This window comes from Camellia sinensis, chromosome 4 (assembly GCF_055761805.1).
Source record: "Camellia sinensis isolate YWXY chromosome 4, ASM5576180v1, whole genome shotgun sequence".
Classification (NCBI taxonomy): domain Eukaryota; kingdom Viridiplantae; phylum Streptophyta; class Magnoliopsida; order Ericales; family Theaceae; genus Camellia; species Camellia sinensis.
This window is the reverse complement of record NC_138964.1, coordinates 73907461-73979549: the sequence shown is the minus strand read 5'-3', so window position 1 is coordinate 73979549 and position 72089 is coordinate 73907461. Positions and strand designations below refer to the sequence as shown.

Below are 72089 nucleotides of genomic sequence, written 5' to 3'. Positions count from 1 at the left end.
GGAAACCCTACCCCACCATAGGGGTGTTTTGGCTCTCACTTGCTTGCTACGTGCTGTTAGGGTGTGTCTCTATAAGAATGCATGTATCATTTTGCAAGTCTGGGTATCGGTCTGAGGACATCAGTATTTGGGGGTATTAGATTCGAGGCAGTGATTTGGGGGCAGAGATCAGTGTTTGAGAACAGTTTGTTCAGCTCATGATATCAACTGTGTGTTGTCTTTATCTAAGCCGAAATATTGTCCATTTTTCTGATTGTTGTTTCCTTATTTTGCTTTATTTTCCTTTTTGCAAGGTAATATTGCATCATTGCTTCCAACGAGGCAAGTACCCCCCAAGCACTCTGGACTCGGATTGGGAGAATTCATCGATCTGAGGATCTAGTTGACGGACAACCAGTGTTTGCTGCATTGCCCCCGATTACGAGACGGAGGTCATCCAGGCACAGATCATCAGTACAGTGGTTACTAGATCAACGGTCATTATCTACCTCACCTGTGCGCAGTTGGGCTGAGATATCTGCTTTTACCTCAGAGAGGGAACATACACCTGTTCAGTCAGATCCGCACTTTACAGTCGGTATGGAGGATATGATGCATCAACTCCAAGAGACCATGCAGGCTATGCAACGAGATGCTGCTCGCCAAGTGGAGGTTACCGCCCGCCAAACCGAGGTTGTGGCCCGGTAGGCTGAACTCATTGCCAGGCTACAACAATAGCAACAAACACAACAGGGGGCAGCTTCTGCATCACATCCACCTCCAGTAGAAATTCCTGCACTAAGGGCTCCTGTCTCAATAGCCAATGCCCTGGAGAATATAGATGTCCCAGTGGATCCCACTCCACCTCAGACATCCAAAGCACAGGCCTACACAATTGAGGCCCCTTTCGAGTTCGAAGTGGATCCAACAGCACTAAAAGTGAGTAAGCTGGAAAAACTGTTCAAGAGGGCTCAAGGCATTAACTCCATTCCAGACATAGAGGATGGTTAGACAGACTTGGTGGTGACATTGCCAGAGAGATTCAAAATGCCCCATATAGACCGTTTTGACGGCTTGGGCGATCCTATGGTTCATCTAAGGCTGTTCTCGGATATTCTGTGCCCGATGGGCTTGACTAGACACCAGAAACTATCTCTCTTCGGTCGAACCCTGTCGAGTATTGCGGCCATCTGGTACGCCAAACTGGAGGATTTAGGAGGAGATGGTCGAGGTCTTCGTTGCTCAATATTCGTACAACACCCAAATCGAGGTCACGACTCGTGATCTCGAGACAACCAGACAGGAGCTGAAGGAAGGATCTTTCGACTTTGTCACTCGATGGAGGGCCAGGGCCTCCATGATGACAACTCGGCCACTCGAAAAGGATCAGATAAGGATGGTTGTGCGCAACCTGCAACCCAGGCTGATGCAGAGAATGATCGTCTTACCCCTCCCCACCTTTGCTGACTTGCATGAGATTGGGGTACAGATCGAAGATGCTATGAAACAAGATCGGATTGACCACGAAAGGGAGCAGCCTAAGAGGGCCTTCACCCGCGGTTCGAATGCAGCTACAAGTAGTAATGCAGCCGCAAGAACTTCTAACGTGGGCATGGTCACCACCACCACCTCAAAAACAGCCACACCCTTCACTGGCTCGTCCGAAACCACCATCCAACCTGCAAAGTACCCACCTAGGGGCCAGAGGACCTTCACTCCACTTTACATGCCTTTATCTAAAGCCTTGGGGGTTCTAATCAGAAAGGGGCATCTGAAGGCCTTGGAACCACGCCTACTACCAAATAACCTCCCTCCCACACACAATCGAACCACGTATTGTGCCTTCCATCAGCAACATGGGCATGATACTGACCAGTGCTTCAGATTACATCATGAGATTCAAGATCTCATTGACAACAAGGTGATTGCGCCTCCCGAGAAGCTGAATGTCACCACTAACCCTCTCCCACCAATAACAACCCCCCTCCTCTACCCAGGTAGATAAACCTGATTCAAACCACGGCCGTTCTATACGACCCTAGCATATATATCACTCCTTCCCACCTACCTACGCAGACGGTGTTCATCCCGGAATGCACAGATTTATGCATGATGAGCACATCATTAACCCTACCCAAGCCAGTGGTGGTGACTGTCGAAGAGAGAATTAGGGTGACCTTTGAGGAGAATGGGAATGTTGGTTCAGAACCCGAGGGATCTGCGAGCTTAACTGAGGGAGCATACAACCCGTGTGGCTATATTGTGTCGACAAACTAGGCTAAGCCAAGGGTGGAGTTGCCAGTTGGGCAGAAGTATATATTATCTGCGAGGACGGGCCGAGTCAGGGGCTCGATGACCTAGCCGACCTTGAGGAGGATGTCAGCAACCTACAGTTCTTGGATGAGCGGGACTTGGGGGATTTGCAGGTTGGTTGGTGTGATGTGAACGGAGCAACAGATGCTATAGTGTGGCTCAGTGACGAGCCAGATATTGTTGAGGAGTCTCAGCCGAAATAGGGGCAGTCAGAAACTGGAACATCTATAGTGGCCGGAATGGTCGAGAACAAGAAAGAATTGCTGGAGAGCACCGGTACGAAGAATTCTGCTCGGGACTTAGGCAGTTTGTGTACAGAAGATACCGAACAAGAAGCCACGCTGAGGCGTTTTGAGCAAGAGAAAAGCGAGAATGATGATAGGGCTAGAAAAGCCAAGGGTCCTGTGGGGACCAAATGTGTTGTGAGCACGGAAACAATTACAGCAGAGCCGGATAGTTGTCTATCGGTTGTTGAGGGCATGTTGTGGGAAGACGACGATTTGCATCTGGCCCATACCGATGAAGACTGGGGGCAGAACCTCCCAGATGACACCTGGTATACTGAAGAAGTGGACCATATGACCCAGAGTGGGCGGTACTTTAAGCCCCCACACTTGGACCAGCCGGAGGCGTCCGGGAAGGACTGAAAAGCAAAAAGACAGACTGTTAGTGGAGGAAGCTGTGCTGAAGCAGCTAAAGAAGATTCAAGTAGACATCTCCATTTGGGGACTGCTTATGGCCTCCAGGGTACATAGACAAGCTATCTTTTCAGCCATGGACAAGGCTAAGCTTTCAATTGATACAACGCCTGAGCAGTTGGTGGAGTTGATTTTCCTAGGTGGTGCTTCGCCGACTTTGACCTTCACAGACAAAGAACTACTGCCTGAGGGCTTCGATCATAATAAGCCATCATATATCTCTATGGAGTGTAGATAAAAATGGATACCGGTGGTCCTGGTTGATACGGGATCTGTAATCAATGTATGTCCATCACGAACGGTGTATGCTATCGGGTTAAAGCCCGCAGATTTCGTTCCTACAACCCAGGTAATACGGGCCTATGATAACACCAGTCGGGAGGTGATGGGGACGATACGGATTAAAACTTAGGTTGGCCTGGGGCAGCAGGACACTGAGTTTCATGTCTTAGATGTTCCAGCTACCTTCAATCTACTCCTTGGGTGGCCGTGGTTGCACTAGCTGAGAGCCACCTCTTCCACTTTACACCAGATGCTGAAGTATCCCCACGAAAAAGGGGTGGCAATTGTTTTTGGGAACTCTTCAACACATCCACCGCCAGAGGTTACTACACCAATCTTAGAGATTGCACATGGTGAGGAGGATGTCTTCCTGTCTGGGTTCACCTTGGCTGAGGCTCGGGTGGTGCAAGATCTTTTAGCTATTGATGAGGGGCTGTATGTCAGTGCACAATCTCTTTACCTCATGAACAAGCTTCAACATGTGCCCGGGATGGGATTAGCAAGAAGTGGCCGGAAGGGCATCATTACATTGGCCGAAGTGCCACACAATCCCCATACCTTTGGTCTAGGTTAAACACCTACCAAAGAGGATTGGGTAAGAAAAGGAAAAGAGATGGCTGGAAGAGCCAGAGCAAAACAAGCCATGAAGCACTATGAGTTAGTGCATAGAGCAATCCGAGGGACCCCGAACAGACGCTTTGTCTGGGAGGGAGAAGATTTCCTGTTCTGCGGCTTTCCCGACCCATGGCTGAATTCAGAGAGGCGGCCCTTTGCCGGGTTTTGAGATCTTTTTTGACTTACAGTTACCAGGGAATGAAGTTGCTAAAGAGCAGACTCGCCCAACAGCTATGGCTGAGCAGTGTAATGAGGATGAGTCCGATGGCACAGAACTTGAAATGGGGGTAGCACTGGCTTGTCTCCTCTCAGATCCTCAAATCTTACCAGAGTGCTCAGGGGATGATTTCTTAGTTTCCATGACTGGAGATAACTCGGCTGTGGGCCCTTCTTCTGACATTCTGGATGCATCCATCACACCCTCCCTCGTCTGGCAATACGAGGAAGGCTTTTTATCTAGTAGTTCTAGGTCAGGTAGTGAACCGGAATCTGATTCTATAGAGTCTGTGTAGTTGGAATCAGATTCGAGTTTTTCTGAGTCAGAGTCTGGTATTCTTAGGGGTGACAACCCGGATGCCACTGTCCTATCCAGATTGTCATTTTCATGTTCTTCTGAGTCGGTCGTAACCGAAGAATCAGACGAGCTGGAAGTTAATGAGAATGGTACTGCTGTGGCTTTTGAATAGTTTTTTGTGCCTTTAGTTTATTGCATTAATCAGGACTTTCAAAATTTTGATGAAAACAACGAGGAAGTAATTCATCCGGTTTTAACGCATTTGATTGATCGAGAGCAGGAGAGGTTTGTAAAGCCTTCGGTTGATGAAATCGGCTCAATTAATGTTGGTATTGAGAAGGACCCGTGGCTGGTTCAAATTGGGTCCATGTTGTCTTTAGAGGAATGTGAGCGCTTAGTCGCTTTATTAAAAGATTTCAAAGATGTTTTCGTGTGGTCCTACGAAGACATGCCTGGAATCGATCCTGAGATTGTATAGCACTGGATCCCTCTTGACCTAGAGGCCCGACCAATTAAGCAGAAGCTCCGAAGGATTCGCTCGAATTGGGCTATGAAAATTAAAGAAGAGGTCACCAAGAAGATTGATGTAGGGTTCCTGTTGGTATCTGAATACTCTACTTGGTTGGCCAACATAGTTCCGGTGCCAAAGAAAGACGGCAGAATTCGGGTATGTGTGGACTTCAGAGATTTGAACAAAGCCTGCCCGAAGGACGACTTTCCTCTGTTGAATATCGACGAATTGGTGGACTTCACTACGGGGCATGAGCTGCTCTCATTTATAGATGGGTTTTCAGGCTATAACCAGATTTTGATGGCACCCGAAGACAAGGAGAAGACTGCTTTCACCACCCCGTGGGAGACCTACTGCTATAGGGTGATGTTGTTCGGCTTGAAAAATGCTGGGGCTACGTATTAACGGGCTGCAACCACAATCTTGCATGATATGATCCACAAAGAGGTAGAGGTATACGTCGACGACATGATTGTCAAGTCTAGGGAACAAGAGGGCCACTACACCGCCTTGAAGAAATTTTTCCAACAGATTAGAGAGTATCGGTTGCGGCTAAATCCTCTGAAATGTACTTTTGGTGTTACAGCAGGGAAAATGTTGGGGTTCTTGATCACACAAAGAGGTATCGAGCTTGATCCTTCCAAGATTAAGGCCATCTTAGAAATGCCACCACCAAGGACTGAAAAGGAGGTGTGAGGCTTTCTGGGTAAAGTGTAATTCATAAGACGGTTTATTACAAAATTAACCTTGACTTGTGAACCACTGTTTGGTCTCCTGAAGAAAGAAAAGAAGTTCCAATGGGATGGCCGATGCCAAGTTGCTTTTCAGTAGATTAAGCAGTATTTACAGAACCCACCCGTGTTGTCACCGCCGGAGTCGGGGAAACTGTTGATATTTTTTCTATCAGTAACTGAAACGATAATAGGTGTAGACACCCTATTTTTGACCGTTTTCAAGACTTGGTTGTGCTTGCAGGTACATCCAACAACTAGTTCGATTGCTCATCGAGTGCTCGAATGTCACGGCGGAACGTCACAGGTTTGAGCTTTCCAAACCCTGTATCCTTTCTGCCCTTTTTTTGGACCATGTATTGGCCCTTTCAGCTTGATTCTCTTAGTGCACTGCCAGCCCCATTTTGACCCTGCCGGCCATGCATTTGTTACTGCTGGCCATTGATGAAGCCTGCCGGCCATCAATGAGCCACTGCCGGCCACTGCTGATGGCTATCAGAACCCTTGTCTCAGTAGGTTTCACGCCAGATCTTTTGAGCCAGCTGGTTTTCACTCATTTCCCCTCATACACGTGTATGGAGAGATGAAGCTCTTGCCAAGCTTGTTTAACAAGCTTCTCATTGTTTTTCTTCTATATAAGGAGAGGCCCTCTCTCCTTAGCAGAAGTTCAGCCATTTCAAAGAAGAAAGACCCCTCTCTCTCTATATTTCTCATTCTCTCTCTCTCTCTCTCTCTCTCTCTATATTGCATAGAATAGTGTTCTAAAGTCCATTTTCCTTGCACTTTTACACTACAACACATAGAGATACACCACCATCTTTGGGCTGAGGTTCTTGGGAGTGTTACTTGAGCTTTGAAACTTGGTTTTTGACCACTGAGGTTGCTGGTTTCGAAGTTGATCTTCAAGGGTGAGTATATTTCCCATTTTAGCATTTATTTGTACCTCATTTTGGCCATCCTTGAATATTTGTTTAGACCTTGCTTTCAACTGAAAAAAGTTCTGTATTTGAGTTCTTTTGATGATTGTTTAAGGTCTTCTTGGTGTTAAGGGTGCACAACCCTCTTACTTGCCTTGTTTGGCCTTGTTTTGTACCATGCTTTAAGGACTTCGAGGTAGTCTTGGTTTGGCCTTTTAGCCACTGAAATCCAATGGATTTTCAGTGGTAAACATGTGGTTTTGAGGCCTAAAATAAGAGAGGGTGACCCCTTCTCTTTTTTTTTGTTTGCTTGAGTTTTTGGCCTATCAAAGGAGCATGTATCCCTATACTTTTGAGGCTTGGTTCAGGCCCTTTTTTGTGACTTTTAGGACCTACTTTATGTGTAGTATAGTCCCATTTGTGGCTCATCAAAGTAGCATGTTTGCCTAGCTTATGTTGAGTCCATTTTAGCATGTTTTTGGTGATTTTTTTCCATGACATAACTCTGTCTAAAGTTGGTTTGGTCATCTTTTGCATGCTCCATATACTTGTAGAAAAAATCTTGCTTACTAGCTTTATGTGCATGTTGATTTGACTCATCATTCCAGCATATTTTGACTTTGCACCAGCATGATTTTATTCTTATTTTGGGCTTCCATGGTCATATCACTCATGTTTTGTATAGCTATAGTATAAATGCTTTGGTTAGCCTTGGGTTTTGAGGCCCCCTACCATGCCATACATGTGATGTTTGCATGCTTTGCCATCATTTCGAATGTTATTTCAGTCCATGAAATTTGGTCATACACCTGCATTTGACATGCTTTAAATGCCTTGAAGAGTTTGTGTTTTATGCCTCATGAATGGATCATTGTGCATGCCATTAAGCCTAGGCCTTTGGGTCAGCATATCAATGCATTTTGGGTCTTGTTATACCATGATGTAACTCTGTTTTATGCTGTCCAGGTCATACCATGTTTGGTTTTAATAGGTGTAATGTAATACCCCTTTTGTAGCCTTCCATGCTCCATGTTTTTGACCTTTGTTCTAGCTTGTATTGGCTAGGTTCAAGTATGTTTTTAGTCTCACCTTGACCCGCCTAGGGACTGTTTTAGGTGCCCTTAGGCCTTCGGGGCTTGCCTTGCATAGCCATTGTTTAAGTCCCTTTGTTGGCTTCGTACTTTGAGCTTTCTTGCATGCTATGTTTGACTTGTTTGGGTGGTTTGGCATCAGTCCTTGCATGATTTCAGAGATTACCTCATTGCCTCATTATCATGATTATCACTCTTTGCTCATGTTTGAGAGTTGTGTCCTTATGCTTTAATTCTTGGGCTAATGCATTGTGCATGCATACCTTGCTTTTGTGCCCTCATTCCAACACTTTTGGCCACTGATTTGGGGCATGACTGAGGTCTACCCCCTTTTTGGTTTAAATCCATTTGACATGTCCACTTGTATGTTGCTTGTGTGCTTATTTCACATTGCATTGAGTATGCCATATATTTACATGTTTGCATGCTTAAGTCATATTGCATGTTTGCTTGCTTGAGTCGCATTGTGTATGTCATGCTTGTGTTGCATTGTTGTTTGGATTAAAGTGTTAATCCGAGCACGAGGAACGAGGGGCGTTTCATACTTCAAGTGATGAAACGTGTCTCAATTCTCGGTCGCCGACGCTCTTGATGATCCATGATAGAGTTCTAGGGACTTATGTGTTTTTCTTGCGCATTCATTTCTCATTGATTTGCACAAGTTGGATCTTTGGCCATCATGCATCGAAATGCGTGATTGATGGCCGTGGATCCAATTATGCCTCTCCCTTGATGTTTCGAGGTGATATGGGGTGGCATAGTGCGTACATACCCTTAAGAGACCCTCAATTTTCTCTATTTTGTGCTCTGCTGTAGCTTGGTGTCCCAGCACATCAGTGGCCGATAGTGCCTTGCAGATGGCCGGCAGTCCTTCATTCTTGGCCGGCAGTGCTCACTCTTGGTCGGCCAGATGGTCGGCAGTGGCTCCCCATGGCCGGCAAGCCACTGATGTATTCCCCAGACTTGTTTTGGTAAGGTTTAGCAGGAATTCCTTGTGGACACCCTGCAGATAGAGCCTCAAAAAAGCATCCGAAGAGCTTTCGGGACAAGAACTGAGCATGCATCCCCTTCTCCCCCAACTAGAGCTGGAACAACATTATTTACTGTTTTCCTTAATTGTTAGTTAGCATTTGGTTTTGTAATTTAATTAGTTAATTTGTTAATTAAGTAAGTTTTGTAATAATTAGTAGTAACTAGTTATTCATTTGGTTATGTAATAATTAATTAGTTGGCATGTATTATTTATTCGGACCCTCCGTTGAGAGGGCACAATTGTTGTAATAAGTGTGCGTGCGTGTGTGCATGTCTTCCAATCCCACGTCTTTCTCCTTTTTACTTAACCGCTTACAATGGTTAGTTCTAGGGCATATTTTCAATTAGCATCCTTATGCTTTGCATGCGTGCATCCATTCATCTATATTGCATGCACCGGGCTAGGCGCATCATACTAACTGCATCATATTTCGATTCCAATTTGAATACATGATTATCAATTGGTGCATCTCACATGCCATTTTAGAATAGCCGAGCCTATTTCTAGTTGCGTTTTGCATGTGTTGCATTAGCCATCTTAATATGAACTAGGATCATGCATTGATTACTAACTAGTTTCTATTTTGGTTCGGAGTACACTGTTGTAACATCGCCGCGGGGGGGACCTCGTGCTACAGTTCGGACTCAATTTGTGTCACGGTTCTTAATCTGAACCAAAGAGTCCAAATCCGGCAAATCGTTTTGAGAAACAGATTTTTGAAAAAGTAGTGCCAAACATGGACTGCTTTGCCAGATACAGAGTCGCCACCTAAATATTTTTAAAATGGGGAAATTTAGGAAACCATGACTCGGTGCCGAAGGCCACATGTCCGTCATCACCGGAGTTGTCTCGGCTCGGGAGCTTGGGTACGATCGGGGAAGGTCAGCTATGAGCACCCCCTTTCGCCCGGTCCGAAGACCGGCCTCTACTAACCGTGATATCCAATTTTGAAAACGTTATGTATTCTTATTCTAATTATTAGCCTAGAATTACTATGTTATGCGCACAGCAAACAAGTATAGACTAGATTGCCTAATTTGGAAATAAACATTGCATATCCGTTTGGTTTGAAAATGCTTTGGAATTTGCTACTCGCAAGTAGGCTAAAATACGGATTTCAACGAGTTTTTCCAACTCAAACAATCCAACCTTCACCCACAGGCATTCAAAACAGTTTAACACATAAGCATCTAGCCACATGTTAAGCATGCTGTCATGGTAACATTCACACTCATGCGATATGCTAAAGCGGGATACTTACATAGTACTCCGTGCCAAAACAAAGAACTTGTTAGCAAACATGCATGATCCAAGTCCATGTTAAGTGCCTAATGCATCGCATACAAAGCATTTCTAGAATAGGCTCGGCTATCCTAAACATGTCATGTGAAAATGCACAATTATCACGTATTCAGTTTGGGAATTGAAGTATTGATGCAATTAGCGTGATGTACCGAGCCTAATGCATGCAATACAAATGCAGGGATGCACACATGCATAGCATGAGGTATGCTAAATTAAACGTGCCCTAATACTAACCATTAAAGCGGATAAGTAAAAGGGAAGAAAGAAGTGAGGTTGGAAGACATACACACCACCCACACACACTTATTACAGACTTGCCCTCGCTCGGAGGGACCAAAATAATAATACAAACTAATTAACTACACCAGCTAATTAATATTACAAATTAACTAATTTAATTAACAAATTGAATAAATTAAATAAAGCGGGAAAACGCCTCGGGAAGCGCGCCACCATGCGCAAGCTGCCTCTGTTTTCCTCCCTTTCCTCCTCTGGAGGTTGTCAAAACCTCAGGACTACATCCTTGGACAGAGGGGATCATCACCGGCTAGATGAAATTTCCACCGGCAGTGTTGTATGGCCATCGGCACAAAGTTGAAGCTGTCGGCAGAGAAAATGGTGCCGGTCGGCACATTACACTGCCGGTCGGCAGAGTATTCCTGCAGAACCTGCAACTCACAGCAACAGAGGGCAAAACAAGGCATGGCAGCATATTTCAAGGCATGTATGCATCAACCATGTCTCTTATCATTGTGATAACTCAAAGGGACATGTGCCTCGGTTCTCGGACCACCAATCACGCATTTCTATGCATGATGGCCCAAAGAACCAAGTATGCAACTTTGGTTTCAAATGCAATGCAAACCAATCAAACAAAATTAGGCCCAATTCCTATCACCAATTCAAGGAACAAGGCATGCATGCAAAATGCAATGCAACCTAGGCATACAAGCTAGGAATGCAACATGACATGGCAAGGCACTTATGCAATCATGCAAGCATACATATGGCAATGCAAATGGATGGCAAAGATGGACTTAAACATGAATTAGGCGACTCTAAAATAGGCCTAAAACAGTAGCCATTGTGCTAAAAAGTGAGGGCTAAATGGCATGCACACACATATGCACATAAGGACCAACACTTAAGCATAAATCAAACAACATTCAAGCACACTTGAAAGAAGGAAACATGGACAAATTAGCATGCATTATAAGCTCTAAAATCATGCTAACACATGGTGCCAAACCAAGCAATAAATCAAACCAAGCATGCACCAAAAGGCCTAAATGTTCAAAGCAAATCAATGAGGCATTGAACTACACTTTAACAAGACCAAACATGGCATGCATTAACCAACCAAAAACAGATTTTTAGCATGTTAAAACAAGGCCAAAGGACTCCTTAGATGGCATCTAAGTGGCTCAAATACAAAGGCATGCAAAGGCACCAAAACATGGAGCATTGCAAAACATGCTTTCAAAGCATTAAAGAGGCATGCAAGGCAATCAAACAAGCATGGAAATGGGACTGAAATGACATGTAGAATGATCCCAAATCACCAAAACAATGCAAAGATGGCATGCTACACATGCACATACTCAAGGCCAACAAGTCCAAATACAAATGAGCTATATAATGCATGCAAAGATCAACCCAAACGACTATGGTCAGAGCTAAAACATGGCAAAATAAGCACATAAACTTCACAAGACTAAGCCAAGAACATGCTCCAACAAAGGCTAACAACCTAAGGCACATTAAGGCACAAACAAGGCATTACATGGCAACTATGCTAAACATGCATGAAGTTCCAAAACCAACTTGAAATCATGTTATATCATGGATATATAAGCATGAAAAACAAACCAAATATGCTCAACACACACTCAAGCATAGGCTTCCTTAAGAGGCCAAAATATGTCCTTTTCAAGGACAACAAGGAGAGGGGGGGGCCCTCTCCTTCTTAGGACTCCAAAGCATCATCTTCACCACTGAAATCCCTCAAGATTTCAGTGGTGAAGAGACCTCAACACCAAAATCCCGGAGCTAGCACAAAATGGCTCAAAATGAGGCCTTTTGAGGCCTAAGGGTGGTCAACAACCCTCAAACAACAAAACACTCTTAATGAACAATAAAGAGGGCTTAAAAACAGAACTTTTTTATGTTATACAATAAGCACAAAAACTGCTCTAAGACAGGTGGAAAATCAATACAAAAATGGGGGAAAAAGGGACTAGTTTCTTACCCTTGTAGTCCTCTTCAACAATGGTGCTCCAATGGCCTCCTTTGGCTTGAATCCAACACCAAAACTTCAAAACACACTCTTTAGAACCTCAGCTCCAAGAGGAAGGTGAAACACTAGGTGTTTGTGTGCAATAGTGAGACACAAAACACCTAGTGTGCAAAATGAGAGGGAAAGAGAGATAGGTTGTGTATGTCTAACCCTAACCCTAGAAAACCAGAGCTCTCCTCTGTATTTTTCCTCTCTCAAAAATGTCTAAAGCCTCTTCTTTTTGCCTTTGAGAGAGTTCCTCTCTATATGCCTCTTGTAAAGCTTACAAGACAAGCTTTGCAAGAGGGAGATCCCTCCATACACGTGTATGGAGGGGAGCAAAAGCTATACAACTGTCCAAAAATATCTGCAAAAGCAGATGAACAGCAATCGGCCGGCAAAAAATGCCATCTTGGCCAAAAAGAGTGCCGATCGGCAACAAAAAGTGCTGACCGGCAACAAATAGTGCCGGCCGGCAAACTATATTGCCGGTGGCAGCAAAAACCAGCCGGTGGCATCTAGCCACTGCCGGTGATAGGTGGGGATGGTCTACAAGCCTCACCCTGCCTTTCCAAGGCAAAACACAAGTGTTTGGTACAAAACCAGACACTAAACGGTCGAGTTCGGAGATCCTGAGCCAAGGCGCGCGAGCCGAGACCTCCGGGAACTCCAAACGAACACAAACATGGATAATCACCGAGTGTTCAAACGGTGATGTCCAAGTCTTGAGGACGGTCAAAAATGGGGTGTCTACAACTGTGAGTGTTTACGCTTTAGCATACTGCATGTGTGTGAGTGTTCCCATGATAGTGTAGACACCCCATTTTTGACCGGCCTTAAGAGTCAGATGTCACCGGTTGAGCGCTCGGTGATGATGCATATTGTGCTCATTCTGAGGTTTCAGAGTCTCGGCTGAGAGCCTTGCCTCCGGACTTCGGGGCTCTTTTGTGCTTTCGATTTGCGAACTAGGTCCTATTTTCTCTGTTTTCTCTTCCCGAAGGGAGAGAGAGGTCTCGTAGACCATCTCTCAGTAGCCGTAGGCTACGTTTCGTGGTCGTAGGCCATTTTTCCCGTTTGGAGACCAGTTTCCGATTTTCGGAGCCGTCGGCTGTGTGCCTCAATTCGAGACCGCTTAACTACCTCCGTTTGCTCCGGTTTTTGGCACACACCTTGTTTCCTCTCTTTTGAGGGACACTGTGGCCCGAGAGACCACCTTCATGGTCGCACGCCACTTTCGGTACCTAACAACCTATTTTCGGGGCCCCGGGCCGCGTGTTTTGGCCCCCGAACCCTCGTTTTGCATCGGTTAGGGTTCATTTTTGGTATGGATCCTATTTTCATTGTTTGGAAGGTGGTACTATAGTGGGAGACCAGCAATTCTTTTGAAAACCATTTTCTCTCTCCTCCAGCCAATTTTCTTGACAGAAAGTTGGTTTTTCTCACTTTTAGACCTTAATTTCTGGTCTCCCATACCACGATTGTGTAGTACTCATCTGGGAGGCCACCAATATGGGTAGGCCAACCAACTTTTCTTCCTGACCCTTTTGAACCTTGCTAGAAAGCTGGTTTTTCTCTGTCCTGGGTCACATTTTTTGGTCTCCCACCATACAGCTGTATTCTACTCATCTGGGAGGCCACCTTTCTGGTATGGCCGGCCAGCATTCCTTCTTGACCTTTTTGAACCCTGGTCGGCCGGCCAGGGAAAGTGGTCGGCCGACCACTTGGACTGGTCGGCCTACCTTCTGCTTTTTGGCCTTCCTGAGTTGCATACAGTTGTGCCAGTTGTGTAGCACTTGACCCACTGTTCGAGATTTTAAGGCTTTTGTTGGTCTTTTTAAGTTGGTGTAGACGTCCCCGAACGCCCCGGGAGGACGAGCCCCGCCCCCCCCGGTTCTGTTCGTTTTGTAGGACTACTACAGTTCAGGACTCTCAAATTGTCACGGTTCTTAATCTGAACCAAAGAGTCCAAATCCGGCAAAACGTTTTGAGAAAACAGATTTTTAGAATAGAAGTGCCAAACATGAGCTGCTTTGCCAGATACAAAGTCGCCACCTGAATATTTTTTATGGGGAAATTTAGGAGACCCTGACTCGGTGCCAAAGGCCACGTGTCCGTCATCACCAAAGTTGCCTCGGCTCGGGAGCTTGGGTACGATTGGGGAAGGTCAGCTATGAGCACCCCCTCTCGCCCAATCCGAAGATCGGCCTCTACTAACCATGATATCCAGTTTTGAAAACGTTATGTGTTCTTATTCCATTTATTAGTCTAGAATTACTATGTTATGCGCGTAGCAAACAAGTATAGACCAAATCGCCTAAATTGGAACAAAACATTGCATGTTCGTTTTGAAAATGGTTTGCTACTCGCAAGTAGGCTAAAATGCAGGTTTTGCCACCCTTGAGTGGGCTTTCAGAAAATATGGTTTTGCCATTATCTAGTGGGCTTAAAACTCACAGTTTTAATGCATTATTCTAATTTAGGTAATTCAACCTCCATCCACAGGCATTTAAGAAGTTATATCACATAAGCATATAGCCTCATGGTAAGCATGCTATCATGGCAGTCACTCACACGCATGCAAGGATGCTAAAGCATAAATGCTTACCGAGTACTCCAAGCCAAAACAGAAACTAGCTAGTAATCATATGCATGATCCTAGTTTAAGATGGCTAATGCAACACATGCGAAATGCAACTAGGAATGGGCTCGGCTATTCTAGACATGGCATGTGAAATGCTACAACTAACACGTATTCAATTTCGAATTGAAACACAATGCAGTTAGCATGATGTGCTGAGCCTGGTGCATGCAAGACTAATGAATGATGCACGCATGCATAGCATAAGGTATGCTAAAGTAAACATGTCCAAATACTAACCATCAAAGCAGGTAAGTAAAAGGGAGAAAGAAGTGGAGGTTGGAAGACATGCACACACGCACCCACACTTATTACAAATTCACCCTCGCTCAGAGGGACCAAAAGAATAATACAAATTAATTAACCTACAAGCTAATTAATTATTACAGACCACCTAATTAATTGAGCAAATTAACTAAGCTAAGAAAGCAGTAAAGGCCTCGGGAAGAGCATCCAATGCGCGCGTGCTCGGGTTTGCTCAGAAATCCAACGCCATGCACAAGTTTGCCTCTACTTTGACTGTTCTGCTTCTCTGAAAATTGCACAACTCCCAAGGTTGCTTCTCTGAGTGTTGTAGAACACCACCGGCTGAGCGGGATCATCACCGGCCATTTTGAAGTGGTCATCGACCATCAATTGAACTCTCGGCCAAACATTCTTTGCCGGTCGGCACTAAACACTGCCGGCCGGCCAAATCTTCCTGTTGAATCTGTTTTTGACAGCAGCAGAGGGCAAGCAACGCATGGCAATGTATTTCAAGTAAATGTATGCACCAACATATCCCCTATCATGTTTATGACTCAAAGGGACACTGTTCTCGATTCTCGGACCATCAATCGCGCATTTCAATGCATGATGGCCCAAGAAACCAAGTATGCATTTTGATTTTAAATGAAATGCAATGCAAATAAGCAAACAAAGGGGCTTTCAACCTCTATCATGGCTTGATCAAGAGGTGAAAGATGCATGCAAATGCAATGCAACCTAAGTATATTAACTAGGCATGCAACATGAGCATATGGGAAGCATGCAAGGCATATAACAAGCATGAAAGTTAAATGAGCATACAAGGCACAATGTCAACACACAAGCATGCAAAACATATGGTATGTTAAGCAACCAAAACGAGGAGGAGAATACGTGCCAAATGCAACATCATTTCAACATGCAACAATATGTCATAAGCTAAGCATGCAACAACATGCCAAAGGGTGGACTTAAACAAAATTAGGCAGCCCTTAAACAAGCCTAAAATAGTGGCCAATGCTACGGAAATGATAACCAATACACACACACACATGCAAGCAAATGGGCTAACACTTGAACATCAAATAAGCAACCTTTAGGCACACTTAAAGGAAGACAAACATGGGCATATGGCATATATCATAAGCTCTGAAATTGCATGAAAGAGAGGTGCCAAACCAAGTAATCAAAACAAGCAAAGCATGCAATAATGGTCCAACTACTGAAGGCAAGCTAAGGAGGTATTGAACTACCCTTAGCAAAACCAAACATGGCATGAATTAAATGATCAAAACATAGTTTCAACATATTAAAACAAAGCCTAAAGACCACTTAGATGGTCTCTAAATGACTTAAATTCAAGGGCATGCACAATGACCAAACATGGAGCACAAGGCACAACCTCATAAGGCATCGAAGAGGCATCAAAGAGGCATCAAAGGCAAGCATACAAGCATGTCATAAGGACTGAAATAACATGGTAAGTGGTTCCAAACCACTAAAACAATGCAAGTAATGCATGCTAGAGAGGCCAAAACTTAAGGCATTCAAAAGGGATTGCATGGTAGCTATACAAAGCAAGACATGAATGACTCAAATGACCTAAAACAGTCCCTTATCACATCAAAATATGCATGTAAGCTTCACAAAGCTAAGCCTAAATCATGCTAGAACAAGGGTCTACACCAAAAGCATGTTAAGGCAAAAATGTGGCATTACAAGACATGTATGCAAGGCATGCAAGGTGTGTCCAAACCAACTGAAAACAGAGCTATATTATGACATAATAAGCACAAAAATTAGTTAAAGCATGGCCAACATACACTTAAACAAGATGCTCCCTCAAGAGGCAAAAGGGCCCTTTTCAAGGACAACAAGGAGAGGGGGTGGCCCTCTCCTTCCTAGGACCTCAAGGCACCATCCTCACCTCTGAAATCCCTCAAGATTTCAATGGTGAGGAGGCCCAAACACAATGGTCCCGGAGCTCAACCAAAATGGCACAAAACAAAGGCCAAACAAGCCTTAAGAGGGGTCAAACAACCCCAAAGCTTAAAACGCCCTTAACAAACTATTTAGAGCACTCAAAAATAGATCTTTTATATGTTATATGCTAAGCTCAAAAACAGATGCAAGATAGGCTTAAAAGCTTTGCAAAAATGGGGTAAAAAGGGACAAAAGGCTTACCCTTGAAGCACAGTAGCAAACCAGCAACTTTTGGACCAAAAAAAGCTTCAAATCACCCCAAGAATCACCTCCAAGGGCCTCAGCTCAATAAAGGGAGTAGAGAACTAGGTGTTTGTATGCAAAAGTGCAAAGAAAATGCACTTTTGAGCACAAACAAGCCCTAAACCTTAGAGAGAGAGGCAGAAAATGTAGAGAGAGAGATTTTTTTGCTCCAAGTTGTATATCTCTTCCTTCTTTTTTTTCCTAAGTGAGAGAGCTTGATTGATATAGATATGTATCAATCTACAGCTCCTCAGAACACCCACGTCCAGGTATGGGCTGGGGTATGGCCTAGAATGACAGCTGCTAGCTGTCTACAGAAATATCTGTTGAAAACCACACTTGGCCAGCCGGCCATAAAAATGGTCGACCGGCAGTCAAATTGGCCGGCCGGCCATCACATTTGGCCGATTGAAAATCAAGGTGGCCGGCAGGCAGGAGACTTGGTTGACAGGCTACCCCCTTCCCTCAGGTACACATCCACAAGCTCTTGGTGCAACCAAGCACAAAACAGAGAATTTAAGAGATTCTATGGCAAGGCGCACATCCAAGACTTTTCAAAACTCAAAACAAACACAAGCATGGATAATCATCGCGTGTTCAAACGATGACGTCCAAGCCTTGAGGACGGTCAAAAATGGGGTTTCTACAGTTGGTTTTGACCCTTTTGCTTAGCTTCTTAGAGAAGCTTGACTCTTTTGTCAAGCTTCTTGAGGAAGCTTGACCCTTTTGGTCTAGCTTCCTCAAGAAGCTTGACCCTCTCTTGAGGCTTCTCCAAGAAGTCTTGGCTCTTCTCCTCTATAAAACCAACACTCCTCCTCCATTTGCAAGGGTTAGAAAAACCAGCCAAGGCATATACACTCCACCCTCCATATCTCTCTCATCCAAGCTCCAAACCCTAATATTCTTGGCCATTTACACCACACCTCCTAGCCTACCACCTCCACCATCCATCCAAGCATCTTGGAACTATTTTTCAGAGGTTGAAGACTCACTTTCTTGGTCCAGAACTTGCTGCATTGCTGTGCTACAAGGGTAAGTCCTCATTTCCCCCATTTTGGCATTATTTTTCTTCATAAATTAGCCCTATTTGCAAGCATTTATGAGTTTTGTCTTGAACTTAAAAGTTTCTTATTTTGAGTTCCTCTTGAAGTTTGATTAAGGACACTTTTCTGTTTGAGGTCATATACCTCCTTGTATGCTCTATCCCTTTTTGTAGGCTTTTTTTGCTTCATATCTTAGCCTTGCTTACAAGCATTTTATAGATTTGTCATAAACTGAAAAGAGTCTTATTTTGAGCCCCTCTTGATGTTTGATTAAGGGAATTTTTCTGTTTGAGGTCATTTACTTCCTTGTATGCTTGTTTGCCTCTTGTTTTGAGCCTTGCATCTAGGCCTTTGTTGCGTGCTTTGTTTGGCCTTCTAGCCACTGAAATCAAGTGGATTTTTAGTGGCTAATACACCATTTTGAGAGCCAAAATTAGAGGGGGGTGACCACCTCTCTCCTTGTCTTGTTTGTTGGCCCTTTTGGCCTTCTAAAGGGGCTCCATTTTGTATGCTTAGAAGTCTTGTTTCAGGCCCTATTATGTGAGTTTTGAGGTCTGCCTTAGCTCTGTCCAGAGCCCTTTTGGCCATATTTTGTGTCCCTCATGCATGTGTAGAGCAATCCTCCTCAAGGCCTTTCAAGGGGACCTTTTATTGCATGTTTCATTGACTCATTTCAGGGCCTTTTTGGTGAGTTTTAGGGCTGTCATAACTGATTTCCAGAGTTTGTTTTGCCATTTTACATGTCTATCTTGTATGTGTTGAGTAATCCACCTCATGGCCCTCCAAAGAAGCCCATCATTTTTTGCATGCATTGGATACATTTCAGTGGTTATTTAGGCATATTTTAGCATACCATGTTCCTTGTAGACGTCCCCCGAACGCCCCGGGAGGGTTAGCTCCCGTTCTGTTCATTTGGGGTCACTACAGCTCGGACTCTTGAATGTCACGGTTCCTAATCTGAACCAAAGAGTCCAAATCCGGCAAATCGTTTTGAGAAACTGATTTTTGAAAAAGTAGTGCCAAACATGGACTGCTTTGCCAGATACAGAGTCGCCACCTAAATATTTTATTTTGGGAAATTTAGGAAACCCTGACTCGGTGCCAAAAGGCCACGTGTCCGTCATCACCAAAGTTGCCTCGGCTCGGGAACTTGGGTACGATTGGGGAAGGTCACTTCGTGAGCACCCCCGCTCGCCCGGTCATAGACCGGCCTCTACTAACCATGATATCAATTTTTGAAAACATTGTGAGTTCTTAATCCGGTTATTAGCCTAGGTTACTATGTGATGCTCACAGCATACAAGTATAGACTGGATCGCCTGAATTGGAACAAAACATTTCATGCTTGTTTTTGAAAATGGTTTGCTACCCGCAGGTAGGCTTGAAACATTTGATGATTTATTCCAATTCAGATAACTCAACCTTCACCCACAGGCATTCAGGCAGTTATATCAGATAAGCACATAGCCTCATGGTAAACATGCTATTCATGGCAGCACTCACACGCATGCAAGGATGCTAAAGCATAAAAACTTACCGAGTACTCCAAGCAAAAATAGACATTTATTAGAAATCATGCATGAATCCTAAGTATACAGAAATGTCTAACGCAACACATGCAAAATGCAATTATAGCAGGCTCGGCTATTCCAAGATGACATATGAAATGCTACAACTACCATGTATTCAACTTGGAATTGAAAGTACGATGCAGTTAGTATGATGCGCCGAGCCCGGTGCATGCAAAACAGATGAATGATGCAAACATGCTGTCATACTGTATGCTAATTGAAATATGCCCTAATCTAACCATCAAAAGCGGATAAATAAAAGGGAGAAAGACGTGGGGTTGGAAGACATACATCACACTCACGCACACTTATTACAGTTGTGCCCTCACTCGGAGGGTCCGAATAAATATACAGTCCAAATATTACAGTCCCAAATAAAAGAATATTACAGTCCAAAATATTACAAAATCCTAATTAATTAAAGAATTAACTAAGAAGGCAAATAAAACTGGCATGCAAGCCAGGGACTTCCTTGCTTCTGGTGGATGATGCATGCCCGGATTGTCTTGCGCGGAAATCCACCGGAATGCCCCAATTAGCCTCTGTTCACACCTGTTCTTGAAATGCGTGCCAAGTCCCAAAAAGTTACTGATTCTGCTTTTTGCTGCAACAGAGAGCAGGAAAGGGGCATAGCAATGTATTTGCACAGATATATGCATGTCTCGATCCTCGTGCCACCAATCACGCATACCGAGGCATGATGGCCGAGGAGTCGAAATGCACAACTCAATATAGGATGAATGCACATGAAACTACAGCTAAAACCTAACTCCATCATGGATAATCCGGAGTGTCGGTGACTGGGGGAATTGAGACACATTCCGTCACTCGGAGTACGAAATGTACCTCGTTTCCCGTGCCCGGGCTAACTCCTATTCCGGACACGATGCAATATGCATGATATGCATGAAATGCAACTAAGATGCAATCCTAACATACACAATGCTATGAAAATCAGATGCCTCGAAATGCGTGCACACGGGCTCGCAAACCGAGAAAATGACAGAATACAATGAAAATGGGATGCCTCGAAATACGTGCACGCGGGTACGCAAACCGAGGCGATGATACGTGTCTCGAAATGCGTGCACACGGGCACGCAAACCGAGGCAATGATATGTGTCTCGAAATGCGTGCACACGGGCACGTAAACCGAGGCGATGATAGAAACAATGCGAATGACATGAAAATGAGATGCCTCGAAATGCGTGCACGCGGGCACGCAAACTGAGAAAATGACATGTCTCGAAATACGTGCACGCGGGCACGCAAACCGAGGCGATGATAGAAACAATGCGAATGACATGAAAATGAGATGCCTCGAAATGCGTGCACGCGGGCACGCAAACCGAGGCGATGGCGGAATGTGATGAAATGACATGGAAATGACAAATGGGCTTATACCAACATGAGTGAGCCTCAGCCACACTCACATAAGATGCCGGCGGATAAAAATGAAGTGCCTCGAAATGCGTGCACACAGGCACGCAAACCGAGGCGATGACAAAATATGATGAAATGACATGGAAATGACAAATGGGCTTATACCAACATGAGTGAGCCTCAGCCACACTCACATAGGATGCCGGCGGATAAAAATGAAGTGCCTCGAAATGCGTGCACACGGGCACGCAAGCCGAGGCGATGACAAAATATGATGAAATGACATGGAAATGACAAATGGGCTTAAACCAACATGAGTGAGCCTCAGCCACACTCACATAGGATGCCGGCAGATAAAAATGGAGTGCCTCGAAATGCGTGCACACAGGCACGCAAACCGAGGCGATGACAAAATATGATGAAAGGACATGGAAATGACAAATGGGCTTATACCAACATGAGTGAGCCTCAGCCACACTCATATAGGATGCCGGAGGATAAAAATGGAGTGCCTCGAAATGCGTGCACACAGGCACGCAAACCGAGGCGATGACAAAATATGATGAAATGACATGGAAATGACAAATGGGCTTATACCAACATGAGTGAGCCTCAGCCACAATCACATAGGATGCCGGCGGATAAAAATGGAGTGCCTCGAAATGCGTGCACACAGGCACACAAACCGAGGCGATGACAAAATATGATGAAATGACATGGAAATGACAAATGGGCTTATACCAACATGAGTGAGCCTCAGCCACACTCACATAGGATGCCGGCGGATAAAAATGGAGTGCCTCGAAATGCGTGCACACAGGCACGCAAACCGAGGCGATGACAAAATTTGATGAAATGACATGGAAATGGATGGCAATCATTCTAACAGAATTTCAGGAACAAAATATGGGGGAAACACAGTCCCGAAATGAAGCGAAATGACATGAAATGCAAGGAAATGTCCCGAAATGCAACATTAGGCACCCGAAATGGCCTATAGCTATGCCAAACATGCACAATATGGACATGCAATGCAAAGACAGAAGATAGACAGTCCCAAAAAAGGCACTTTCACAGTTATAAACATGGCCAAACAGCAAGCATAGTTAGGGGAAAAATAGCATGCAAGAATAGGGGCCAAAAGAGGGGTAATGAAGCAAGTGGTATAAGAAAAACCCAAACTGAAAAATTTCCTTCTACAACACTGAAGAGGGACCAAAAATATGAATATTTACAGTATATGGAAGCCTCAAAATCAGTATACAAATATGCTAAAAATGTGATGCAAAATGAGGCTCAAAAGGGGCTATAACATGAGGTATACAAAATAATCACCGAACAGAAAAAAAGTGTTAATGAAACATGAAGTATAGGCGAAAATAAGGCCACTTTGAGTTCGGACCAAGGTCTTTAAACAGAAGCAAAGAGGGCTGCCAATTTATGCAAAAATGGGGCCAAATAAGGGATATAACTACAAGTGACACATGGAGACTCCAAACAATGTTGAGCCCTTCTCCAATGTTGAAGAGGGGCTCAAAATAAGCCTAATATCAGTTTACAACATGCTCAAAAACAGATTTCTCATGGGCCAAAAATAGCATGCAAAATCATGACATTCAAGAGGATCAATGAAGCAAGTGTATCATGGAGGGCTCAAACAGGGTTGAGCCCTTAATGAAAAGTGAAGATGAGCTCAAAAGAGGGCCCTTTTCAGTTAGGGCGGGAGCTTGAAACAAAAATCAAGTGGGGATTACAAATAAATCAAGAAAAAGGGTCAAAAGGGTAAAAGTATTACTTACCCTTGAAGACTCAAACTTTTGTTGCTTCTTGGATGAATTTGCAGCTTCTTTGGCCTTTGAGAAACCTTCCTTGTTGCTGGAAATGAGGTAGTGGTGATAGAGCTTGGTGGTGTAGAAGGAATGATGGTTAGGGATTTAGGGTTTTTCAAAGAATTGAGAAGGATGGAGATGGAGTTGTGTATGGAGACTTGAAGGAGAGTTTTTCTAACCTCAAAATACTACAAGGCTTGCTTGCTATATAGGCCAAAGAAGGGGTGTAAAGGTGGGGGAAAAGGAGAGCAAAATTCCCCCACGAAATATCCCCCAGATAAAGATCTTGTCTGGGGGAAAAAGCTCCACAACTGTAAAGTGTACAGTGCAAGGAAGCAGGCCGGCCTGGTACTTTTGTTGCAGGTGGCCGGCCGGCCACACCCCCTAGCCGGCCGGCTAGGGGTCAAAAGGTTCAATCATATTTTCTGGCCGGCCAGCAACTGGTGAGGTACACCTATGTGTGTACAACACAACCATGTGGTTAAAATTCCAAGAAAGTGGGTCCAAGGGGTTCAACATTGGCTCGGAAAGAGGGGTTCAAAAGGGTCAGTAACCTTAATGGCCGGCCACCAACTTTTAGGGGCCTCCCATGTGTGTAGATCACAGATATGTGGTTGAAAGTTGGCAACATTAACTCCAAGGTGTTCAACATTAGCCCGGAAGTTGGAAAAACGGGTGCTGGGAGGCTCCGGAGGAGAGATAACTGGTTGCTGCAACAATTGCTGGCCTCCCACCCTTCAGTGACCTTTCCAGTGATAAAACAGAGGTACCTGCCAAAAATGAACGAAAACTGTTGCAAAACGAAAGCTCGGGGACCAAAACACGCAGTTCGGGGTCCCGAAAATGGGCTGTTAAGCACCGAAAGTGGTATTCGACCACGAAGTGGGTTTCTCAGACCCCAGTGTCCCACAAAAGGGAGAAAATAAGAAGTATGCCAAAAATCAGAGCAAGAGGAGATGGTTAAGCGGTCCCGAACCGAGGCACACGGCCTACGGTCCCGAAAACCGGGAACCGGACTCCGAAATGGGCAAAATGGCTTACGGCCACCAAATGTAGCCTACGGCCACTGAGAGATGGTCTACGGGACTTCTCCCTCCCCTCAGGAAAAGAAACAGGGAAAACCGAGCTTGGTTCGCAAACCGAGACAAAGTACAAAAGAGGGTTCGGAAGTCCGGAGGCAAAGCTCACGGCCGTGACTCTGAAACTTCTGAACAAGCACATTATGCAACATCACCAAGCACTCAATCGGTGACGTCTGAGTCTTAAGGTCGGTCAAAAATGGGGTGTCTACAGTTGCCCCTCTTTGACAGAACTCGGAAGTCACAAGTGACGGGAGTGAATGTCAAAGCCCAGAGACGACCCATTTTTGACAAGGCCGAAGACTTAGACAAACAGACAGGATAAACAGAGATGTGCCCGCAGGCATGCCCGCAGGCAGGGGGCAAAATGCAAATGATATGCAAGAAGCCGAAGGTAACCCAATGATCATGCAAATGCAGCAAGCTGTAATGAAGCAAGTATTCGCAAATAGATGCAACAGTTTTAAGCAAGAATGCAAAGCAATAACTACATTTCATGTAGTTAAGAATGCGGAGGATTATTCAATCCCCGCCACATCTCACACGGAGAAGATACAATACCTGCTCGATTCGTCTGGTTGCACCAGCCTCAATTGAACTGTACATACAATATCGTGCCTGCAAAAGAGAGAAATTGCAACAAGTACAATATGCTACCAACATATATTTAATGTGATTCCGAAAGTTCGACACACGCAGTGCCGGCAAGTGTATGCATCGCAATGCAAGAGTGGAACATGCGTGACAACGCATGCTCAAACATGGAGGTATGCCAATATCAAGAAATGTGCACGTTGATGCAGGTATGCTCATGAGAATGCAAGTTATGTGCATGATAGTACAAAACGAGCATAAATCAGGGTGTTCATTTGTCATGAAACAACGAGTACGAAAACGCGTGTTTCGGCGAAGGTAACTCGATCACGGCCTCCGATCCGCTTTCCTGAAAGGTTACAACTCATTCAAAAAGGATACACTTTGATTTTGATGAGTGATGATGAGATACACGTCAGATCTCGAAGCCGAAGTCCCGACGGAACAATTTCGCGACCGGAAGTGTACTTTTCTTGAACTTTTTCAGGTCCCGGGAACTCCGATCTTCCTCAAAATTTGCAGAGAGCTAGGTGAGCATGTGAGGAACATGGCCGGCCGTTTATCTTCCCAAGGGGAGGTGGCCAACTGGTTTCCAATAAAGCAGATAGTTGGCCGGCCATTTCTGCAAAAAGCAGATAGCTGGCCGGCTAGAAATAGGGGCCGGCCGGCCATGTGCTAGATCCGAGGATATTTTGGTCTTTTTCCCTCCTTTTTGCATGCTTCTTCAACCAAGGCTTGAGGCCTATAAAAGGCAGCCAAGGCCCCTTCCTTTTCTTGCCTTCTACAACACTTTCCTCTCCAGATCTGAGTTTCACGCGCGTTTTCCAACGCCCCGTGCAAATTGTTTCCGCAAAAACATTCAGTTTCAAGCACTTTGAAGCGATTAAATTCCGGTTTCGGAGCTTCTTTTTGCATTTTCGCCACTTGAGGTAAGTTTGTCTCAATATTTGGAAGATTTTCTCGGGAGTTGACTTTTGTTGACTTTTCATTTCCCGAGATTTGACTTTTGTTGACTTTTTCCAATTTTTGCTCATTTTGCTCATTTTGCTCCCTTTTGCAGATTTTCTGAAAAATGGCGGGTAATTCTCCCCACGACGGAGGTTTTCCAGGTGCCGGAGATGATTTTGATCCCATGACTCTACCTCCGAGGACCCGACCTTTCATTCCCGGGAGGTACCGTCCGCCAGCACACGTTCTTCCGCGCGCTGTCTTCCGTCACTTTACCAGTTTTGACGAGCGAGCACCCGGGGATCTGCTTCTCAGAGAGCCGGAGCAGCATCTCTCTCACGAGGCCCGAGAGGTATTTACCTCATCTCCTGTATTTTACATTTCGCACCTTTGCCATGCTTGATCACACAGTTTAGCTTATGACATAGCACTTTGCTTACACCTTGAACATGTAATTTCAACATTCGAATTTCTGAACACTCGGCTCATTAATTAATTGCGAACACACAGCCCACATTAGAACACACGGCTCAAACACTGATTTGTCGAACACACAGCCCGAATTCGAAAGTGAACACACAGCCCACACTTCAAATTTTCTGAACACGCAGCCCAGATTAGATAGTGAACACGTAGCCCACACTAGTTGAAATTTGAACACGCAGCCCAAACTTCGATTTTTCTGAACACGCAGCCCAGATAGATAGTGAACACGCAGCCCACAATTTAACTGAAAGTTGAATACGCAGCCCAAACTTCAAATTTTCTGAACACGCAGCCCAGATAGATAGTGAACACGCAGCCCACAATTTAACTGAAAGTTGAACACGCAACCCAAACTTCAAATTTTTTGAACACGCAGCCCAAACTTCAAATTTTCTGAACACGCAGCCCAGATAGATAGTGAACACGCAGCCCAAACTTCAAATTTTCTGAACACGCATCCTAGATTAATAGTGAACACGCAGCCCACAATTTTAACTGAAAGTTGAACACGCAGCCCAAACTTCAAATTTTCTGAACACGCAGTCCAGATAGATAGTGAACACGCAGCCCACAATTTTAACTGAAAGTTGAACACGCAGCCCAAACTTCAAATTTTCTGAACACGCAGCCCAGATAGATAGTGAACACGCAGCCCACAATTTTAACTGAAAGTTGAACACGCAGCCCAAACTTCAAATTTTCTGAACACGCAGCCCAGATAGATAGTGAACACGCAGCCCACAATTTTAACTGAAAGTTGAACACGCAGCCCACATTTTAACTGAAAGTTGAACACGCAGCCCAAACTTCAAATTTTCTGAACAAGCAGCCCAGATAGATAGTGAACACGCAGCCCACAATTTTAACTGAAAGTTGAACACACAGCCCAAACATCAAATTTTCTGAACACGCAGCCTAGATAGATAGTGAACACGCAGCCCACAATTTTAACTGAAAGTTGAACACGCAGCCCAAACTTCAAATTTTCTGAACACGCAGCCCAGATTAAATAGTGAACACGCAGCCCACATTTTAAATTTTCTGAACACGCAGCCCATATTAGAATTTGCATGTAGCTTTTTTCACTTCATCGGCACACAGCCCATTTCATTCCATTGGCACACAACCCATTTATCTCATTGGCACACAGCCCTTTTATTTCATTAGCACACAGCCCATTTCATTTCATTGGCACACAGCCCATTTCATTTCATTGGCACACAGCCCATTTCATTTCGTTATTGACACATGTATTCATTCTGAATGCAGGTTGGTCCCGCAGTGTGCGAGGGTATGGTTCTACCATCGCGCGGGATTGGTATGCCGAGCTCCCGGAGGCCGTCCGAGATTTGATAGATTTAGCAGGATTCGGACCCTTCTGCGTCGGGTTGTCACGTTGTCCTGCCAGGAGGACGCTGATGGCAGCCTTGGTAGAGAGATGGTGGGACACCACCAATTCCTTTCATTTCTCTGCTACCGGGGATATGACCATGACCCCTTTTGACTTCGCTGTATTGACCGGCTTAGACGTCGGAGGTTGGTCCATCCCCTACGATGAGGATATGGGCGAGTGGGAGGCCGCCTGGATGTATCTGTTGGGGGCTCACCCACCTGTTGACAGGGTCTCTAGGAGAGTCCGATACACTTGGTTCTCTTCCCATTTCCGGCGGGCGGAGATGGTGCCTGAGACTCCCGAGGAGACAGAGCAGTATGCCCGTGGTTTCCTGATGTTCCTCTTCGGGACTACCCTGTTCGCCGACAGAGGGAACACCGTTGGGCTATACCTGCTGAGCGCTCTAGTCGACCTATCACAGGTCCATCGATATGACTGGGGTGGCGCCGGCTTGGCTACCCTTTACTTTTATATGAGCGCGACCTCCCGCGGGCGGGGCGATTTGCTTGGCGGCTACTGGAGAGCCTGGGAGGTACTTTCTGTTCCCTTGATTTACATTTCTGCTTCTCATTACTTGTACATTGCACCCACAGCGCACTTTTACAGTCTGTATTTTGCTCTCAGCATTTCGTACTTACATTCTGCATTGTTTTTCTCAGCTATGGGTCTATGTATACTTCCCATCATTAGCCCCAGAGCTGGAGGTGGTAGGGATTCCCATGACCCCATATTCATTGGTGTTCGAGGGCCCACACCGGCCGAGGCCTCGAGAGACCCTCCTTCGCCTGCGACAGTACTTCGACACTGTGCGACATTCAGAGGTACTTCAGAACTTTCAGTTCTTTTCATTTTTATCTTTGATTTGCTCTGTATATTCTCGATTTCTGATTGGTTTATGCATTCATCATCCGCAGATTACATGGCAGCCTTGGGTGTCCCTGGGTGACGACCTCCGACTTCAGTATACCGGAGCGTCGGGCATTTCCCAGTATAGGGTCCTGCTCGAAGGGCCAGTTGGCAGGGTATGGTTCCTGGGGGAGCGCTTTCTGCGCCAGGTATGGGGGTATCTTTCTCAGGATATTCCCGCAGTACCCCCAGCTAGTATGCGGACTGCTGACAGGCTCTCTTACTCAGAGGTAGTCGGCGCCATGCTGGGCAGTGATGCTTTACTATACATTGAGGAGGGGGATTACGCCACTTATCGTCACATATATTTGATGCCTCCATTGACGGAAGCTCGTATCCCGATGATGAGGCCTGCCGGTATGTCATCCTCGGGCCAGGCTCGGGCTCGGGCTGCAGACGCCCCTTCTACTAGCAGGGCCGGTACATCTAGAGGTGGGAGTAGACCGGTTCCTCCGGCTCCGTCGGTTCATCCTCATCCCGGATGGCCAGATATGCCTACTGAGTTGATGGCGTGGCAGTATGGGGCTAGCTTCCCGACTCCGATTCCACTAGAGCCTCCGATGCCCAGTGATCGATACGCCATTGATCCGGACTCACCGCCGGTATGCTCCACTTCTTTTCATTCATCATTCAGATGTTTAGACACTCTTCTGTTCACTGATGATTATGAGCTCATTTTTGCAGCCATCGCGAGGGTACATGGAGGAGGTGGTTGGACTGGTGGCCACACTCGAGGGCATGGTCCTGCGTAGGGAGGCACAGTTGTCTGTCGCGGGCATCCAGGTACCCTTCAGTTTTCTGGCATTTATCATACTTCTGATGACATGCTGATTTCTACTGCATCGATAGACCACTTGTGTAGAGCACATCTGACACACACCCCACTTGGACACTGTATTTACATGCACCCACTTCATGTAGCCTTTGCTTGTATCTGCATCTGATGTATATATTTGGACTAATGCATTTGAATTGAACTCTTTGTTTTCAGATGCCTTCATGGTCCGGCCAGCCGCAGACCAGGCCACCTGGGCCTCATTGGGGAGCTGGGCCTTCTGGGCCTTTCCATGGAGTTGGGTCATCCGGGCCTTTTCAGGGGGCGGGGTCATCTCGGCCTTCCAGAGGAGCCGGGCCTTCTAGGCCTTTTCGGGGAGCTCGAGGAGGGCCCGTCCGCAGACGCAAGGCTCACATTGTGGAGGTGGAGCCTGATGAGGAGGAGGAGGATGTTGAGGAGGGGGAGGCTACCGATCGTCAGTCAGAGACATCTGCTGAGGAAGGAGGCTCCGGTTTTGGCTCGGGGAATAGAGGCGAGGCTGAGGGGGATCCTGAGGATGACAGCTCCGACTCAGATGGTGGTGCGGAGATTGTCCCGCTAAAGAGGATGAGGCGTGCTTCTCGTTCCCGCTCCCGAGGGCTCTGATGTTGCTATTTCCTGCTTTATTTTTCTTTTGCTAGTAGTTTGTAGCACTTTGCACATTGTTAGGTAGTTTTATTTTCTGTAAAACTTGTACCTTTGTTTGTTGTAAAGCATGATGAAATGAAATAGCTTTTGAAAAGGTGTATGTATTTTAAACTTTTAGCATCGTATCGCATCATCTTATTTCGCACAAAAATGAAATTGAATGGTAATGCGCGTTGTGTAATCACCAAGTCAGGTAGTGAACCGACGCAACAAACTAAACAACTTAACCTACTAAGATATAACAGAACCTTAGGAAGTTTACAACTCGATAAGCAAAATGCAACAACGCAAATAAACAAGACTTTAACAATAATTGCTTAAACAGAGAGCAATGACTCAAAAACACAAAACACGTCTGCTCGACAAACAACTCGATAAGCAAAACAACAACTCGATAAAGAAAACTCAACAACAACAAAGTGTACTTCTGACGATCTGGGCACCGGAACGCATCCGAAACGGAGGGAGATGAAGGCCTTTGACTCTCCCGTTGCATGGGAATGCTTGGAACTTTCCCTCGAAGGGTAAAACAGGGTCAAGAGGATACACTGCAGCATTGCTGGCTATTCCTGGGAGCCGGCCGGCCATTTTTGAAAAAGTAAATGGCTGGCCAGCCAGGAAAGGTGGCCGGCCGGCCACTCAGTCCTGCAGCCTCCAGATTTTTGACACGTGTCCCTGTGAATAGTATTTTTCCTTCTATAAAAGCCTCAACTTCAGGAACATTCATTTCATCTTAGTTTTAGCCAAAGATGGAGGCGTTTCTCGCAGAAAATATCACATCTTGGATCTCTTCTCTAGATGGCTCAGAAAAGCTGAACTTACGGGGTTTCGGCTTGAATGCACTATTCACGCTGAGCCGTACTCCGCTACATCTTCCTTTTCTTCATGCCACGGCAAGGTTATGGAATCCAGTGACGCATGTTTTTAGCTTTGGCGGCCAAGAGATGTGCCCCACTTTCGAAGATTTTCAGGTTTTCATGGAGTCTGAGTGCTCTGAAGTGATCTTGCCCCAGCTCCGTTTTGGTCACGCCCAGGCTTTAGGGCAGATGTGTGGGCTTACGGCGCATGACGCTCGATCTCTGATCTGCAGTGGAGAACCGGACATCCTTGGCTTGATCCATCGTTTTTCCGATGCTGGTGACCGAAGCAACCATTATTGGCAGGGTTTCCGGCAACACGCCCTCTGCTTATGTTTGTTGTCTCACTTTCTGCTTTCCTCGGGCTTCGGCGGGGCTAGCATTCGCCTGATTGAAGTCGCCCAAGGTTTGAGAGAAGGAAAGAGCTGTATTGCCATGACCTTGGCCGAGACACTGATGGGCTTAGATTCTGTCTATCGCCGGGAGGCGACTAGGTTCGCTGGGAGTCCACTGCTGTTACAGGTAATGTTTCCCACCCAACCTTACATATATATGTGCTCACATCACTCGACCCGCAGGCTCGGTTTTTCTCACAAAACCCTTGTCTTACTTTTCTCTCATCGTACATCTCTCTGTTCTTTATTCTCTCATTTTCCATCCCTCCCCTAGGTATGGTTAATGGACAAGTTGCAGGTTGTGGACTCTTGCCCGGCCTATTCAGCTCGAGGCTACTTCTTTCGGCAACGCCTAGTCAATGCTCTTGACGAAAGGTGGTGGTTCGACTGGATGTGCAATTTGTCTGCAGACGGCATTGCTTGGCGTTGTCCTTGGCTCAACCTCCCGGCAATGAGCTATAGTATGTCTCGGTTGATTGGGATCCAACTGATTGGTCTAACCCACTGCGTATTTTATTTTCCGTTCCGATTCCTGCGTCAGTTTGGTCACGATCAGACTTGCCCACCGGAGGGGATTGAGTACCCAGCTGCTTTCCCAATCCGGGGTGCACACCTTGCCCGATATGCCACGGCATGGAGGACTAGAGAGCTCCTGGCCCCTGCTTCAACTTTCAGTTGCACTTTGTCCGATGAGTGCTTGGATTGGCTCAATGAAGAGGCACAGGTCGGGCCTAGCTTGGCATCAGATGCTCCATCCAGCTCTGGGAGGGGACGCAGAGATACTTGATTCAACTATGCCCCAAATTTATTGCTTATTTAGCATTTTCAAGTTTTCTTTCTGAATGTACTAAAAAGCAACCTCGATTGTAATGCAATGAGCAGGAGAACTCAGCTTTGAAATCAATGAAATTGAAAGTTATGGTACTGAAAATTTTCCGTTTTTGGTCCAAAAATGGTCTTAGTCGTAAAGAGATTGATTTGAACAAAGTCTACTTTTATTAAAACTTTTCAAAACTATTTTCGATGCGGATCAGAACTGGACACGCCGGAGATCTGTCACTGAGATGCACAACCCCAGATCCCTGCAACTGGAAAGTTGCCCCTAGTCTGAAGAACAATGCGGCACTCCATAGCAACGGAAAGTTGCCCCTAGTCTGAGCAGCACTGTACCGGAGATCGCGATAAATGCTGATGGATAAAGATGACTGAGACGATCAAAATGGACAGAGTTGATCGGGGAAAAGTTTATGGCTGAACTTCAAGATGAAGTTGCCTACGTATCCCAAAGATGGGAATCAAGCCTTACGTAGTTCAGGCTGAGGTTCACTCGAGTATTTTCACTCTCCTTTTGCGCTCTAACTTTTGCCAAGGCCGCCCTTTGTGGGTTTTCAACCTTGCGAGCTCAGTTTTTATATTTTCTAATTTTTTGTGCTCTGACTTTTGCCTAGGTCGCCCTTTCGGGTTTTCAGCCTAGCGAGCCTCTCAAGGATAGTATTTCTTCAACTTGTCCATATTGATCGGTTGTGAGAACTCCAAGCCATCTAGATCCATCAGAACCACAGCCCCACCTGACCAGATAGCTTTGATGATATAAGGACCAGTCCAATTGGGTTTGAACTTGCCCCTTGGGTCGTGGATGGGAGCTCGGTTGTCTTTGAGCACCAAATCTCCCTCTTTCAGATTCCTGGACTTAACCTTCTTGTTGAAAGCCCGGGCAATTCTTCGTTGATAGCCTTGGACGTGGTACAGTGCTTTCAGTCTTCTTTCATCAAAGAGCATGAGTTCTTCGAATCTGCTTTGCTGCCAATCTGCTTCGGCTATCTGGCATTCAGCCAATACTCGTAACGACGGAACCTCAATCTCAATGGGTAGAACAGCCTCCATTCCATAGACCAATGAATATGGAGTTGCTCCAGTAGAAGTCCTGATTGAAGTCCTGTAGCCCCATAGAGCAAATGGCAGCTTGTCTGGCCAATCCCGATAGGTTCCCACCATCTTCTGCAATATATGTTTGATATTCTTGTTGGCGGCTTCAACCGCTCCGTTGGTCTGCGGCCGGTATGTAGATGACTTATGAAAAGCCACATTGTATTTCTCCAACAAGTCTATCACTTCTTTCTTGAAATGGGAACCATTATCTGAAATTATTTCGTTTGGCACCCCGTAGCGACAGATGATGTTGTTCCTGATGAACTTTGCGACGTGCGACGCCTTCAACACCGCGTATGATTGGGCCTCGACCCACTTTGTGAAATAATCTATCGCTACTAGGATAAACTCATGCCCGTTTGACCCCTTCGGGGTAACAGCTCTGATCACATCAATTCCACAGACTGAAAAAGGCCATGGCGAAGTCATGTTGTACAGTTTTGACGGCGGGATGTTCATGCGATTTGCATGGATTTGACACTTGTGGCATCGCCGAACAAAGCTAATACAATCCTCCTCCAAGGTTGACCAGTAGTAGCCCTGTCTGAGGATCTTTCTAGCCAGCATTACTCCATTCATGTGTGCACCGCACTCCCTCCCATGGATGGCTTCCATCAGGCACTTCGACTCTTCAGCTTCTACACAGAGCTTATGCATTCCCAGATGACCCCTTTTGTACAGCTTACCCCCGCAGATAATGAACTGAGCAGCCATTCTTCTGACAGCCCTCTTATCCTTGGCATTTGCCCCTAGTGGGTATGTCTCCTTTTCCAAGAAGTTCCAGATGTCGTAGTACCAGGGGTTGCCGTCTTGAACCTCATCTATGGCGGAAATTGACTCGTATGCCGGCACGAACTTCTGATCAATAATGACTGGACGCATCCGGACTCCGGACGGGATGTCTATCATAGAAGATAGAGTTGCTAATGAATCTGCGAACCTGTTGTTCTCTCTTACGAGGTGGGTGAAATTTAGCTTCTCAAACCGAGGAATTAGCAGATCCAAGGTTTGGTGGTAGATTATCATCCTTTCCTCCTTGACTTTCCAATCTCCTTTTGCTTGAGACACAACAAGGTTCGAGTCCCCAATGACGTCCAATCGTTTTGCCCCTAGTTCCAGGGCTGCTTCCAGGCCAACAATGCATGCCTCATACTCTGCTTCGTTGTTGGAAACTTTGAACCGGAGCTTGAATGCTAAAGGGATACGGGAATCGTCAGGCGCTATCAGCAACACCCCTATCCCATACCCATACTGGTTTGACGCTCCATCAAAGTACATCGTCCAAGTTTCATCTTCGACGTGCAGAATGGCTTCATCTGGGAATAGATACTCAACTGCTTCATCCCCCTCAACCGGGTGGTCGGCAAGGAACTCCGCTACCGCTCTGCCTTTTACTGACTTGCGCGTTACATACTTCAAATCAAATTCGGAGAGCAACAGCAGCCATCGAGCTAGCCTACCCGTAAGTGCTGGTTTCTCGAAGAGATATTTGATGGGATCCAAACGCGAAACCAACATTACAGAGTGGGCTAACAGGTAGTGCCGCAGCTTCCTGGTTGCCCATACCAAGGCCAAACAAGCCTTCTCCAGCGGTGTATAGCGGGTCTCGTAATCCAGCATCTTTTTGCTCAGATAGTAGATGGCTCTTTCCACTTTGTCTTCTGACTCTTGCGCGAGCATGCAGCCCATGGTAGTCTCAGTTACCAAAAGGTACAATATCAACGGTCTCCCCGGCTTTGGTGGTGATAACACGGGTGGGTTCTGTAGATACTCTTTGATCTGCTCAAAAGCTGCTTGACATCGGCCGTCCCATTGGAATTTCTTTCCTTTCTTCAGGAGACCAAAAAGTGGTTCACAAGTCAAGGTTAATTTAGAAATAAACCGTCTTATGAATTGCACTTTACCCAGAAAGCCTCGTACCTCCTTTTCAGTCCTTGGTGGTGGCATTTCTAAGATGGCCTTGATTTTGGAAGGGTCGACCTCGATGCCCCTTTGTGTAATCAGAAACCCTAGCATCTTCCCTGCTGTAACACCGAACGTGCATTTCTGGGGATTCAGTCGCAGCCGAAACTCTTTGATCCTCCGAAAGAATTTTTGTAAGGCGGTGTAGTGGCCCTCTCTATCTTTGGACTTGACAATCATGTCGTCCACATACACCTCGACCTCCTTATGGATCATATCATGCAATATTGTAGTTGCTGCCCGTTGATACGTAGCTCCAGCATTTTTCAGCCCGAATGGCATCACTCTATAACAATATGTACCCCACGGGGTAGTGAACGCAGTCTTCTCCCGGTCTTCGGGTGCCATTACTATCTGATTATAGCCTGAGAAACCATCCATAAACGAAAGCAAGGCGTACCCAGCCGTGAAATCCACCAATTCATCAATGTGTGGCAAGGGAAAGTCATCCTTCGGACTGGCCCTGTTCAAATCTCTGAAGTCTACACAGACCCGAATTCTGCCATCCTTCTTTGGCACCGGAACTATGTTGGCCAACCAAGTTGGATATTCAGATACCAGCAGGAACCCTGCGTCAATTTGCTTGGTGACCTCTTCCTTAATTTTGAGGGCCCAGTCCAGGCGAATCCTTCTGAGTTTCTGTTTGACAGGGCGGGCCTCGGGATCAAGAGGGATCCGGTGCTGTACAATCTCAGGATCGATTCCAGGCATGTCTTCGTAGGACCACGCGAAAACATCTTTGAAATCTTTTAATAGAGCGACTAAGCGCTCGCGCTCCTCTGAAGACAACGTGGACCCGATCTGGACCAGCCGCGGGTCCTTCTCAGTACCAACATTCACAGTAGTGATTTCATCCATTAAAGGTTTAACAAATCTTTCCTGCTCTTGATCAATTAACCGTTGCAAAACTGGGGGAATTTCTTCCTCGCTGTTTTTATCAAAATTTTGAAAATCCTGATTTAAGCAATAAATCAAAGGCACAGAAAAATACTCGGAAACCACATCCACATCATTCTCATTAAATACTTCCAAGCCGTCAGATTCCTCTGTTACAACAGACTCAAAAGAAAATGAAAAAGACGACCTAGACAGGACTGTGGTATCCGGGTTATCACCCCCAGGAATACCGGACTCAGACTCAGTCGAGCTGTAATCTGATTCTGACACACAAGATTCGGTAGAATCAGATTCCGGCTCACTACCTGACCCGGAACTGCTAGATAAAAAGCCTTCTTCATATTGCCAGATGAGAGAAGGTGCGATAGATGCATCCAAGATCGGCGCTGGAAAGCCCGCAGCTATTTCATCTCCAATCACAGAAACCGAAGAGTTATCCCCCAAGCACTCTTGGCCGATCGGAGGATCTGATAGTAGACTCGCCAGTGCTACCCCCATTTCAAGCTCTGTGCTCTCAGAATCCACTGCTTCACACTGCTCAGCCTCAGTTGGTGGGTCTGTCTGCGCTTCGGCAACGTCATCCCCAGATAATTGTATGTCGAAGAATATTTCAAAACCAGGCACGCGCGTCCCCTCCGCGTTTAGCCATGGCTCCGGGAAGCCGCAGAATGGAAAATCTTCCCTCTCCCGGACGAAACGTCCGTTTAGGGTACCCCAGATGGGCCTGTGTATTAAATCAAATGGCTTCCCGGCCTTCTTTGCCCTGGCCCTTCCGGCCATTTCTTTTCCTCTCCTTACCCAATCTTCCTTTGTGGGCAGATAACCCAGTCCAAAGGCGTGAGGGTTGTGTGGCACTTCGGCCAACACTGAGACGCCCTTTCGGCCGCTTCTCCCTAATCCCATCCCGGGGGTATGTTTTAGCTTGTTCATGAGGTATATAGATTGGGCACTAACATACATGCCCTCATTCATAGCCATGACATTCTGCACCACTTGAGCCTCGGCCAAAGTGAACCCCGACAAAAACACATCCTCCGTGCCGTGCTCAATCTCCAAGACAGGTGTAGACACCTCCGGCGGCGGATGGATTGATGAATTCCCGAAAACTATCGCTACCCCTTTCCCGTGGGGGTACTTTAGCATCTGATGTAGAGTGGAAGAGACTGCTTTGACCTGGTGCAACCACGGTCGCCCCAAAAGTAGGTTAAAGGTTGCGGGAACGTCCAAGATATGAAATTCGATGTTGTGTTGTCCTGGACCAACCTTGGTTTGAATTTTAACAGTCCCCATCACTTCTCTGCTGGTATTGTCATATGCTCTGATCACTTGGGTAGTTGGGACGAAGTTCGCGGGTTTTAACCCGATTGCATATGCCGTTCTGGTCGGACAGACATTAATCGCAGACCCGGTATCAACAAGTACCACCGGTATCCACTTATCTCTACATTCCACAGAAATATAGAGAGGTTTGTTATGGTTTGTGCCCTCAGGCGGTAGCTCCTTGTCCGAAAAGGTTAATGCCGGGGAACCTCCTCCCGGAAAAACCAGCCCAACTAGCTGTTCAGGCGTGGTGTCTATGGAGAGTTTGGACTTGTCCATAGCAGATAGGACAGCTTCTCTGTGTACTCGTGATGCCATTAGCAGTCCCCAGATGGAGATGTCTGCTTGTATCTTCTTTAATTGTTTCAGCACAGCCTCATCTTCAATCTGCTTCTCCTTCTGTCTCTCCGCTTCTCTATCCTTCCTGGATGCCTCGGGTTGGTCCAGGTGTGGGGGTTTGAAGTACCGCCCACTTTCTTGTCATATGGTCCACTTCATCAAGATACCAAGTATCATCCGGCTGGCCACTTCCCCAGTCTTCATCGGTGTGGGCAAGACACAAGTCGTCATCTTCCCACCACATTCCGCTGGCAGCCAACAGACACCTGTCTGGCTCCGGTCCACTCGCACTCTCAGTGCTCTCTGTCCATATGCTCGCAGCATTGTCTGGCTTCGTGCACACAGCACTTTCAGTCCCCTCAGGGCCCTTTGCCTTCCTGGCTCTCTCAGTAGCCTCAAACTTTTCTTGCTCCAGCTGCGTCAGTACAGCAGTTTGTTCAACAGTTCCCATCTCCACAATGCCCATGTCCCGAGCGGAATTCTTAACACCGGCGCTCTCCGGCGATACAACTTGACTTTCGGCCGTTCCGGCCACAACTGATATTTCTGCCCCTGCCAGGCTCTGTTCTGGTTGGGCTTCCCCCACTGCATCCGGTTGATCTTCAAGCCATCCAGTGGCCTCCTCTGATCCCTCATAATCATACCAATTAATTGACGCATCCCCCAGTTCCTGGTCGTCAAGAAATTACAGGTTGGCAAAGTCCTCCCCTGCGGCTGTCAAATCATCTGCCCATAGCCCAGATCCATCCCCCCGGATCATGCATAGCTCTCCTGTCTCTGGCAATTCTACGCTTAGCCCAATTCGGCTCGTTGATAGGATGTGCTTGCTTGGATCATAGGCTCCCCCAGCAAAATTCTGCCCAGTCCCAGATTCAACAATCTCATCTTCTCCCAAAATCTGCCCTGCCCCGTCTTCGACGGTCACCACCATTGGTTCTGGTTGTGTTTAGGAGATGTCCACCATGCACAAGAAATCAGTGCAATCGAGGAGGAGCACCTCCGGCTTGGGTAGGTGGGTGGACGTAATATAGATGCTAGGATCGTAAGATACGACCCCAGTCTGGATAAAGTTAATTCTTTTGGGAGGAGGAGCTTGGTTATGTGGTGGGAGAGGGTTGGTGGTGACATTGGGTTTATCAGGAGGTGCGATCACCTGTTTGTCAATAAGATCTTGGATCTCATGACGCAATCTGTAACAACGGTCGGTGTCATGACCGTGTTGTTGGTGATACGCACAGTATTTTGACGGGTCATAAGAGGGGGGGGAGTGGATTCGGTAATGGCTTTGGTTCCAGGGGTTTTAAATGATTTTTTCTGATCAATATTCCCAGAACCTTGGTCAGAGGCATATATAGTGGGGTAAAGGTTCTTTGGCCTCGCGGTTGGAATCTGTTGGCTTGTGTGTTGCTCCCGGACGCGCCGGAGAAGGGTGTGGCAGTCATGGGCCTTGGAGGGGGAGGGGGAGTGGTGGTGACCATACTAACTTCCGAGGCTCTCGTATTTGCAGCGCCACTCGGGCCCGCATTATTGTTACGGTTAAATGTCCTCCTCGGTTGTTCCCTGTCGTGGTCAAACAGACCTTGTTTCATTGCGTCTTCGATTTGCACCCCCATATCATGTAAATCTGCGAAAGTAGGAAAGGGGACTACAATCATCCTCAGCATTAGCTTTGGGTGGAGATTGCGCACAATCATCCGGATTTGATCTTTGTCCGTGGGCCTTAAAGTCATCATTGACGCCTTCGCCCTCCATCGGATCACAAAGTCCGAAAAAGATTCCTTGGGCTCTTGCCTTGTCGTTTCGAGATCACGAGTTGTGATCTCGATCTGAGTGTTGTATGAATATTGTGCGACAAAGGCCTCAGCCATTTTATCCCAATTCTTTTTCACTTCATCTTGTAATCTTGCGTACCAATGAGAGGCCACACCCGACAGGGTTCGGCCGAATAGTGAGAGCTTCTGTGGTCGTGTTAGGCCCATTGGCCGCAAGACGTCCGCGAACAGTTGAATATGGACAATGGGGTCGCCGGACCCATCAAAACGGTCGATTTGTGGCATTTTGAACCTATCGGGGAGTGTTACGGCCTCCTCGGTATATCCATCTTCGATATCCGGCATAGCCTTGACCCCTTGGGATTTCTTAAAGAGCTTCTCCAGTTTGCTCAATTTCAGAGCTGTATGATCAACCTCGACCTCGAATGGAAAGTCCGGGTGATTGGATGTATGGACCTTGGACAGTTGTGGTGGAAGCGGGGGCGGAGCTGGCCCCGTTGGAAGATTCGTGTCCTCTTGTAAATTTTGGACATGCGGCAGAGTATTCTGGGCATTTGGTGGGGCGTTCTGAACAGTAGGTGCCTGCTCAGGTAACGGAGCCCTTGCCGGAGGAGGAATTTGTTGTGAAGCAGACGCTGTATTCTGCTGTTGCAATCTGGCGATTAGTTCGGCCTGTTGGGCCATGATTGCGGCCTGCTGTTTGGAGAACTCCGTTTGACGAGTGGCATCATCATGCATCTGTCTCATGCTCTCCTGCATCTGGCGCATTAGAGCCTTCATCCCTGATGTATTCTGTTGATCCATCTGTCTAACTGGTATGTCTATTTCTACAGCAGTAATTGAGACCTCAGTCCTATAGTCCTCTGATGAAGTAACCCACTGCTCTGACAACCTCTGTTCTGACACACTGCGCCTTTTCGGCTTCCTTCTGGTAACAGGGGGTAGAGAATGGAACACTGGCTGTCCGTCGATTAGATCCTCAGATCGATGGAGTCGATGACCTCGTGTCCAAAGTGCTTGGGGAATGCCTGTTGGGTTGGAAGCAATCGTGCTAAAACTGACCTAGCAAAAGATAAATAAAGCGAAAAGGAAATAAATAAACAGATAAACGGACAGCATAACAGCTTAAAATAAAATGCAAGACACACAGTCGGGCATAACAACACATAGTCAATAAGCTGAATACACACTGTCCTCAAAACACTGATTATTATCCCTGTATCACTGTCCCCTAAAACAGAATTTGATATCCGCAGATAACTCGTTCTCAAATACTGGTTGATGCCCGCAGGCCTGATACCCATAATACTGAACTGATGCCCGCAGGCCTGATGCTGACAATACCGAACTGATGCCCGCAGGCTTGATATTCAAACTCATATACTGATCTGATGCCCGCAGGCTTGATGCTGACAATACTGAACTGATGCCCGCAGGCTTGATACCCAAACTCATATACTGATACATGCATTCCTGTAGAGACGCACTCTAAAGCACATAACAGATAAGTGAGAGCCAAAAACACCCCTATGTTGGGGTAGGGTTTCCCTGTCCTATTGTGTCAGGAGCTAGGGTTTCATTACGCACGCAGCGGTTTCAAACAACCTATAAATGGGTAAGCAACCTGTCCTAATTTGGAATGGTCACTATGGATCCGAATATGCACTAGGTCGAATGGTCAAAGAGGGTGCCTCGGTAAAACCGGGGTTTGTGTTCCCATACTGGCAGAGCCCACAACCGGTCAGCCTTATGGTCATGCCTTGACAAGACAAGCCTCCGGCAAACCGTTCAGGAATAGCAGATGGCAAACACGGTGTCCTAGGCGCACCAATGCAAATGTAATGCAAAGAAACACACAAGTGTAGTCAAAAACAGATATCACGAGTTCGAGTCAAGTTCTCTAAATCCCCAGCAGAGTCGCCAGAAACTGTAGACGTCCCCCGAACGCCCCGGGAGGGTTAGCTCCCGTTCTGTTCATTTGGGGTCACTACAGCTCGGACTCTTGAATGTCACGGTTCCTAATCTGAACCAAAGAGTCCAAATCCGGCAAATCGTTTTGAGAAACTGATTTTTGAAAAAGTAGTGCCAAGCATGGACTGCTTTGCCAGATACAGAGTCGCCACCTAAATATTTTATTTTGGGAAATTTAGGAAACCCTGACTCGGTGCCAAAAGGCCACGTGTCCGTCATCACCAAAGTTGCCTCGGCTCGGGAACTTGGGTACGATTGGGGAAGGTCACTTCGTGAGCACCCCCGCTCGCCCGGTCATAGACCGGCCTCTACTAACCATGATATCAATTTTTGAAAACATTGTGAGTTCTTAATCCGGTTATTAGTCTAGGTTACTATGTGATGCTCACAGCATACAAGTATAGACTGGATCGCCTGAATTGGAACAAAACATTTCATGCTTGTTTTTGAAAATAGTTTGCTACCCGCAGGTAGGCTTGAAACATTTGATGATTTATTCCAATTCAGATAACTCAACCTTCACCCACAGGCATTCAGGCAGTTATATCAGATAAGCACATAGCCTCATGGTAAACATGCTATTCATGGCAGCACTCACACGCATGCAAGGATGCTAAAGCATAAAAACTTACCGAGTACTCCAAGCCAAAATAGACATTTATTAGAAATCATGCATTAATCCTAAGTATACAGAAATGTCTAATGCAACACATGCAAAATGCAATTATAGCAGGCTCGGCTATTCTAAGATGGCATATGAAATGCTACAACTACCATGTATTCAACTTGGAATTGAAAGTACGATGCAGTTAGTATGATGCGCCGAGCCCGGTGCATGCAAAACAGATGAATGATGCAAACATGCTGTCATACTGTATGCTAATTGAAATATGCTAATTGAAATATGCCCTAATCTAACCATCAAAAGCGGATAAATAAAAGGGAGAAAGACGTGGGGTTGGAAGACATACATCACACTCACGCACACTTATTACAGTTGTGCCCTCACTCGGAGGGTCCGAATAAATATACAGTCCAAATATTACAGTCCCAAATAAAAGAATATTACAGTCCAAAATATTACAAAATCCTAATTAATTAAAGAATTAACTAAGAAGGCAAATAAAACTGGCATGCAAGCCAGGGACTGCCTTGCTTCTGGTGGATGATGCATGTCCGGATTGTCTTGCGCGGAAATCCACCGGAATGCCCCAATTAGCCTCTGTTTACACCTGTTCTTGAAATGCGTGCCAAGTCCCAAAAAGTTGCTGATTCTGCTTTTTGCTGCAACAGAGAGCAGGAAAGGGGCATAGCAATGTATTTGCACAGATATATGCATGTCTCGATCCTCGTGCCACCAATCACGCATACCGAGGCATGATGGCCGAGGAGTCGAAATGCACAACTCAATATAGGATGAATGCACATGAAACTACAGCTAAAACCTAACTCCATCATGGATAATCCGGAGTGTCGGTGACTGGGGGAATTGAGACACATTCCGTCACTCGGAGTACGAAATGTACCTCGTTTCCCGTGCCCGGGCTAACTCCTATTCCGGACACGATGCAATATGCATGATATGCATGAAATGCAACTAAGATGCAATCCTAACATACACAATGCTATGAAAATGAGATGCCTCGAAATGCGTGCACACGGGCTCGCAAACCGAGAAAATGACAGAATAAAATAAAAATGAGATGCCTCGAAATGCGTGCACGAGGGTACGCAAACCGAGACGATGATACGTGTCTCGAAATGCGTGCACACGGGCATGCAAACCGAGGCGATGATATGTGTCTCGAAATACGTGCACACGGGCACACAAACCGAGGCGATGATAGAAACAATGCGAATGACATGAAAATGAGATGCCTCGAAATGCGTGCACGCGGGCACGCAAACTGAGAAAATGACATGTCTCGAAATGCGTGCACGCGGGCACGCAAACCGAGGCGATGATAGAAACAATGCGAATGACATGAAAATGAGATGCCTCGAAATGCGTGCACGCGGGCACGCAAACCGACGTGATGGCGGAATGTGATGAAATGACATAGAAATGACAAATGGGCTTATACCAACATGAGTGAGCCTCAGCCACACTCACATAGGATGCCGGCGAATAAAAATGAAGTGCCTCGAAATGCGTGCACACAGGCACGCAAACCGAGGCGATGACAAAATATGATGAAATGACATGGAAATGACAAATGGGCTTATACCAACATGAGTAAGCCTCAGCCACACTCACATAGGATGCCGGAGGATAAAAATGAAGTGCCTCGAAATGCGTGCACACGGGTACGCAAACCGAGGCGATGACAAAATATGATGAAATGACATGGAAATGACAAATGGGCTTACACCAACATGAGTGAGCCTCAGCCACACTCACGTAGGATGCCGGCGGATAAAAATGGAGTGCCTCGAAATGCGTGCACACAGGCACGCAAACCGAGGCGATGACAAAATATGATGAAATGACATGGAAATGACAAATGGGCTTATACCAACGTGAGTGAGCCTCAGTCACACTCACATAGGATGCCGGCGGATAAAAATGGAGTGCCTCGAAATGCGTGCACACAGGCACGCAAATCGAGGCGATGACAAAATATGATGAAATGACATGGAAATGACAAATGGGCTTATACCAACATGAGTGAGCCTCAGCCACACTCACATAGGATGCCGGCGGATAAAAATGGAGTGCCTCGAAATGCGTGCACACAGGCATGCAAACCGAGGCGATGACGAAATATGATGAAATGACATGGAAATGACAAATGGGCTTATACCAACATGAGTGAGCCTCAGCCACACTCACATAGGATGCCGGAGGATAAAAATGGAGTGCCTCGAAATGTGTGCACACAGGCACGCAAACCGAGACGATGATAAAATATGATGAAATGACATGAAAATGGATGGCAATCATTCTAACAGAATTTCAGCAACAAAATATGGGGGAAAACAGTCCCGAAATGAAGCGAAATGACATGAAATGCAAGGAAATGTCCCGAAATGCAACATTAGGCACCCGAAATGGCCTATAGCTATGCCAAACATGCACAATATGGACATGCAATGCAAAGACAGAAGATATACAGTCCCAAAAAAGGCACTTTCACAGTTATAAACATGGCCAAACAGCAAGCATAGGTAGGGGAAAAATAGGATGCAAGAATAGGGGCCAAAAGAGGGGTAATGAAGCAAGTGGTATAAGCAAAACCCAAACTGAAAACTTTCCTTCTACAACACTGAAGAGGGACCAAAAATATGAATATTTACAGTATATGGAAGCCTCAAAAGCAGTATACAAATATTCTAAAAATGTGATGCAAAATGAGGCTCAAAAGGGGCTGTAACATGAGGTATACAAAATAATCACCGAACAGAAAAAAAGTGTTAATGAAACCTGAAGTATAGGCCAAAATAAGGCCACTTTCAGTTCGGACCAAGGTCCAAAAACAGAAGAAAAGAGGGCTGCCAATTTATGCAAAAATGGGGCCAAATAAGGGATATAACTACAAGTGACACATGGAGACTCCAAACAATGTTGAGCCCTTCTCCAATGTTGAAGAGGGGATCAAAATAAGCCTAATATCAGTTTACAACATGCTCAAAAACAGATTTCTCATGGGCCAAAAATAGCATGCAAAATCATGACATTCAAGAGGATCAATGAAGCAAGTGTATCATGGAGGGCTCAAACAGGGTTGAGCCCTTAATGAAAAGTGAAGATGAGCTCAAAAGAGGGCCCTTTTCAGTTAGGTCCGGAGCTTGAAAAAAAAAGCAAGTGGGGCTTACAAATAAATCAAGAAAAAGGGTCAAAAGGGTAAAAGTATTACTTACCCTTGAAGACTCAAACTTTTGTTGCTTCTTGGATGAATTTGCAGCTTCTTTGGCCTTTGAGAAACCTTCCTTGTTGCTGGAAATGAGGTAGTGGTGATAGAGCTTGGTGGTGTAGAAGGAATGATGGTTAGGGATTTAGGGTTTTTCAAAGAATTGAGAAGGATGGAGATGGAGTTGTGTATGGAGACTTGAAGGAGAGTTTTTCTAACCTCAAAATACTACAAGGCTTGCTTGCTATATAGGCCAAAGAAGGGGTGTAAAGGTGGGGGAAAAGGAGAGCAAAATTCCCCCACGAAATATCCCCCAGATAAAGATCTTGTCTGGGGGAAAAAGCTCCACAACTGTAAAGTGTACAGTGCAAGGAAGCAGGCCGGCCTGGTACTTTTGTTGCAGGTGGCCGGCCGGCCACACCCCCTAGCCGGCCGGCTAGGGGTCAAAAGGTTCAATCATATTTTCTGGCCGGCCAGCAACTGGTGAGGTACTCCTATGTGTGTACAACACAACCATGTGGTTAAAATTCCAAGAAAGTGGGTCCAAGGGGTTCAACATTGGCTCGGAAAGAGGGGTTCAAAAGGGTCAGGTAACCTTAATGGCCGGCCACCAACTTTTAGGGGCCTCCCATGTGTGTAGATCACAGATATGTGGTTGAAAGTTGGCAACATTAACTCCAAGGTGTTCAACATTAGCCCGGAAGTTGGAAAAACGGGTGCCGGGAGGCTCCGGAGGAGAGATAACTGGTTGCTGCAACAATTGCTGGCCTCCCACCCTTCAGTGACCTCTCCAGTGATAAAACAGAGGTACCTGCCAAAAATGAACGAAAACCGTTGCAAAACGAAAGCTCGGGGACCAAAACACGCAGTTCGGGGTCCCGAAAATGGGCTGTTAAGCACCGAAAGTGGTATTCGACCACGAAGTGGGTTTCTCAGACCCCAGTGTCCCTCAAAAGGGAGAAAATAAGAAGTATGCCAAAAATCAGAGCAATAGGAGATGGTTAAGCGGTCCCGAACCGAGGCACACGGCCTACGGTCCCGAAAATCGGGAACCGGACTCCGAAATGGGCAAAATGGCCTACGGCCACCAAATGTAGCCTACGGCCACTGAGAGATGGTCTACGGGACCTCTCCCTCCCCTCAGGAAAAGAAACAGAGAAAACCGAGCTTGGTTCACAAACCGAGACAAAGTACAAAAGAGGGTTCGGAAGTCCGGAGGCAAAGCTCACGGCCGTGACTCTGAAACTTCTGAACAAGCACATTATGCAACATCACCAAGCGCTCAATCGGTGACGTCTGAGTCTTAAGGTCGGTCAAAAATGGGGTGTCTACATTCCTATTTGTGGCTGGTTTGGTGACCTCTCTTGTGCTTCATATACATGCCATGTAAGCCATGCTTACTAGCCTATGTCGCATGTTGTTTTAGCCCTTCATGTTAGCACTTTTTGGCCATGCTTGAAACTGATTGGGTGCATGTTTAGGACTGCCTTGGCTCTGTTTTCATGCCTCATGATCAAATAATGCTTGCTTTGCATACTTGTGGTTCAATGCATTTGCCTAGTTTTGAGTTTCGGAGCCTATTTCATGCATTGGGTGACATGCTTCCACGATGGAGTTGTTAGCTTTACGTGTTCATTTGTGCATTCATTTCATATTGAGTCGTGCAATTTGATTCCTTGGCCATCATGCATCGAGATGCGTGATTGGTGGCACGAGGATCGAGGTCTACACTCCTTAGAGCTTGAGCAATGACGAGGAGAGTAGTCGTGCACACATATTTGGAAAATACATTCCCTTTCCTCTCCCTCGCCTTTGTTACAGAAAAAACTAGAATCCTGGGGCAGAAAGTGGTCGGCCGACCAGCTTTTCTGGCAGGCCGACCACCCTTTTGGGTTTTTTCCACAAAAGGTGGTCAGTGGGTGGTCTCTCATGCTGATAACTGGTCGATGGCCTTCCCAAGGTGGAGTTTTAGCCTTCTGGAGCTTTGTGCAAAGTTCTGAGATCAATTACAAACAAGGGCGAGGCGGGGCGTCGCGATGGAATTTCCCGACAAGGCAACTTGAGCATACATACATCCTCCATCATTCCAAACAGAGTCGAGGCAGTCCATTGCACGTAGCATAGCAGGTTAGCTTACTGTTCTTGCCTAGTTCATTTGTTAAGTAATTAGTGTTGTGTGATGATTCATTATTTACTTTGGTTGTGTAATATTCATTCAAACCCTCCGAGCGAGGGCACAATTGTAATAAGTGTGCGTGTGTGTGATGTATGTCTTCCAAACCCACGTCTTTCTCCCTTTTATTTACCAGCTTATGATGGTTAGATTAGGGTATGTTTCAATTAGCATACTTTTGATAGCATGTTTGCATCATTCATCTGTATTGCATGCACCGGGTTCGGCACATCATACTAACTGCATTGTATTTCAATTCCGAGTTGAATACTAGTTAGTTGTAGCATGTCACATGCCATCTTTAGAATAGCCGAGCCTATTGTAGTCGCATTCCTACATGTGTTGCATTAGGCATTTTAGCATAGTTAGGATCATGCATAGATTTCTAACATAGCTTCTGTTTTGGCTTGGAGTACTCGGTAAGTGTTTATGCTTTAGCATCCTTGCATGTTGTAGACGCGCCCGTGGGCCTCACTACAGTTTGGACTCAATTTGGATCACGGTCCTTAATCTGAACCGAAGAGTCCAAATCCGGCAAATCGTTTTGAGAAACAGATTTTTGAAAAGAAGTGCCAAACATGGACTGCTTTGCCAGATACAGAGTCGCCACCTAAATATTTTTTATGGGGGAATTTAGGAAACCCTGACTTGGTGCCAAAGGCCACGTGTCCATCATTACCAAAGTTGCCTCGGCTTGGGAGCTTGGGTACGATTGGGGAAGGTCAGCTATGAGCACCCCCTCTCGCCCGATCCGAAGATCGGCCTCTACTAACTGTGATATCCGTTTTTGAAAACGTTATGCGTTCTTATTCCATTTATTAGCCTAGAATTACTATGTTATGCGCACAACAAACAAGTATAGACCAAATCGCCTAAATTGGAACAAAACATTGCATGTTCGTTTTGAAGATGGTTTGTTACTCGCAAGTAAGCTAAAATGCAGGTTTTGCCACCCTCGAGTGGGCTTTTAGAAAAGATGGTTTTGCCACTATCTAGTGGGCTTAAAACTCACAGTTTGAATGCATTATTCCAATTTAGGTAATTCAACCTCCATCCACAGGCATTCAAGCAGTTATATCACATAAGCAGCTAGCCTCATGGTAATCATGTTGTTATGGCAACACTCACACGCATGCGGTATGCTAAAGCATAAATGCTTACCGAGTACTCCAAGCCAAAACAGAAACTAGTTAGTAATCATATGCATGATCCTAGTTTAAGATGGCTAATGCAACATATGCGAAATGCAACTAGAAATGGGCTCGGCTGTTCTAAACATGGCATGTGAAATGCTACAACTAACACGTATTCAATTTGGAATTGAAACACAATGCAGTTAGCATGATGTGCCGAGCCTGGTGCATGCAAGACAAATGTATGAATGCACGCATGCATAGCATAAGGTATGTTAATTTAAATCTACCCTAGTCTACCATCATAAGCGGGTAAATAAAGGGAAGAAAGACGTGGGGTTGGAAGACATACACACACTCACGCACACTTATTACACAATTGCCCTAGCTCGGAGGGTCCGAATAAATATTACAGTCCGAATAAATAATGCTAAATTAATTATTACAGAATTTCCAATTAATTAACAAATTAAACAAAGAATTAAAGTGGCCACAGCCCCTGCCTCGAAATGCGTGGATGATGCATGCTTGACTCGTCTTGCCCAAAAATCCGTACCATGCCACTATTGCCTCTGTTTACACTGCCTTGCTCCTCCAAAAATTGTGCAACTCCAAAGGTGCACTCTCTGGACACTGGGGAGCATTACCGACCAAGTGGGATCACCACCGGCCGTGTCCGGATGGTTATCGGCCATTTTAAAATCCATCGGCCAACAATGAATGGCCGGTCGGCAGTATAGGTGGCCGGCCGACCAAAGCTTCCTGCAGAACCTGTTTTTGACAGCAGCAGAGGGTAGACAGTGCATGGAAAGGGAATTCAAAGCAATGTATGCATGGCCACTCTCCCTATCATGCAATGGACTCAAGGGAGCATGGCTCTCGACCCTCGGGCCATCAATCACGCATTTCAATGCATTATGGCCCAAAAGCCAAGTGTGCAACTTTGATATCAAATGAAATGCAAGCACAAAACACATCATAGGGCCCCAACCCCTATCATGGTTGTTCAAGAGGCAAGGGAATGCACAATGATGCACATGCGACCTAAGCATGCAAACAAACATACGAACATGCAATGCAACTACATGGCACACACAATGCGAACAACATAGCATGCACAACGCATTGAAACATGGCATACACAATGCAGGATGGACTTATACCAATGTGAGTGGGCCTCAGCCACACTCACATCAGTGGCCAATAAGATGGAAATGAGGCAACCGAAATGCACACAAATATGTCCAATGCATGGACCGATCCTAAGATACAACATGCAACTCTAACTGAGCATGGAAAATGATGAAACATGGCATATGAACATGCAAATTCCAGCACTGAAGTATGATGCTAAACAGCCCCAAAACATGGAAAAATGGCACCCGATGCATGAGATGAACCCCGAAACTCGAAACTAGGCACACAGAATGACTTATAGCTATACAAAGCATCCATTATTTGATCATGAAGCAAGAAGACAGAGCCAAGACAGTCCCAAAGTATGAATATTTCCAGTTCAAAGCATGGCCAAAAGATGCTAGCATGATGGACTAAAGTAGCATGCAACTTTGACTAGCAAACACGGTTTACATGGCAAGTGTGTGAAGCATATGGAATCTCACCAAACCAGAAAAAATCAGTGAACAAAACATGTGAAAATAGGCCCAAATAACCACTGAAATGAAGCCAACACATGCAAAAATGATGAGCTCCTTTAGAGGGCTATGCAAGGGATTCTTAAGCACATACAAGATGGACACTTAGCATAGCCAAATCAACTCAGAAAATCAAATATGATAGTCCCAAAACTCACCAAATTGACCCTGGAAAGTGACTTCGAAGCATGCAAGGTAGGGTCGCTTTGGAAGGCCCAAAAGGCTACCAAACAAGAGAAGGAGAAAAGGGGTCACCCCCCTCTAATCTTGGCTCTCAAAATAGTGTTCCAGCTACTGAAAATCCACTGGATTTCAGTGGCTAGAAGGCCAAACAAAGCATGCAACAAGAGCTTAGGTGTAAGGCTCAAAATAAGGGACAATCAAGCATACAAGGAAGCATATGACCTCAAACAAGAAAATACCCTTTATAAAACATGAAGATGATGTCAAAATGAGATTCTTTTTAGTTTATGAAAAATCTCAAAAATGAACACAAATAGGGCTAATCTATCATGCAAAAATGGCCCTAAAAGAGAGAATAGAGACAAGGGACAGAAGTTGGCCTCAAACAGTGAAGAGACCTTCAACAAAGTTGAAGAGGGGCTCAAAATGAAGCACTTTACAGTTTATGACCAAGTCCAAAACAGCTCATAAATAAGACTAAAATACCATGCAAAAATAGGCCTAAAAGAGGGATTAAGCACAAAGGGTGAGGAGAAGACCTCAAACAGCAAAAAGTCCTTGGTCAAACATGAAGACGAGCTCAAAATATGACTCTTTACAGTTCAGGTCGGAGCCCAAAAATGTAAGTAAAAGGGGCTAAAATATAGAACCAAATAAGGCAAGAAAGAGGGAGAAGAGGACTCACCCTTGTAGCACAACTTTCCTGCAGCTTCTGATCCAAGAAGAGGAGCTCCTAACCTCTGAAAAACAGCCTCAAGTTGCTGGAATAGAGTGTGGAGGTTGTAGGCTTGGAGGTGGTAGTGTAAAGAGGGGCAAAAACCTTAGGGTTTGAAGGGTTTGGAAGAGAGAGATAGGGAGAGATTTGAGAATTTTAGAGAGAGAGAAAAATGTTTTTCTTCTTTCAAGTTGTATCTCTCATCTCCTTCCTTCCCTCTTCTTTGAGAGAGCTTCATTCATATAGATATATCAATCTGCAGCCCCCTCAGAACTCCCACGTCCAGGCATGGGCTGGGGTATGGCCTGGAATGACAGCTGCCAGCTGTCTACAGAAATATCTGTTGAAAATCACACTTGGCCGATCGGCCATCAAAGTGGCCGATCGGCAGTCAAATTAGCCGGCCGGCCATCACATTTGGCCGAATGAAAATCAAGGTGGCCGGTGGGCAGGAGACTTGGTCGACAGGCTCCCCCCTTTCCTCAGGAACACATCCACAAGCTCTTGGTACAAAACCAGACACAAAGCAGTCGAGTCGAGAGATTCTGAGGCAAGGTGCGCAGCTGAGACCTCCGGGAACTCAAGACGAACACAAACAAGGATGATCACTGAGTGTTCAAACGGTGACGTCCAAGTCTTGAGGACGGTCAAAAATGGGGTGTCTACAGTTGTCCCTCTTTGACAGAACTCGAAAGTCATAACAATGACGGGAGTGAATGTCAAAGCCCAGAGACGACCCATTTTTGACAAGGCTGAAGACTTAGACAAACATGCAAGACAGACAAGATATGCGCCCGAAGGCAGAGGCAAAATGCAAGACAATGCACAAAGTCAAACATAACTTATGATCATGCAAAGAAAGCTGTAACGAAGCATAACATGCGACAGTTTTAAGCTAGCATACACCAAACTACACTACAATGCAGAAAGGATGTAAGAGAATTATGCAATTCTCAATACGTCTCACTCGGAGAATACAATACCTGTGCGGTTCGTCTGGTTGCACCAGCCTCAAATGAACCGTACATACGATATCGTGCCTGAAAAGAAAGCAAGCTTAACAGGTACAAATATCGTTAGCAATATGCATAACATACAATCGAAAGTGCGTGACAACGCAATTTGAGTGGGACACATAACAATGTTGTGAAGGCACAAACACATGTAAGTAAAAAACATGTGGCAACGTGCACAATGTGTATGAAGAAATTTGAACACATGTAAGCAAAGCGTGCGGTCTACGCAAGCAATGTGTATAGAAACTTGAAATTGAACACATGTAAGTAAAGCATAACGCAACAACGCATGCAATGTGTATAAAAGGAACTTGAACACATGTAAGTAAAGCATAACACAACAACGCATGCAATGTGTATAAAAGGAACTTGAACACATGTAAGTAAAGCATGCGGTCTATGCAAGCAATGTGTATAGAAACTTGAAATTGAACACATATAAGTAAAGCATAACGCAACAACGCATGCAATGTGTATAAAAGGAACTTGAACACATGTAAGTAAAGCATAACGCAACAACACATGCAATGTGTATAAAAGGAACTTGAACACATGTAAGTAAAGCATGCGGTCTACGCAAGCAATGTGTATAAAAGGAACTTGAAATTGAACACATGTAAGTAAAGCATGCGGTCTACGCAAGCAATGTGTATAGAAACTTGAAATATGGTAAGGACCAGTTATTCATGATGTTGAAATGTCAAGCACTGTAACGTGGTATAATTGAAGCGATTTGTGGAATTCACAAGATACGAAAAGGATACGGGAATGGACGTTCCTTGCGCGTACCGAGCATCGCTCATAGAAGACACGGCTTGAGGTCAACTCGAAGGCCTACTAATGTTCCGAAAGTGTACTTCCTTGCACTGTCTCAAGTAATGAAGGCGCCAAATCACATAGTTGACCCGAACAAGGGCGCGGGAGATGCATTGCTCACAAGGGGAGGTTACTGGCATCAATTCCGATACCTTGCTACCCTGCTCTTCTTTTGCTTTACTTTCCTTTTTACTAGTAGTTTAAACACATTGCACTGCCTTAAACAGGTTTTACCTTTTCAAAAATGTGTATTTTGCAAAACACATGAGGGAAATGAAACAACCATTTTATTCAAAATGATGTTACATTTGTGCTTCCTATGCATCGCATCGCATGGTATCACATAACAATGTGAATGAAATTGAACTCGGTTTGAAAATTGAGCATTCGCATCGTAATAATCAGGTAGTGAACTGACTTACAACTCGATAAGCAAAGCAAGGAAACTCAATAAGCTAGCCACGTGCGAGTACAACTCGACAAGCAACAAAGACTTGAAAAGAGTGAAATACAACTCGATAAGCAAATTTACAACAACTCGATAAGCAAATGGGCGTCACGCCGCAAAATCCATCATTGGAGGGCCTTGGAAGTGGTGGCATTCTCCAAATTCTCAGCATAAACAATTCATAGAACAAAGAGGAAGACCACCGGCCAGGGGTGGAGGCCATCGGCCATGACAACTTGTCACCAGCCAAAAGTGGTGGTCGGTCGGCACTATATTTGGCCGGCTGGCCGTGAATGAAAGAATCACCAGAATGTTGACACCTGTCCTCCACTCAATCTTATCCCCTACAAAAGGCCTCAGCTTCGTAGTTCTACTCAATTCGACACTGATTTGCTCAAAATGGAGGGATTTCTTGCGCAGAATCTCTCGTCCTGGATTAACAACTTGGATGGCTCGGAAAAGCTGAATTTCTGGGGTTTCGGCATAAATATACTATTCACTCTGAGTTACTCTCCGCTGCACTTTCCGTTTCTTCATGCCGCAACGAGGTTTTGGAACCTGGTGACTCATGTCTTTAGCTTTAGCAGGCAAGAAGTATGCCCTACCTTCGAAGATTTTCAAGCTTTAATGGAATCCGAGCGTGACGAGGAGATCTTACCCCAGCTTAACTTTGGTCATGTTCAGAGCTTAGGGCGAATGTGTGGACTCATTATGTATGACGCTCGATCTCTGATTTGTGAAGGAATGCTAGATATTCCGAGTTTGATTCATCGATTTTCGGATACCGATGACCGCGGCGACCATCATTGGCAAGGCTTCCGGCGACATGCCCTCTGTTTGTGCATGCTATCTCATTTTCTGTTTTCCTTAGACTCTAGGGGATCTAGCGTCCAATTGATCGAGGTTGTCCTAGGCTTAAAGGAGGACAAGAGCTGCATTGCCATGACTTTGGCAGAGACGTTGATGGGCTTAGACGCCTTTTATCATCGAGAGACGACCAGATTTGCGAGGAGTCCACTACTGCTGCAGATAATGTTTCCCACCCAATCTTACATATGTATTGCTCACATCACTCGACCCTCAAGCTCGGTTTTTCTCACAAAATCCCTTTCCTCATTTTTCTCTCATCGTACTTCTCTCTATTCTTTATTCTCTCATTTTTCATCCCTTCCCAGGTGTGGTTGATAGATAAGTTGCAGGTTGTGGACTCTTGCCCAGCATACTCAGCTCACGGCCACTTCTTCAGGTAACGTCTAGTCAATGCCCTTGACGAGGGATGGTGGTTTGATTGGACGTGCAGCCTGTTCGCAGACCGCATTGCTTGGCGGTGCCCTTGGCTCAATCTACCGGCAACGGGCTACAGCAAGTCCCGACAGATCGGGATTCAGTTGATTGGCTTGACCCACTGCGTATTCTATTTCCCGTTCCGGTTCCAGCGCCAGTTTGGCCACGACCAGATTTGCCCCGCAGAGGGGATAAAATATCCAGCTGCCTTTCCGTTTTGAGGTGCACAACTTGCTCGACAGGCCACAACGTGGAGGACTAGAGAACTCCTGGCCCCCGCTCCTACTTTCAGTTGTACTTTGTTTGATGAGTGCATAGATTGGCTTAATGAGGAGGCACAGATCGGGCCCAGCTTGGCACCGGGGGCTTCGACCAGCTCTGGGAGGGGGCGCAGGAGCACCTGACTTGGCTATGCCCCAGATTTATTGCTTTATTAGTACTTTCAAGTTTTCCTTATGAATGTAATAAACAGCAACTTCAATTTGTATGCAAGAGCAGGAGGACTCTATACTGAAATCAATGAACTTTGAAGGTTATGGTACTGAAAATTTCCCGTTTTGCTCTAGAGATGGTCTTAGTTGTAAAAAGATTAATTTAAACAAAGTCAACTTTTATCAAAACTTTTGAAAACTATTTTTGATATGGATCAGAACTAGACACGCCTGAAATCTGTCACTGAGATGCACAACCCCAGATCCCTGCAACTGGAAAGTTGCCCCTAGTCTGAATAGTACCACAGCACTGCATGGCAACGGAAAGTTACCCCTAGTCTGAAAAGTACTGCACCGGAGATCACCACCGAAGCTTTTGAATGCTAAATAGACAAAAATGACCGAGATGATCAAATGGACAAAGTTGATCGGGAAAAAGTTTATGGTTGAACTTCAGGATGAAGTTGCCTACGTATCCCAAAGATGGGAATCAAGCCTTACGTAGTTCAGGCTTAGGTTCACTCGAGTATTTTCACTCTCCTTTTATGCTCTAACTTTTGCCAAGGCCGCCCTTTGCGGGTTTTCAACCTTGCGAGCTCAGTTTTTATATTTTCCAATTTTCTATGCTCTAACTTTTGCCCAGGTCGCCCTTTCGGGTTTTCGGCCTAGCGAGCCTCTCAAGGGTAGTATTTCTTCAACTTGTCCATGTTGATCGGTTGGGAGAACTCTAGGACATCTAGATCCATCAAAACCACGGCTCCACCTGACCAGATAGCTTGGATGATGTAGGGACCAGTCCAATTGGGTCTGAACTTGCCCCTTGGGTCGTGGATGGGAGCTCGGTTGTCCTTGAGCACCAAATCTCCTTCCTTTAGATTCTTGGACTTGACTTTCTTGTTGAAAGCCCGAGCAATTCTGCGCTGATAACCTTGGACATGGTACGGTGCTTTCAGCCTTCTCTCATCAAAGAGCATGAGTTCCTCAAACCTACTCTGTTGCTAATTTGCTTCAGCTATTTGACACTCAGCCAATACTCGCAATGACGGAACCTCAATCTCGATAGGTAGAACGGCCTCCATCCCATAAACCGATGAATACGGAGTCGCTCCGGTAGAAGTTCTAATTGAAGTCTTGTAGCCCCACAGAGCAAATGGCAGCTTATCTGGCCAATCCCGATAGGTTTCCACCATCTTCTGCAGTATGTGTTTGATATTTTTGTTGGCGGCCTCGACCGCTCCGTTGGTTTGCGGCCGGTATGTGGATGACTTGTGAAAAGCCACGTTGTATTTCTCCAACAATTCAATCACTTCCTTCTTGAAGTGGGAACCGTTATCATAAATAATCTCGTTTGGGACCCCGTAGCGGCAGATAATGTTGTTTCTGATAAACTTTGCAACATGCGACGCCTTCAACACGGCATATGATTGGGCCTCGACCCACTTTGTAAAGTAATCTATCGCGACCAGGATTAACTCATGCCCGTTCGACCACTTCGGAGTGACAGCCCCGATCACATCAATTTCCCAAACTGAAAATGGCCATGGTGAAGTCATGTTGTACAGCTTTGACGGCGGGATGTTCATGCGGGGATCTGACACTTGTGGCATCGCCGAACAAAACCGATACAATCCTCATCCATGGTGGACCAGTAGTAACCCTGTCTGAGGATCTTTCGTGCTAGCATTACTCCGTTCATATGTGCCCCGCATTCCCCTCCATGGATGGCCTCCATCAGGCGCTTTGATTCCTCAGCTTCTACACACAACTTATGCATTCCCAAATGACGTCTCTTGTACAATTTACCTCCACAGATGATGAATTGAACGGCCATTCTTCTGATTGCCCTTTTATCCTTGGCATTTGCCCCTGGTGGATACACCTCTCTCTCCAAGAAGTTCCAAATGTCGTAATACCAGGGGTTTTCGTCTTGAACCTCATCAATAGCAGCAATTGACTCGTATGCTGGCGCAAACTTCTGGTCAATGATGACTGGACGCATCCAGACTCCGAACGGGATGTCTATCATGGAAGATAGAGTTGCTAAGGAATCTGTGAACCTATTGTTCTCTCTTAGTAAATGAGCAAAGTTTAGCTTCTCAAACCGAGGAATTAACAAGTCCAAGGTCTGGTGATACATCATCATCTTTTCTTCTTTGACCTTCCAGTCTCCTTTTGCTTGAGACACAACAAGGTTCGAGTCCCCGATGACGTCCAACCGTCTTGCCTCTAGTTTCAGGGCTGCTTCTAGACCGACAATGCATGCCTCATATTCTGCTTCGTTGTTCGAGACTTCGAATCGGATTTTGAATGCTAGAGGGATATGGGAGTTGTCGGGCGCTATCAACAACACTCCTATCCCATACCCGTATTGATTTGATGCTCCGTCAAAATACATCATCCAAGTTTCATCTTTGATGTGCCAAATGGCCTCGTCTAGGAATAAGTACTCAACTGCTTCACCCCCTTCCACTGGATGGTCGGCTAAGAACTCTGCCACTGCTCTTCCCTTGACTGACTTGCGCGTCACATATTTCAGATCAAATTCGAAAAGCAACAGCAACCAATGTGCTAGCCTACCCGCAAGTGCCGGTTTCTCGAAAAGATATTTGATGGGATCAAGTCGTGAAACCAACATTACGGAGTGAGCTAACAGGTAGTGCCGCAGCTTCCTGGTAGCCATACCAAAGCTAAGCAAGCCTTCTCCAACGGTGTGTAGCGAGTCTAATACTCTAGCATCTTCTTGCTCAGATAGTAGATGGTTCTTTCCACTTTGTCCTCTGATTCTTGCGTGAGCATGCAGCCCATTGTAGTCTCAGTCACTGAAAGGTACAATATCAACGGTCTCCCCGGCTCTGGTGGTGACAACACGGGTGGGTTCTGTAAGTATTCCTTGATCTGTTCAAAAGCAGCTTGACATCGGCCGTCCCATTGGAATTTCTTTCCTTTCTTTCTGGAGACCAAAAAATGGTTCACAAGTCAAGGTTAATTTTGAGATAAACCGTCTTATGAATTGCACTTTACCCAGAAAGCCTCGCACCTCATTTTCAGTCCTTGGTGGTGGCATTTCTAGGATGGCCTTGATTTTGGAAGGGTCGACTTCGATACCTCTCTGTGTAATAAGAAACCCCAGCATTTTTTCGGCCGTAACACCGAACGTACACTTCTGAGGATTCATCCGCAGCCGAAATTCTCTGATCCTTTGGAAGAACTTTTGCAAGGCGGTGCAGTGGCCTTCTCTTTCTTTGGACTTGACAATCATGTCATCCACGTACACCTCCACCTCTTTGTGGATCATGTCATGCAATATCATTGTCGTCGCCCGTTGATATGTAGCTCCAGCATTCTTCAACCCAAACGGCATCACTCTGTAGCAGTATGTCCCCCACGGGGTGGTGAAAGCAGTCTTTTCCCGATCTTCAGGTGCCATCACTATCTGATTGTAACCCGAGAAGCCATCCATAAACGAAAGCAGAGCATGCCTTGCCGTGAAATCCACCAACTCATCAATATGTGGCAAGGGGAAGTCGTCCTTTGGACTAGCTCTATTCAAATCCCTGAAATCCACGCATACTCAGATTCTGCCATCTTTCTTCGGCATTGGAACAATGTTGGCCAACCAAGTTGGGTATTCGGATACCAGCAGGAAGCCTGCATCGATTTGTTTGGTGACCTCTTCCTTAATCTTGGTGGCCCAGTCTGGATGAATCCTTCTGAGTTTCTGTTTGACAGGTCGGGCCTCGGGGTCCAGAGGGATCCGGTGTTGTACAATCTTAGGATCGATTCCAGGCATGTCTTCATAGGACCACGCGAAAACATCTTTGAAATCTTTTAATAAAGCGACTAAGCGCTCGCGTTCCTCCGAAGACAACGTGGACCCAATCTGGACCAACCGCGGGTCCTTCTCAGTACCAATATTCACAGTAGTGATTTCATCAACTAAAGGTTTAACAAATCTTTCTTGCTCTTGATCAATTAATCGTTACAAAATCGAAGGAATTTCTTCCCCGTCGCTTTCGTCAAAATTTTGAAAGTCCTGATTTAAGCAATATATCAAAGGCACAGAAAAGTACTCAGAAACCACATCCACATTATTCTCATTAAGTACTTCCAAACCATCCGATTCTTCTGTTACAACAGACTCAAAGGAGAAAGAAAAAGACGACCTGGACAGGACTGTGGCATCTGGGTTATCACCCCCAGGAATACCAGACTCAGACTTAGTTGAGCTGGAACCTGATTCCGACTCACAAGACTCGGTGGAATCAGATTCCGGCTCACTACCTGACCCGGTGTTGCTGGACAAAAATCCCTCCTCATATTGCCAAACGAGAGAGGGTGCAATGGATGCATCCAAAATAGTTGCTGGTAGGCCCACAGCCGTTCCATTCCCGATCCTGCATACCGAGAAGTTATCCCCCAAGAACTTCTGTTCGATCGAAGGATCTAAAAGTAGACATGCCAGCGCTACTCCCATTTCATTTTTAGCGTCCTCAGACTGCACTTCCTTACTCTGCTCAGCCTCAGCTAATGGGTCTGTCTGCTCTTTGGCAACGTCATCTCCAAGTAATTGCAGGTCAAAGAAAATCTCAAACCTCGGCTTGCGCTTCCTTTCCGCGTTCAGCCACGGCTCCGGAAAACCACAGAATGGAAAATCCTCTCCCTCCCGGACGAAGCGTCCGTTTAGGGTACCCTGAATGGGTCGGTGCATTAAGTCAAAAGGCTTCCCCATCTGTTTTGCTCTAGCTCTTCCAGCCATTTCCTTTCCTTTCCTTACCCAATCCTCCTTGGTGGGCAGATAACCCAAGCCAAAGGTATGTGGGTTATGTGGCACCTCGGCCAATGCTGCGACGCCCTTCCGGCCGCTCTTTCCCAATCCCATCCCGGGGATATGTTGAAGCTTGTTGATGAGGTATACCGCTTGAGCACTGACATATACCCCCTCATTAGCAGCCATGATGTTTTGTACAACCCGAGCCTCAGCAAGGGTGAAACCTGACATAAACACGTCCTCCATGCCGTGCTCAATTTCCAAAACTGGCGTAGATACTTCCGGCGGTGGATGGATCGATGAATTCCCCAAAACAATGGCTACTCCCTTTCCATAGGGGTATTTCACCATTTGATGCAAGGTAGAAGAAACTGCCTTGACTTGATGCAGCCACGACCGCCCCAAGAGTAGATTGAAAGTGGCGGGAACCTTTAGGATGTGAAAGTCAATTTCATGCTGTCCTGGCCCAACCTTGGTCTGGATCTTCATTGTTCCCATGACTTCTCGGCTTGTATTGTCGTATGCCCAAATCACCTGGGCTGTTGGTACGAAGTCCGCAGTTTTCAAGCCAATTGCATAGGCAGTCCTCGCCGGACATACATTGATGGTAGACCCTGTGTCGACAAGCACCACGGGTATCCATTTATTTCTGCACTCCACGGAGATGTAGAGTGGCTTGTTATGGTTCGTGCCCTCAGGTGGCAGTTCTTTGTCAGAAAAGGTCAACATTGGGATAGCTCCTCCCGGAAACACTAAGCCCACCAGCTGTTCGGGCGTGGTGTCTATAGAAAGCTTGGCCTTGTCCATGGCCGATAAGACAGCTTGTCGATGTACTCGCGATGCCATAAGCAGTCCCCAGATGGAGATGTATGCTTGTATCTTCTTTAACTGCTTCAGTACAGCCTCTTTTTTGACTTGCTTCTCTTTCTGTCTCTCAGTTTCCTTATCTTTCCCAGATGCCTCTGGCTGGTCTAGGTGCGGGGGCTTGAAATACCGTCCGCTTCTAGTCATATGATCGACTTCTCCAAGGTACCAGGTGTCATCGGGTTGGTTGTTCCCCCAATCTTCGTCCCTATGGGCAAGACATAAATCCTCATCTTCCCACCACATTCCATCAGCAGCCAACAGAAACCTGTCTGGTTCTGGTATGACTGTTATCGTACTCGCGGTACCTTCCACCCCTATGCTCACAGCATTCTCTGTTCCTACGCACACAGCAATTTCAATCCCCACATGGGCCTTTGCCTTTCTGATTCTCGCGGGATCTTCAAATCTTTCTTGTTCTGACCGTATCAACACAGCTGGCTGCTCAATAATTCCTGCATTCAGAATGCTCCAATCCCGAGCAGAATTCTTAACACCGGCACTCCCCGGCGATGTATTCTGTTCTCCGACTCTCTCGACTATCAGCGACATTCGTGCCCCTGCCGGACTCTGTCCTGGTTGGAACTCTTCCACCACATTCGGTTGATCATCCAACCACCCAGTAGCCTCTGTTGATTCCTCATAATCAAACCAGTTGACTGCTGCGCCCCCTGGATCTTGGTCACTGTAAAACTGGAGATTGGCAAGGTCCTCTTCCACGGCCTTTAAATCATCTGTTCCCTGTCCTAGACTATCCCCTTGGATCACACACAGTTCTCCCCCTGTTGGCAATTCCACATCTGGCCCATCCCGGCCTATTGATGAAATGTAGTCATCCAGACTATATGTCTTCTCAACACGACTCCCAGATTCTGCAGATTCTGACTCAACAAGCTTTTTCTCCTTTTGGATCTCTTCTCTCCTGTTCTCGATAGTCACCACCGTTGGCTTAGGTCGGGTCACGAAGATGTCCATCATGCACAAGTCGGTGCAGTCGGGAAGGAATATCTCCGGCTTAGGCAGGTGGGAAGGAGTGATATAGATGCTAAGATCGTAAGGCACAACCCTAGTTTGGATGAAGTTGATCCTTTTAGGTGGTGGAGCTTGGTTATGTGTGGGGAGGGGATTTGTTGTAACATTGGGTTTCTTGGGAGGCAGAATCACCCCGTTATCGATGAGATCTTGAATCTCATGACGTAATCGAAAGCACAGATCGGTGTCATGACCGTGCTATTGGTGAAATGCGCAATATTTCGCTGGGTTGTGGGTAGGGGGAAGTCTTTCTAGTAAGGGCCGCGGTTCTAGGGGCTTCAAATGCCCTTTTCGGATTGAAACCCCCAGAGCTTTGGATAGGGGCATATACAGTGGAGCGAAGGTTCTTGTGTTTTTGGATGGGCATTTGGCTGTTTGGGTATGGCTTCCAGATGCGCTGGAGAAAGGCGCAACTACCATGGTTCTTGGAGGGGGGTTGGTGGTGACCATGCTCACTTCAGAGGCTCTTGTAGTTGTAGTTTCGCTCGGGCCTGCATTAGTGTTGCGGTTGAAAGTTCTTCGGGGTTGTTCTCGGTCATTATCAATTAAGCCTTGCTTTAAGGCATCCTCAATCTGCACCCCCATTTCATGTAGATCAGAAAAAGTAGGGAAGGGGAGTACAATCATCTTTTGCATCAACTTCGGCTGAAGATTACGCACAATCATCTGAATCTGGTCTTTGTCTGTAGGCCTTAGGGTCATCATTGAAACCTTGGCCCTCCATCTAGTCACGAATTCTGAGAAGCTCTCTTTAGGCTCTTGCCTCGTTGTCTCGAGATCACGAGTTGTAATCTCGATTTGTGTATTATGTGAGTATTGCGTAATGAAGGCCTCGGCCATCTCGTTCCAGTTTCTCTTGACATCATCTTCTAATTTGGGATACCATATGGCCGCCACACCCGACAGGGTTCGGCCGAACAGAGACAACTTCTGATGTCTACTGAGGCCCATTGGCCTTAAGATGTTTGAAAACAATCTCAGGTAAACTATGGGGTCCCCGGACCCATCAAATCGATCAATGTGCGGCATTTTGAATCTGTCAGGCAGTGTCACAGCTGCATCGGTATATCCATCTTCGATGTCAGCGATGGTCTTGACTCCCTGGGATCTCTTGAACAGCTTTTCAAGCTTGCTCAACTTCAATGCTGTGGGATCTGTCTCGAACTCAAAGGGAGAGTCCGGTAGGTTGGTGGGTGTTTTGGATAACTGGGGTTGTATTTGAGGTAGGATCGGGGGTAGAGGTGGTCCCGTGGGAATGTCCGTATCATTCTGAACATTAGCTGTCTCCCTGGGGGTGGGAATTCCTGGTGGGGGAGGAACTTGCCGCGAAGCAGATGCTCCGGTTTGCTGCTGTAACCTTACGATTAACTCTGCTTGTTCATTCATAACCATGGCCTGCTACTTGGTGAACTCTGCCTGTCGGACAGCATCCTGCTGCATCATTTTCATACTCTCTTGGAGCTGGCACACCATCTCCTCTAAATTGGCCATACTGTTCTGCTCTAACTGAATTATCGGTATATGTTCCCTTTCTGTGGGAGAAGCAGAATCTGGATCCCTACCGTACACAGGTGGGGTCGATAAAGCCCTCTGTACTGACTGTTGAACTGATGCCCTCTGCCTAGCTGTCCTTCGTCTAGTAACCGAGGGTAGAGAGTGGTACACTGGTTGTCCGTCTACCAGATCCTCAGATCGATGGAGCCGACGACCTCTAACCCAGAGTGCTTGGGGAATATCTATTGTGTCAGAAGCAATTGTGCTCGACTACCTAGTAAAAAGATAAATAAAACATATAAACAAACAGACAATTGGGCAGCGTAACAATGTAAAATAAACACAACACGCAGTTGGGTATCACAACAAATTGCCAACAAGCTGAATGTACTGTTCCTTAATTACTGATCACTGTTTCCAAATCGTTGCCCCACAGTCTGAATCTGATACACATAAATGACTGATTCCCAAAAACACTGATGTCCGCAGGCCTGACACTCAAACTTGCGAACTGATATGTGTGTTCCCCTACATAGATACACTCTAAAAACACGTAGCAAGTAGAGAGCCAAAACACCCCTAAGTTGGGGTAGGGTTTCCTTGTCCTATTTTTGTCAGGAGCTAGGGTTTCACTATGCACGCAGCAGTTTTCAAACAACCTAACATCGGGTAAGCAGCCTGTCCTAGTTTGGAATAGTCACTATGGATTTCAAAATGCACTAGGTCGAATGGTCGAAAAGGGTGCCCCGGTAAAACCGGGGTTTGTGTTCCCATACTGTCAGAGCCCACAACCGGTCAGCCTTATGGCATGCTTTGACAAAGTCAAGCCTCCAGCAAACCGTTCAGGAATGGCAGATGGCAAACACGGTGTCCTAGGCGCACCAATGCACAGGCAATGCAAAGAAACACATAAGTGAAATCAAAACAAGATATCACGAGTTTGAGTCAAGCTCTCTAACTCCCCAGCAGAGTCGCCAGAAACTGTAGACGCGCCCATGGGCCTCACTACAGTTCGGACTCAATTTGTGTCATGGTACTTAATCTGAACCGAAGAGTCTAAATCCGGCAAATCGTTTTGAGAAACAGATTTTTGAAAAGAAGTGCCAAACATGGACTGCTTTGCCAGATACAGAGTCGCCACCTAAATATTTTTTATGGGGGAATTTAGGAAACCCTGACTCGATGCCAAAGGCCACGTGTCCATCATCACCAAAGTTGCCTCGGCTTGGGAGCTTGGGTACGATTGGGGAAGGTCAGGTATGAGCACCACCTCTCGCCCGATCCGAAGATCGGCCTCTACTAACCGTGATATCCGTTTTTGAAAACGTTATGGGTTCTTATTCCATTTATTAGCCTAGAATTACTATGTTATGCGCACAACAAACAAGTATAGATCAAATCGCCTAAATTGGAACAAAACATTGCATGTTCGTTTTGAAGATGGTTTGTTACTCGCAAGTAAGCTAAAATGCAGGTTTTGCCACCCTCGAGTGGGCTTTTAGAAAAGATGGTTTTGCCACTATCTAGTGGGCTTAAAACTCACAGTTTGAATGCATTATTCCAATTTAGGTAATTCAACCTCTATCCACAGGCATTCAAGCAGTTATATCACATAAGCAGCTAGCCTCATGGTAATCATGTTGTTATGGCAACACTCACATGCATGCGGTATACTAAAGAATAAATGCTTACCGAGTACTCCAAGCCAAAACAGAAACTAGTTAGTAATCATATGCATGATCCTAGTTTAAGATGGCTAATGGAACACATGCGAAATGCAACTAGAAATGGGCTCGGCTGTTCTAAACATGGCATGTGAAATGCTACAACTAACACGTATTCAATTTGGAATTGAAACACAATGCAGTTAGCATGATGTGCCGAGCCTGGTGCATGCAAGACAAATGTATGAATGCACACATGCATAGCATAAGGTATGTTAATTTAAATATGCCCTAGTCTACCATCATAAGCGGGTAAATAAAAGGGAAGAAAGATGTGGGGTTGGGAGACATACACACACTCATGCACACTTATTACACAATTGCCCTCGCTCGGAGGGTCCGAATAAATATTACAGTCCGAATAAATAATGCTAAATTAAGTATTACAGAATTTCCAATTAATTAACAAATTAAACAAAGAATTAAAGTGGCCACAGCCTCGAAATGCGTGGATGATGCATGCTTGACTCGTCTTGCCCGAAAATCCGTACCATGCCACTGTTGCCTCTGTTTACACTGCCTTGCTCCTCCGAAAATTGTGCAACTCCCAAGGTGCACTCTCTGGACACTGGGGAGCATTACCGACCAAGTGGGATCACCACCGGCCATGTCCGGATGGTTATCGGCCATTTTAAAATCCATCGGCCAACAATGAATGGCCGGTCGGCAGTATAGGTGGCCGGCCGGCCAAAGCTTCCTGCAGAACCTGTTTTTGACAACAACAGAGGGCAGACGGTGCATGGCAAGGGAATTCAAAGCAATGTATGCATGGCCACTCTCCCTATCATGCAATGAACTCAAGGGAGCATGGCCCTCGACCCTCGGGCCATCAATAACGCATTTCAATGCATGATGGCCCAAAAGCCAAGTGAGCAACTTCGATATCAAATGAAATGCAAGAAAAAAACACATCAAAGGGCCCCAACCCCTATCATGGTTGATCAAGAGGCAAGGGAATGCACAACGACGCACATGCGACCTAAGCCTGCAAACAAACATACGAACATGCAATGCAACTACATGGCACACAGAATGCTAACAACATAACATGCACAACGCATTGAAACATGGCATACACAATGCAGGATGGACTTATACCAATGTGAGTGGGCCTCAGCCACACTCACATCAGTGGCCAATAAGATGGAAATGAGGCAACCGAAATGCACACAAATATGTCCAATGCATGGACCGATCCTAAGATACAACATGTAACTCTAACTAAGCATGGAAAATGATGAAACATGACATATGAAAATGCAAATTCCAGGACTGAAGTATGATGCCAAACAACCCCAAAACTTGGAAAAATGGCACCCGATGCATGAGATGAACCCCGAAACTCGAAACTAGGCACACGGAATGACTTATAGCTATACAAAGCATGCATTATTTGATCATGAAGCATGAAGACAGAGCCAAGATAGTCCCAAAACATGAACATTTCCAGTTCAAAGCATGGCCAAAAGATGCTAGCATGATGGACTAAAGTAGCATGCAACTTTGACTAGCAAACACGGTATACATGGCAAGTGTGTGAAGCATATGGAATCTCACCAAACCATCAAACATCATTGAACAAAACATGTGAAAATAGGCCCAAATAACCACTGAAATGAAGCCAACACCTGCAAAAATGATGAGCTCCTTTAGAGGGCTATGCAAGGGATTCTTAAGCACATACAAGATGGACAGTTAGCATACCCAAATTAACTCTAAAAATCAAATATGATAGTCCCAAAACTCACTAAATTGATCCTAGAAAGTGACTTTGAATTATGCAAGGTAGGGTCTCTTTGGAAGGCCCAAAAGGCTACCAAACAAGAGAAGGAGAAAAGGGGTCACCCCCCTCTAATCTTGGCTCTTAAAATAGTGTTCCAGCCACTGAAAATCCACTGAATTTCAGTGGCTAGAAGGCCAAACAAACCATGCAACAAGACCTTAGGTGTAAGGCTTAAAATAAGGAACAATCAAGCATACAAGGAAGCATATGACCTCAAACAAGAAAATGCCCTATATAAAACATGAAGATGATGTCAAAAGGAGATTCTTTTTAGTTTATGAAAAATCTCAAAAATGAACACAAATAGGGCTAATCTATCATGCAAAAATGGCCCTAAAAGAGAGAATAGAGACAAGGGACAGAAGCTGGCCTCAAACAGTGAAGAGCCCTTCAACAAAGTTGAAGAGGGGCTCAAAATGAATAACTTTATAGTTTTTGACCAAGTCCAAAACAGCTCACAAATAATACTAAAATACCATGCAAAAATAGGCATAAAAGAGGGATTAAGCACAAAGGGTGAGGAGAAGACCTCAAACAGAAAAAACTCCTTGACCAAACATGAAGAGGAGCTCAAAATATGACTTTTTACAGTTTAGGTCAGAGCCCAAAAATGTAAACAAAGGGGGCTAAAACATAGAACAAAATAAGGCAAGAAAGAGGGAGAAGAGGATTCACCCTTGTAGCACAACTTTCCTGCAGCTTCTGGTCCAAGAAGAGGAGCTCCTAACCTCTGAAAAACAGCCTCAAGCTACTGGAATGGAGTGTGGAGGTTGTAGGCTTGGAGGTGGTAGTGTAAGGCAAGAACCTTATGGTTTGAAGGGTTTGGAAGAGAGAGATAGGGAGAGAGTTGAAAATTTTAGAGAGAGAGGAAAATGTTTTTCTTGTTTCAAGTTGTATCTCTCCTCTCCTTCCTCCCCTCTTCTTTGAGGGAGCTTGATTGATATAGATATATCAATCTGCAGCCCCCTCAGAACTCCCACGTCCAAGTCTTGAGGACGGTCAAAAGTGGGGTGTCTACACATGTGTGTGAGTGTTGCCATGATAGCATGCTTACCATGAGGCTATGTGCTTATGTGATGTACCTGCCTGAGTGCCTGTGGGTGAAGGTTGGGTTATCTGAATTGGAATAATGCATTGACTGTGAGTTTTAAGCCCACTGGCCAGTGGCAAAACCATCTTTTCTAAGCCCACCCGAGGGTGGCAAAATTTGCATTTTTAGCCTACTTGCGAGTAGCAAACTGCTTTCAAAAACTAACATGAAAGGTTTTGTTCTAATTCAAGCGATCCAGTCTAACTTGTATGTTGTGCGCATCACGTAGTAAATCTAGGCTAATAACCGGAATAAGAATGCATAATGTTTTCAAAACTAGATATCATGGTTAGTAGAGGCCGATCTTTGATTGGGTGAGCGGGGGTGCTCACGAAGTGACCTTCCCCAATCGTACCCAAGCTCCCGAGTCGAGGCAACTTTGGTGATGACGGACACGCGGCCTTAGGCACGAGTCAGGGTTTCCTAAATTCTCCCAAAATAAAATATTTAGGTGGCGACTCTGTATCTGGCATAGCAATCCATGTTTGGCACTTCTTTACAAAAATCTGTTTTCCAAAACGATTTGCCGGATTTGGACTCTTTGGTTCAGATTAAGAACCGTGACAATTTGAGTCCTGAACTGTAGTGAGCCCCATATGAACAAAATGGGATTTCCCTCCCGGGACATTCGGGGATGTCTACAGTTTCTGGCGACTCTGCTGGGGAGTGTAGAGAACTTGAGTCGAACTCATGATATCTGGTTTTGATTACACTTGTGTGTTTCTTTGCATTGCATTTGCATTGGTATGCCTAGGACATTGTGTTTTCCATATGCTATTCCTGAACGGTTTGCCAGAGGCTCGCTTCGAGAAGCATGTCGTAAGGCTGACCGGTTGCGGGCTCTGCCATGACGGGAACACAAATCCCGATTTTACCGGGGCACCCTTTTTGACCATTCGACCTAGTGCATATCGGAATCCATAGTGACTATTCCAAACTAGGACAGTTTACTTACCCGATCATAGGTTATTTGAAACCGCTGTGTGCGTAGTGAAACCCTAGCTCCTGACAAAATATAACAGGGAAACCCTACCCCAACATAGGGGTGTTTTGGCTCTCACTTACTTGCTATGTGCTTTTAGAGTACGTCTCTACAAGGAGAATGCATGTATCAGTTTGCAAGTTTGAGCATCAGGCCTGCGGGCACCAATTCAGTATTTTGGAAATCAGTTATTTACTGGTATCTGATTCAGTTTGGCGATAGTGATTTGGGGATAATGATCAGTGTTGGAGAACAACATTTTCAGCTTATCAACCGTGTGTTGTGATGCCCAACTGTGTGTTGTGAATTTATTTTAAGCCGTTATGTTGTTCGTTCGTCTGGTTGATTATTTCCATATTATTGCTTTATTTATCTTTTTGCCAGGTAGTTTAGCACAATTGCTTCAGACCAAGCAGGTATTCCCCAAGCACTCTGGACAAGAGGTCGTCGACTCAATCGATCTGAGGATCTGGTCGATGAACAACCAGTGTTTCACTCTCTACCTCCGGTTATTAGACGGAGGCCGAGAAAACGGAGTGTATCTGAGCAGACGTTGCCAGAGCAATGGTCTACCCCATCAGTGGACAGTCGGGCTAAGGTCTCAATTGTTGCCATAGAGATAGATATACCAGTCAGTCAAATGGATCAGCGGAACATGTTAGGGATGGAGGAAATGATGCGTCAACTCCAAGAGAGTACGAAAGCCATGCAGGAGGACGCTGTCCGTCAAGCAGAATTTGCCAAACAACAGGCTGTTGTCATGGCCCAACAGGCAGAGCTAATTACCCGGCTACAACAGTAAACCGGAGCATCTGCTTCGCACCAAGCTCCTCCCCCACCAGGAGTTCCGCCACCCGAGGAGGTACCAAATGTCCAGGGAGAGACGGACATTCCGACAGGGCTGGCTCCACCCTCGATTCTACACCAATTGTCCAAGGCACCTACGCCTGTCAATCAACTAGACTCTCCCTTCGAGTTCGAGGTGGACCCTACGGCATTGAAGTTGAGCAAGCTCGAAAAGTTGTTCAAGAAATCCCAGGGGGTAAAGTCCATCCCAGACATTGAGGATGGGTACATCGACGTGGCTGTGACGCTACCAGATAGATTCAAAATGCCACAAATCGACCGCTTTGACGGATCTGGGGATCCCACGGTGCATCTTCGTTTGTTCCCAGATATACTACGGCCAATGGGCCTTACCATGCCGCAAAAGTTTTCATTATTCGGCCGAACCCTGTCGGGTGTGGCCACTATCTTGTATGCAAAATTAGAAAACGATGTTAAGCGGAACTGGGATGAGATGGCCGAGGCTTTCATTGTACAGTACTCCTATAATACACAAATCGAGATTACAACCCGTGATCTTGAGACACAAGGCAAGAGCCTAAGGAGAGTTTTTCTGATTTCATAGCCCGTTGGAGGGCCAAGGCCTCAATGATGACCCTACGGCCTACTGATAAAGATCAAATTCGGATGATTGTGCGCAATCTCCAGCCTAAGCTAATGTAGAAAATGATCGTGCTCCCTTGCCCTACCTTTTCAGATTTGCATGAGATGGGAGTACAGATTGAGGATGCCTTGAAGCAGGGCTTGATTGATAATGACAGAGAGCAACCCAGAAGAACCTTCAATCGCAACAACAATACAGGCACCAGCAATGCCACAAATGCTAGAGCTTTAGAAGTAAGCATGGTTACCACCATTCCCCCTCCAAGACCCATGGCAGCTACACCTTTCTCTGGCGCGTCCGGAAGCAACACACAAACCACCAAATACCAACCTCGAGGCCAAAGGACCTTTACCCCATTATATATGCCCCTGTCCAAGGCTCTGGGGGTATTAATTAGGAACGGGCACTTGAAGCCCCTGGAGCCGAGGCCATTGCCAAATCCATTCCCTCCCTCTCATAACCCCGTAAAATACTGTGCATATCACCAACAACATGGTCACGACACCGACCAATGTTTTAGATTGCGTCATGAGATTCAAGATCTCGTTGACAAGCAGGTGATTGTGCCTCCCGAAAAACCTAATGTCACAACAAACCCTCTCTCACCTCACAACCAAGCTCCACCCCCCAAACGTATCAACTTTATCCAGACTGGAGTCGTGTCTTACGATCCTAGCATATATATCACCCTGTCCCACCTACCCAAGCCGGAGGTGCTCCTTCCTAACCACACTGACTTATGCATGTTGGACATCTCCAGAACCCAACCTGAACCAATGGTGGTGACTGTTGAAGACAGAACAGGGGAGATTTCAGGGCAGAACGGGGTTGGTGAGTCAGAATCAGAGGAGTCTGGGAGTTTTACTGAGGAGGTATACAGTCCGAGTGACTACATTCTGTCAATAGGCTAGGTTGGGCGAAATGTGGAATTGTCCGCAGGGGCGGAGCTTTGTGTGATACAGGGGGTGAATCTGGTCAGAGGATAGATGACTTGGCCGCTGTGGAAGGAGACTTTGCTAACCTCCAACTTTTCAATGAACAAGATCTGGAGGGCATGGTAGTCAACTGGTCTGATTTTGAGGAGTCAGCAGAGGTCACCGGGTGGCTTGATGACCTACCAGATGTTGTCGATGAAACTCAGTTGGAATGGGGCCCGGCAGGGGCAAGAACATCAGTTGTGGCCGGAAGGGCCGGAAATCAGAATGCATTGCCAGTACTAAAAATTTCACTCAGGATCTAGGCCTTTGGAAAATAGAAATTATAGAGCAGCCAGTTGTACTGACGCAGTTGGAGCAAAAAGGAATTGAGGAGTTTGAGAGAATCAGAAAAGCCAAGGCCCCCGTGGTGACTGAAATTACTGTGTGTACAAGGATAGAGAATGCTGCGAGCATGTGGACGGAAAGTACTGCGAGTACAATTGTACCGGAGCCGGACAGGTGTCTGTTGGCTGCCGATGAAATGTGGTGGGAAGACGATGATTTATGTCTTGCCCACACTGATGAAGATTGGGGGAGTAACCAACCAGACGATACTTGGTACATCAACGAAGTCGATCATATGACTAGAAGCGGACGGTATTTCAAGCCCCCACATCTAGATCAGCCAGAGGTGTCTTGTAACGCCCCAACTTCCGGGTCGTTAATAAATCAAAACAACCTCAAATTAACCTTTAGATGCTTCAACTCCA

At 45.8% G+C, this 72089-nt stretch overlaps 1 protein-coding gene across 1 annotated transcript; it reads left to right on the top strand.

Moving 5' to 3' along the window:
• The first annotated feature begins 28848 nt into the window (after positions 1-28848).
• Positions 28849-69238, top strand: LOC145823839 (uncharacterized). Its single transcript, XM_082923367.1, has 4 exons — positions 28849-29208; positions 29291-29389; positions 29598-29804; positions 69164-69238. Exons 1-4 carry the CDS (start codon positions 28849-28851, stop codon positions 69236-69238), a joined length of 741 nt encoding a protein of 246 aa, XP_082779493.1.
• Positions 69239-72089: the final 2851 nt, after the last annotated feature.

What these genes read in the sequence shown, in the direction of transcription:
- LOC145823839 (XM_082923367.1), top strand. Translation starts at nt 28,849, where the DNA reads ATGCTGGGCAGTGATGCTTTACTATACATTGAGGAGGGGGATTACGCC. An exon ending in TTGATCCGGACTCACCGCCG is followed by an intron (nt 29,209 to 29,290) that starts GTATGCTCCACT and finishes TCATTTTTGCAG; the next exon opens with CCATCGCGAGGGTACATGGA. An exon ending in GCAAGGCTCACATTGTGGAG is followed by an intron (nt 29,805 to 69,163) that starts GTGGAGCCTGAT and finishes TATCTGATTCAG; the next exon opens with TTTGGCGATAGTGATTTGGG.